Source organism: Ipomoea nil, unplaced genomic scaffold, assembly GCF_001879475.1.
Source record: "Ipomoea nil cultivar Tokyo-kokei standard unplaced genomic scaffold, Asagao_1.1 scaffold1993, whole genome shotgun sequence".
Taxonomy (NCBI): Eukaryota; Viridiplantae; Streptophyta; class Magnoliopsida; order Solanales; family Convolvulaceae; genus Ipomoea; species Ipomoea nil.
This window is the reverse complement of record NW_017618421.1, coordinates 2,154,178-2,226,266: the sequence shown is the minus strand read 5'-3', so window position 1 is coordinate 2,226,266 and position 72,089 is coordinate 2,154,178. Positions and strand designations below refer to the sequence as shown.

Sequence of the window (72,089 nt, the reverse complement as noted above, 5' to 3'; positions counted from 1 at the left end):
TCCAAGTTGCGAAGTTCATAAGTTGTTTCTCTATTTTATATGTTTAAATAAATAATTAATATTCTCCGTATTTATGAGCAAGAAAAAAGTAACTTTGAGGAGATGTTTGCTAACTTCATGAAGAATATTGACTACTTTTTTCTTGATATAAAATAGAGAATATTGATTATTTATTTAAACATATAAAATAGAGAAACAACTTGCCTATGAATTTCGCAGTTTGGAAGTGGGTGAATTTGAGACTTCAGAGCTTGGGGAAGAAAAAGACCTTTGATTGTAGATATAAGAAGAAAATAATGGTTGTTGTGCAATGGGTTTCAACATAAGAATGAGATTATAATTTTAAATTTCTATTTTACCCCTCTATTATTAAATTGTTTGTAAGTCTTCCGTTAACTGCAGACAGAATATTAACGTGTTAGGAATAAAGTGTAATGGTTTTGATATGCCAAATTTGTATTTGTAGATCCCCCAATTTTATTTTATAGGTCTAGTAGAGTCTTAGACCATGATCGGGAAATTATTTAATTATGAAAAGAGAAAAACAGAGGAAGATGGATGAAAATAGAAGAAGAAGATATAAAGCCTAAAATCAAGAATTTGTCTGAAGAAAATGACAAATTAAAGAAGAAGATGAATGATATGAAATCACGTCAATGCTACTCAAAGAAGATATCCCAGAAGAATTTTCGTGAAGAAAATTAATGTTGGAAGAATGCATGAAATTGACTTGGAAATCAAGCATCTATGGAAAGAAAGGAGTACATCAAATATGATTGAAGATTTAATCAAAAGTTGTATGGACGAAGTGGATGATGCTTGATATATTATGCAAAGTGGCTTAAGTTTGAAACTCACCATCAACAATTTTACAAGGTAAAATTTGAGAAACCAAATTAAATTAATCTAATGGAGTTGGGCGCTAGTTTAAGCTTTGGGCGCCGAGGTGGCAATTGAGATAGGAGCCGATTTCATAGCAATTGAAATTGGGAGCCAAGGTTGTAGTGTAGAATTGAAATTGGGAGCCAAGGTTGTAGTATGGGATGCAATTTCAAGTTGGGGACCCGACTCAAAAAGACATGGAGATCAAATTGAAGAACCAGACATGGAGATCAAATTGAAGAACCAGGAGCATGGGATGCAATTTCAAGTTGGGGACCGATTCAAAGAAGACATGGAGATCAAATTGAAGAACCAGACATGGAGATCAAATTGAAGAACCAGGAGCACCGATTCAAAGAAGACATGGAGATCAAATTGAAGAACCAGACATGGAGATCAAATTGAAGAACCAGGAGCAGTTTGGGTGCCAAATTGGGTGCCAATTACAAGCCAATTGAAATTGGGTGTCAATTACACACCCAATTACAAAAGAGAAATTCAAATTGGGTGGAAGTTCAAAGGCAGTTTGAAGTCTGAGCCAATTGAGAAATTGGGTGTCAATTACAAAAGAGAAATTCAAATTGGGTGGAAGTTCAAAGGCAGTTTGAAGTCTGAGAACACCCAAACGTGAGAATGAAGAAGATGAAGATGAACTTACAGTGAAAATATTCTCACAAGGAAAAATACTAGTTTAACTAGTATGGGATTAAATTGATGAATATTTTTAAATCCCAAAGATACAAAGACCACTTCAGAGCTAATCAGAGAAGCCGTTCTACACCCAGATATTCCCACTCAACGTAAAACCAGAGGAAATATCATATGAAGTTTGAGAACCCATTTACATGGAGATGAAGCTCTAACAACGGCTAGCTTATCCTTTCTGACATCTTTGCAGAAGATAAGATAAGATCTCTGACAAAAAGATACAAGATTTCAAAAATGAGAGCGTCTCTTTCCAACGGACAGATTCTCATTACCAGCTATAAAATGATGAAGATATGAAGACTTGAAGAACTGTGAAGTGTGAAGAGAAATAGAGCAAGAGCAGAAAATTCGAAACTCATCAAGGAGATCGAATAGAGCAATTAAGCTTGAAAGAGCATAGAGCAAAAATCTCATTTGGTACAGAGCATACCAAAAATCTTCAAGTGAGAAGTGAGAAAAGAAAAAGAACTCAGAGAGCTTCAAAAGAGAAATATTCTGAGAGTTCTTAAACAGAGCAAAGCAGAGCAAAAATATCAAGTGCTTTACTTGATATATTCACAGAGAGAAAACACTCAGAGCTATCAAGAGAAATCATTCCAGAGTGTTTATCTTCATCAAAGAGACCTGCGCATCATTGAAGATCATCTACAGAGTCTCAGAAGTTGGAAGCAAGACAACACTTGTTTTGGAGCAAAACAAGAGAAGGGAGGAAAGTGGCACGGAGCTGTGAAATCCTGGATTGTCACAAGGAGCTGTGAGATCCGAAGCAGCAGTGTCGGAGGCACTGGGCGTGATTGGTGTGGGCTTGGTGATCAAAGCACCAGATCACGGGATACGTTTCTACCGGAGTGTGGAAGACGGAGGAAAGTAACGCGGAGTCGTGAAATCCTGGGATAGTAGCGCGGCGACGTGAAACCCAAAGCAGCAGTGTGGTGTCACTGGGCGTGATTAGTGCGGGCTTTGTGATCAAAGCACTAGATCACGGAAATTCATTGTATCTTGGAACCAAGGAGTGGTAGATATAGTGAATTGCTCTTGGAGATAAGAGCATGTGGAGTAGGGGGATTACACCACCTCGCGAACCACTATAATTGTCTTGTGTTCTTTACTGCTTTCTTTACTTACCGCTCTTTACATATTCGCTCTACACGAGATATACTGCTCACACAATCTCACACACACTTTATGTTTATTTATTTTCGCTGTGCACCATACTCTAACAATCTAGTTAAGAGTTTTGGTTTATCTCTGGCTTAGCAATTGTTGTGCTGTGCGAAAAAGTTTGAAAGTCTATTCACCCCCCCCCCCCCCCCCCCCCCTTCTAGACTTTCACCTTACCTCTTTTGGGACCAACAATTGGTATCAGAGCCTGTAGCCTATTTGAGTCAGTTTATACGTACCTTTGGTATTAAAACACGTTGCCCAACTGGGTTAACTGTTTTTGACTGCTAGGCTGATCCATTCTACAAAGTGTGTGAATTGGATTAATCTTTCATATCTCTCGTGATGATGATGAAGAAAGATTTAGCTCAAAATCTATTATTCTCACTTGATAAATTTGATGATTGGAAAGTTCGTATAAGAATGTTGTCAACAGATAAATTATTTAGTGATCTAAAAGCATATGAGTTCGAAATGAAGGCCAAAGATGATGATGTACATGAAGCTCGAAATTCTGCTCTAATGGCCGAACAACCGTCAACTTCCAGGTCAGTAGAAAATAATGTTGATTTTATGACTGACGAACAATTTGTTCTTTTTGTCAAAATGTTTAGAAGGTTTATGCGAAAAGGAGACAACAAAAATTCTGCTCGTGGAAAATTCGTCTCACGCATATCACAAGAAGAAAAAGTTGAAGAAAATAAGGATTTATGCTACAATTACCGCAAACCCGGACATTTTAAAATAAATTGTCCGTATCCGATCGTTAGCAAGTATCAAGGCAAAAATGTTGAATCTACGCCGAACAAATCCGAAAGCAAAAGGTTCAAGCGCGACAAAAGAAAAGCTCTCGTTAGCAACGAACCAAACGAAAATGATGATTCGGAGGATTCATCATCAAGCGATGAAAGTTGATGATGATACGGCGCTAATATGCAAGTCAATTGAGTTGAGTACAAGTGAAGATTGTCTTATGGCTCTTGAAGCAGAGGAAGAAGAGGATACTTGGTACATCGATAGTGGTTGCTCACTCCACATGACTAGAAATAAATCATATCTAGTGAATTTCAAAGAAATCGATGGACCAAAAGTTATATTCGGAGGAAATCAAAATTATGGAATTACAAAAGGAGTTGGCACGACCAAGAAAAATGGTTTGAAGATTGAAGATGTTTCTTTCGTTGAAGGATTGAAATTCAATTTGTTGAGCACTAGTCAATTTTGTGATAAAGGCTATCTTGTAGAATTTTCTAAAGATAATTGCCTAATCAAAAATGAGCTCACAAATGAGATTATTTTATTTGGAAAATGGCGAAAGAACATGTATATTGTTGATTGGAGCACAAGCAAAGATTCAGTGTGCTTAATGGCCAGAAATTCAAATGAAGCTAATTGGGAATGGCACAGAAAGCTCAACCACTTAAACTTCAAGACCATCAATCAGCTTGCAAAAAAAAATCTAGTAGAAGGCTTGCCAGATATTATCTTCAAGAAGGACCAAGTGTGTGATGCATGCCAACGCGGAAAGCAAATCAAATCATCATTCAAATCAAAGACACACGAGTCAACGTCAAGACCGCAAAGCTTACTACATATGGACTTATTTGGACCGGTTGATCCAATAAGTATAAGTGGTAAGAAATATACTCTCGTTGTTGTTGATGATTTTTCCAGGTACACTTGGACCGTCTTTCTCAAGAAGAAAAATGAAGTTGAGCAAGTTCTACCGAAGCTGTTGAAGCAACTACAAAATGAGAAAGAATTGCAAATATCAAAAATACGAACGGATCGCGGAACCGAGTTCGTAAATGGAGTTATACAAGCTTTTTGCAATTCACATGGAATTTCTCATCAATTATCTGCCGCAAGAACACCGCAACAAAACGGTGTTGCCGAAAGAAGAAACCGGACGCTCAAAGAAGCCGCACGAGTGATGATTAGTGCTGCCGGTCTCCCGAAACGATATTGGGCGGAAGCTATCAACACTGCTTGTTACACGCAAAATCTAAGCATGATCCATAAGCAGTACAAGAAGATGTCATATGAGCTATATAAAGGGAGAAAACCAAATATTGGTTATTTTCATATTTTTGGGTGCAAATGTTTTATTCATATTAATGATAAATTGCATCTAAAAGCTTTTGATGAGCGTGCAGATGAAGGAATTTTTCTAGGATATTCGACTACCAGCAAGGCGTTCAGAGTTTTGAATAAAAGATCAATGGTGGTTGAAGAATCCATACACGTGGTATTTGATGAAAAATCACAGATCAAAAATGATGCACTGGACGAAGAAACTGCACAAAATGGTAACAAGTGTCATATTGATTTTTGTGATACTAATGATACGTGTGAAGATGATGTTTTGCAGGGAATGGATGAGTTGGAAATTAATTCTCTAGAAAATCACATCCCTCATCTAGAAGAAGTTGGAAATTCTTTTAATAATAATTTTGGGAGTGATGCCTCACGTGATAATGAGGATGCAGTACAAGTTGGTGATCCAATTAGTGATCAAGTTACTGGTGGAGTTGGTGATCAATTACAAAATGAATTAAATGTGGAAATTCAAACCAACTCTCCCAATACACAACAAATGGATCCACCCAGTACCATGCACCAATTTGAACCAGATTTAAGATGGCTCAAAAATCACCCTCCAGAATTAATTATTGGGAATATTCATGAAGGCGTGTAAACAAGATCATCTACCATGGAAGCATTGTTCACGTGTTATCTATCTCAGATTGAACCAAAAGAAATTGACGAAGCTCTCAATGATACGGATTGGATAAATGCTATGCAAGAGGAGCTCGATCAATTCAAATGAAATGATGTTTGGGAATTTGTTCCAAAACCGGCGAACCACAATGTTGTAGGAGCCAAATAGGTCTTCTGGAACAAAGCAAACGAAGAAGGCGTGATTGTTAGGAATAAAGCAAGGCTCGTTGCAAAAGGATACTCTCAAGAAGAAGGAATAGATTTTGATGAAACTTTTGCACCGGTAGCTCGACTTGAAGCAATCAGAATTTTCCTAGCCTACGTCGCACACAAAGATTTCACCGTTTATCAAATGGACGTGAAAAGCGCATTCTTGAATGGTCTACGCGAAGAAGAAGTTTATGTCGAACAACCCCCAGGTTTTGAGGTAAAAGACGAAGGTGATAAAGTCTACAAACTTAAAAAGGCATTGTATGGGTTGAAACAAGCACCTAGAGCTTGGTATGATACTTTGTCAATGTTCTTAATAAGCTGTGGATTCACCAAAGGCCTTGTTGACAAAACTCTATTTAGAATTCAAGATGGTGATCATATTTTATTAGTGCAAATATATATTGATGATATTATTTTTGGAAGCACTAACAATTCTTTGTGTGAGAAACTTTCGAAGCTTATGTAGAATAAATTCGAAATGAGCATGATGGGTGAATTAAATTACTTCTTGGGCTTACAAGTCAAACAACTGAAAGAAAGAGTATTCATCAATCAAGCAAAGTACACCCGCGACTTGATAAAGAAGTTTGGCCTTGATGGAAAATCATCGATCAAAATTCCAATGAGCACATCAATAAGGCTAGACAAAGATGAAGATGGAAAGGATGTCGATCAAACAAAATATAGAGGAATGATTGGTTCACTTCTATATCTTACTGCAAGCAGGCCGGACATTTCTTATGCTGTGGGCGTGTGTGCAAGATTCCAAGCAAATCCAAAAGAAAGCCACCTCACTGCAACAAAGAAGATCATACGATATTTGTAAGGCACAATCAATGTTGGATTATGGTATCCAAAAGGTACAGATTTTACTCTAACGGGTTTTTCAGATGCGGATTTTGCAGGTTGCAAAATAGACAGAAAAAGCACTTCAGGGACATGCCAGTTCTTGGGGGGAAGGCTTGTTTCTTGGTTCAGCAAAAAGCAAAATTCCATCGCAACTAGTACCGCCGAGGCCGAATATATTGCTTCAGGAAGTTGTTGTGCGCAAATTTTGTGGATGAAGCAACAATTGAAGGATTACGGAGTTAATTGTGATGACGTTAGTATTTATTGTGATAATACTAGTGCAATCGCTATCACTCACAATCCGGTGCTTCACTCAAGAACCAAACATATCGACATTCGACATCATTTTATAAGGGATCACGTTGAAAAGAAAAATCTGAAGATCGAATATATCCCTACGGAAAACCAAGTTGCTGATATTCTCACGAAGCCTTTATGCGAAACGAGATTTTCTACCTTAAGGCACGAGTTGATCGAAATGAGCTAAGTATCACTGGACTTAATCTCTCTATTTAAATTGATACTTGTGCTCAAAATAAATTGTTCTATATGAATAAATTGTTTTATGTGTTTATATGCATGTTTTTATTCAAAATTTTTATATGATAAAATTGCAATATGTGTTAGGATCTTATTTGTGTATTTGCATGTGTTATTTAACGTGAGATCATATGCCATGCAAATTAATTTGATAAAATATGCAATTCGTGATTTATTTGATGTTTTGTTTAAAATTGCATGTTTTAATGTGTTAATCAGTTTTTGAGTATGTGTTCATGTTTCTGTAAATTAACTAACTTGTTTGCATGAACAATTTGCTCTAAAAATGATTTACCGTTTTTTTTTTAATAATATATATGTGTTATGTGCAAAATGTGATTTAAAGTGTTAATTGTACATGTGTTTCGTATATATGCAGTATATGTGATATAATTTGCAATAAAATGTTTTAGAAATCTAGAAGTTAAAATTTTTTGTTAGTTTCTAAAATATTTTGGAATCTGATTTGTGTGCTAATTATAAAGATGTTTCTAAATGTTAATTGGAATATGAATGTTAATTTTGTTAGTTTCCAAAATGTGTTTAATTTTTGATTGGAAATTACCGTGTATGAGTTTAATATAATTGGTATGTGTGATTAATTATTTGTGGAGTAATTTTTGCTACTAACGAGATGTTTGAGTGTTATTATGTTTGTGGTACACGAATTTGAGAAGGAAATTAGGAGATAAAAGGAGGAAAATTTAGAGTTTAATTGGGTATCAAACCTCCACCCATAAACTCCTACCCTTTCTAAACCTCCACCCAACCTAAACCTCCCCCCATAATCCTCTCCTAGATCAAATCTTTCCAAACAAGATTTACACCCTCTCTCAATCGACACCCCCATCTCGCCTGTCAGAAAACTACTCTCCTAATCGATCCCCATAAACAAATCTCAAGGAGATCAGAACCCAAATCCTTCCTAAGTGTCTCTTCAAATCTCCACCCTCTACACCTTACGTGCATTGGGTATTTCTAAAGAGGTGTGAGCATTAAATGCTATTGTCTGCTCATGATGACATTTTCTCTTTCCTCGTAACACTCTCTATCAGATGACTCATCTACCCTAAACTCACCCAATCGACACACCTCAACCAAAGGGTACAATTGAGAAGTCTCATCTCTCTCTCTTAAATTCGAAAAACCCCTTCGAGTCATCCTCCTCATATAAACCCCTCTCTTATACCTCAAAAACTCTTTCAAGACCTTCAGAATATCAGAAAACTCTCTCTCTCAAATTATCTCTCCTCGATCAATCGATCTGGTCATCATGGCCCAATCTGGAAGAAAGCAAATTGATCCTATTTTTGCTCTCTCGCAACAAGTGACGAATGGGATGGTTCTCAATCCTGAGTTTTTCAGACTAGGTTCTACCAACAAGGACACGGCCGAGAAAATTCTTCAAGCTTTAAAAGACTGTGGACTATTTGATTTCTTCACCTACAACTACTTTGGAACCTTTGAAGAAGATGTAGCCGAATTTTATCTACATGCAGTTGTTGAAAAGGACTCAATTAAATCTAGAGTTGGAGGATCAGAAGTTTCGATCACTGAAGATGACATACACAAGTGCTTCAACTTTCCTGAGTCTCAGATAATGCCAGAATCTCACAGCTATGTTGTTCAAAATTTTTGGAACGAGATTCGTGGTCCTACGGCTCCAATTTTCTCTGATGTATTCGCTCATAAGAATGTATTGAAGTTTGAATATGAGATGTTGGTGGACATGATTTACAAGATTCTTGAACACAAACTGGGTAGTACTTAAGATTTGACTGCCTCAACAGTGTGCCTGATGGACGGAATCATGAAAGGGATAAAATTCAAATGGGCAAAATTTATCTACAGGAAGATGGTTATTTTTGTTCATGCTGCCAAACCAATGAAGAAACCTGCTGTAGTGGATCGATTCTATCAAAATGTTGGATATGGTCTCATCATTGGAGAACTGCTAAGGAAGAAGACAATTCCAATGAGAAAACACAAAAATATTGGAATTTACAGAGCTCTCTTCAGAAAATTCAGTCCTAATTTTGGAAAAAGGTCAAGCTAGAGAAGAGGACAAGAAGGTGGGAGTTCTACAAGTTCAAAAATACCTCGGAGTTCCAGACCGAGACACAGCAAAGCAATTTCAACCTCAAGTAATCAAATGGGATCAAGCAATCGATCAGGAAGCCATCAGTACGGCTATGGCAGTTGTTCCGATCAAATATGCCGAACCAAACTTGTTGGCCAAACGAGTTGATGATACTACAAGAATGGAATTTGCAGGAGTTGATGTGCAAATTTCGAATGATCTACAAAGAAGGCTCTCGAGTCAATCTGCAGCCGAAGGAAGTGCAGGACCTATAGTTTTTGACTAAGCTCTCATTCAAGATGATCCAGAGCTGTTGAAAGAATTGATAATGGTGCAAACTTGGAGAGAATGGAAACTTGAAAGATATCATTCTTTCATGTCAAAAATCACCCCAGAATTGATACGGAGTGACGATTTTTCCTTGGAATGGTGCGAAACAAACGTAATGCTAGATGCACTCAACATGGATTTAAATCAAGTGTATCACATGAAACTACACGAGAAGGCAGCCAGACAAAAAGGAAAAGCTCCAATAAAGGGAGGCAGTACGGCTCAAGACCGTTTAGCCGAACAAGAACGACAGAATGAAATTTCACTTCAGTTAGCTCTGCAAAGTTCAGTTTATGACACACATCATTATCCAGGTAACACATCTCTTGTGGATAATGAAATTTTTGATGAAAGAACTGAAGGGACGGCACTCATTGATGTACCAATCATAAGTACTGAAAATCATATGGACATACCTGTGAAAGTCCATGATGCTTCTTTATTAATATCTGATCTGACCCCCACAACAACTAATGTGAATCTGGAGTGCAATGAACAACTTGTGGGATCCAATGAAGCCGAAGTGTCAGTACGAGAAGTGTCAGAAGAAAGAAGAAGAGATATACCAGTTGAAGTTGCAGTAGAAGTTGCTACTGAGAGTAGACTGCAAATCACAGAGGATTTATACAGTGTATTGCCGGTACACCATACCGAGTCTACCATGCCTATCATGGACCCTGTTCTAGAAAATGAAGAATTATTTGCAGACAATTACACGAGAACAGAAGTCCTAGAAGAACAAGTTGGTGATCTCAATTAAGAAGCCGAATCACTTGAAGAAGAAGGGATGCAACTTATTGATACAGTTGTTCTCACAGATCCGAATAAAAGTCCATTCGGATCCCCTCAAAACTTTGTGCAGATGAATGATCAAGATGATGGCATATTTTCATCCTTATTTGCCAAAGTAGCCGAATCCAGTGATGTTGTTTGTCAAACAATTGGAGAAAAGTTGGTTGAACAAAATCAAAAGATGGATCAACAACACACGGATACACGAGTCAATCTGAAGGAATTAATGGAGCATCAAAACATTTTGAAGACCCAGATTGACAAAGCAGAAAGAATTTTGAAAGGAGAATTGACAAAAGGCTTACTTGAAGTGATTCAGCTCATGAAGAAGGGACGTGAAGCAGCTGAAAAGATTAACAACGAACGTCACTTGAGACAGATCAAAGCAATTCAAGACCAAGAAAGCCGAATCAACAAACTTGAAGCTGAACTTGCAGTTACAACAAACAAGCTTGACAACGTGCAAACCGTTTCCATTGAAACACACAACAGTGTTGAAACTGTGAAGGCAAATCAAGATCGAGATTTTAAGACCCTTGCATTTTTGGTTGATAACGCCAAAAGGGGGGAAGAAATTCTCAGTTACATGGCTTTGCAACAACAAGAATTTATTCTTGGAAGTCAACAACAGCCAGCAGTGTCTACTCAAGGTAGAGGCCGAAGCCGCGGACAATCCTCACAAGGACCATCTCAGATTGGTTTTGCTCAGTTCGCGAATCCTAGTCTTGGTACAAGTACATCGAATGTTGCTGAACAGCGTGGCTGGTTTGAATGCTCTAAGGGTACCGCCACTCAGACAACAATATGGACTAAGGAAAATCTACCAAGCATGATCAAGAAATGGCCTGCAGCCGATCAAGCCCAATGGATCTCAGAGAAGAATAAAGAAGAAGAAGGCAAAAGGAAAAGAACCAAGATGTGGTATAAACTAAGAGATTTCACCGGAAATATAGGCATGAACCTTGGAGAAGAAAGAAGCTTCGAAGAATGTGTCTTATGGTGGGAAAACGGAGTTCTTCCGGGCAACAATATCAAAGAAGCTTATGGACACTATATGGCCGGACAGCTTACAAAGAAATTTCAGAATGCAAAGTTCAAAGATGATTTCTTCAAGCTCAGAGAACATGTCAAGGAAATTTTGAAGAAAGACTCTGGTGTGAAGAAACCCAGAAGGTAATCTGAAAATTCTCTTAAGCTGATATTTTCTCTATTTTCGAACCTCTGTTGCGTTTTTCTCCATAAATTCGAAATATATCAATAATAATTTCTCATGGTCTATTTTGAGTCTTTAATTTTATTTGTTTAATGTAATTAGACTTTCGTGAATTAAAATACAAGAAATATGTCAAACGCACGACAAAATTAAAAATTGATGATGATCAAAATAAAAAAAAAAATAATTCAAGATGCGTTTAGGAGCTTGTCTAAAAATTTAATTCACAAGTTTCTTTTCATTGTGTCTAGAAAACCATCTGTTAAACTCATCTTGGCTTTGTCAAATAAAATTGAGCAAAAAGATTATTTTTCAAAGACTTAAAGCCAATGACTGAGTATAGGTTTTGGCATTATCAAAAGGGGGGAAATTGTTAGGAATAAAGTGTAATGGTTTTGATATGCCAAATTTGTATTTGTAGATCCCCCAATTTTATTTTATAGGTCTAGTAGAGTCTTAGACCATGATTGGGAAATTATTTAATTATGAAAAGAGAAAAACAAAGGAAGATGGATGAAAATAGAAGAAGAAGATATAAAGCCTAAAATCAAGAATTTGTCTGGAGAAAATGACAAATTAAAGAAGAAGATGAATGATATGAAATCACGTCAATGCTACTCAAAGACGATATCCCAGAAGAATTTTCGTGAAGAAAATTAACGTTGGAAGAATGCATGAAATTGACTTGGAGATCAAGCATCTATGGAAAGAAAGGAGTACATCAAATATGATTGAAGATTTAATCAAAAGTTGTATGGACGAAGTGGATGATGCTTGATATATTATGCGAAGTGGCTTAAGTTCGAAACTCACCATCAACAATTTTACATGGTAAAATTTGAGAAGCCAAATTAAATTAATCTGATGGAGTTGGGTAGTTTAAGCTTTGGGCGCCGATTACAAGTGGAAATTGGGTGGCAATTGGGAGCCAATTCAAAGGAATCCCAATTGAAATTGGGAGCTAGTTCGAAGCAATTGAAATTGGAAGCCAGTTTCAGAGAAATTGAAATCAATTGAAATTGGGAGCAAGTTTCACATGAGAATCAATTCAAGATGGGAGCCTTCACAGCCAATGTAGAATCAATTCAAGATGGGAGCCAATGTAGGAGCAAGTTTCAATTGAAATTGGGAGCAAGTTTCACATGAGAATCAATTCAAGATGGGAGCCAATGTAGAATCAATTCAAGATGGGAGCCAATGTAGGAGCAAGTTTCACATGAGAATCAATTCAAGATGGGAGCCAATGTAGAAGCCAATGTAGAATTGAAATTGGGAGCCAATTGAGGTTGTTGTATGAGATGGGTTGTTGTTGAAATTGGGAGCCAATTGAGGTTGTTGTATGGGATGCAAATTGAGGTTGTAGTATGAGATGGGTTGTTGTTGAAATTGGGAGCCAATTGAGGTTGTTGTATGGGATGCAAATTGAGGTTGTAGTATGGGATGCAATTTCAAGTTGGGGTTGTTGTATGGGATGCAAATTGAGGTTGTAGTATGGGATGCAATTTCAAGTTGGGGACCGATTCAAAGAAGACATGGAGATCAAATTGAATTGAGATGAAATTCAATACCAGAAGAAGTCTGGGAGCCAATTTCGAAGTCAAAGTCAACAAATCAAATTGGGAAGCAATTGAAAGCACCAGAGCAGTTTGGGAGCCAATTGCAAGTCAAAGTCAATTGGGAGCCAATTACAATGGAGAAATTCAAATTGGGTGCCAATTACAAGCCAATTGAAATTGGGTGTCAATTACAAAGGAGAAATTCAAATTGGATGGAAGTTCAAAGCCAGTTTGAAGTCTGAGAACACCCAAACGTGAGAATGAAGAAGATGAAGATGAACTTACAGTGAAAATATTCTCACAATGAAAAATACTAGTTTAACTAGTATGGGATTAAATTGATGAATATTTTTAAATCCCAAAGATACAAAGACCACTTCAGAGCTAACCAGAGAAGCCGTTCTACACCCAGATATTCCCACTCAACGTAAAACCAGAGGAAATATCATATGAAGTTTGAGAACCCATTTACATGGAGATGAAGCTCTAACAACGGCTAGCTTATATCCTTTCTGACATCTTTGCAGAAGATAAGATAAGATCTCTGACAAAAAGATACAAGATTTCAAAAATGAGAGCGTCTCTTTCCAACGGACAGATTCTCATTACCAGCTATAAAATGATGAAGATATGAAGACTTGAAGAACTGTGAAGTGTGAAGAGCAATAGAGCAAGAGCAGAAAATTCGAAACTCATCAAGGAGATCGAATAGAGCAATTAAGCTTGAAAGAGCATAGAGCAAAAATCTCATTTGGTACAGAGCATACCAAAAATCTTCAAGTGAGAAGTGAGAAAAGAAAAAGAACTCAGAGAGCTTCAAAAGAGAAATATTCTGAGAGTTCTTAAACAGAGCAAAGCAGAGCAAAAATATCAAGTGCTTTACTTGATATATTCACAGAGAGAAAACACTCAGAGCTATCAAGAGAAATCATTCCAGAGTGTTTATCTTCATCAAAGAGACCTGCGCATCATTGAAGATCATCTACAGAGTCTCAGAAGTTGGAAGCAAGACAACACTTGTTTTGGAGCAAAACAAGAGAAGGGAGGAAAGTGGCACGGAGCTGTGAAATCCTGGATTGTCACAAGGAGCTGTGAGATCCGAAGCAGCAGTGTCGGAGGCACTGGGCGTGATTGGTGTGGGCTTGGTGATCAAAGCACCAGATCACGGGATACGTTTCTACCGGAGTGTGGAAGACGGAGGAAAGTAACGCGGAGTCGTGAAATCCTGGGATAGTAGCGCGGCGACGTGAAACCCAAAGCAGCAGTGTGGTGTCACTGGGCGTGATTAGTGCGGGCTTTGTGATCAAAGCACTAGATCACGGAAATTCATTGTATCTTGGAACCAAGGAGTGGTAGATATAGTGAATTGCTCTTGGAGATAAGAGCATGTGGAGTAGGGGGATTACACCACCTCGCGAACCACTATAATTGTCTTGTGTTCTTTACTGCTTTCTTTACTTACCGCTCTTTACATATTCGCTCTACACGAGATATACTGCTCACACAATCTCACACACACTTTATGTTTATTTATTTTCGCTGTGCACCATACTCTAACAATCTAGTTAAGAGTTTTGGTTTATCTCTGGCTTAGCAATTGTTGTGCTGTGCGAAAAAGTTTGAAAGTCTATTCACCCCCCCCCCCCCCCCCCCCCCCCCCTTCTAGACTTTCACCTTACCTCTTTTGGGACCAACAATTGGTATCAGAGCCTGTAGCCTATTTGAGTCAGTTTATACGTACCTTTGGTATTAAAACACGTTGCCCAACTGGGTTAACTGTTTTTGACTGCTAGGCTGATCCATTCTACAAAGTGTGTGAATTGGATTAATCTTTCATATCTCTCGTGATGATGATGAAGAAAGATTTAGCTCAAAATCTATTATTCTCACTTGATAAATTTGATGATTGGAAAGTTCGTATGCAGGTACACTTATCGGCATTACACGATGAAATGTGCGAAGTTATTTCCACTGGTCCTATAGAAATATTAAAAATCAATACGGCGTTTGTTATATCCCCGGATGCTCCACAGTACGTACAAAAGCCAAAACCGGAATGGACATCGGACGATAGAACGCGGAATAATCTTGACAATATTGCCAAGGATATTCTATTCAAAGCCGTAGACGATACAATATTTCTGAAGATCCGAAAGTGTGCCACTGCCAAAGAAATATGGGAAAATCTTATCAAGATTGGCGAAGGAGATGAACAAGAAAAAGACAATAAGCTCACAATCGCCATGAAGAAGTTTGAAGATTTCAAAATGCTCTCAAATGAAAGTGTTGCAGACATGGAAGCTCGAATGATCAAAGTTCTGGGAGAGATTAGTGATCTTGGCAAAAATATTAACCAAAAAGAAATTAATCTCAAAATCCTACGAGGCTTACCATCTGCATGGGATATGAAGGTTACGGCTATGCGCGATCACCGAGATCTAAGAATGTTGTCAACAGACAAATTATTTAGTGATCTAAAAGCATATGAGTTCGAAATGAAGGCCAAAGATGATGATGTACATGAAGCTCGAAATTCTGCTCTAATGGCCGAACAACCGTCAACCTCCAGGTCAGTAGAAAATAATGTTGATTTTATGACTGACGAACAATTTGCTCTTTTTGTCAAAAAGTTTAGAAGGTTTATGCGAAAAGGAGACAACAAAAATTCTGCTCGTGGAAAATTCGTCTCACGCATATCACAAGAAGAAAAAGTCGAAGAAAATAAGGATTTATGCTACAATTGCCGCAAACCCGGACATTTTAAAATAAATTGTCCGTATCTGATCGTTAGCAAGTATCAAGGCAAAAATGTTGAATCTACGCCGAACAAATCCGAAAGCAAAAGGTTCAAGCGCGACAAAAGAAAAGCTCTCGTTAGCAACGAACCAAACGAAAATGATGATTCGGAGGATTCATCATCAAGCGATGAAAGTTGATGATGATACGGCGCTAATATGCAAGTCAATTGAGTTGAGCACAAGTGAAGATTGTCTTATGGCTCTTGAAGCAGAGGAAGAAGAGGATACTTGGTACATCGATAGTGGTTGCTCACTCCACATGACTAGAAATAAATCATATCTAGTGAATTTCAAAGAAATCGATGGACCAAAAGTTATATTCGGAGGAAATCAAAATTATGGAATTACAAAAGGAGTTGGCACGACCAAGAAAAATGGTTTGAAGATTGAAGATGTTTCTTTCGTTGAAGGATTGAAATTCAATTTGTTGAGCACTAGTCAATTTTTTGATAAAGGCTATCTTGTAGAATTTTCTAAAGATAATTGCCTAATCAAAAATGAGCTCACAAATGAGATTATTTTATCTGGAAAATGGCGAAAGAACATGTATATTGTTGATTGGAGCACAAGCAAAGATTCAGTGTCCTTAATGGCCAGAAATTCAAATGAAGCTAATTGGGAATGGCACAGAAAGCTCAACCACTTAAACTTCAAGACCATCAATCAGCTTGCAAAAAAAAATCTAGTAGAAGGCTTGCCAGATATTATCTTCAAGAAGGACCAAGTGTGTGATGCATGCCAACGCGGAAAGCAAATCAAATCATCATTCAAATCAAAGACACACGAGTCAACGTCAAGACCGCAAAGCTTACTACATATGGACTTATTTGGACCGGTTGATCCAATAAGTGTAAGTGGTAAGAAATATACTCTCGTTGTTGTTGATGATTTTTCCAGGTACACTTGGACCGTCTTTCTCAAGAAGAAAAATGAAGTTGAGCAAGTTCTACCGAAGCTGTTGAAGCAACTACAAAATGAGAAAGAATTGCAAATATCAAAAATACGAACGGATCGCGGAACCGAGTTCGTAAATGGAGTTATACAAGCTTTTTGCAATTCACATGGAATTTCTCATCAATTATCTGCCGCAAGAACACCGCAACAAAACGGTGTTGCCGAAAGAAGAAACCGGACGCTCAAAGAAGCCGCACGAGTGATGATTAGTGCTGCCGGTCTCCCGAAACGATATTGGGCGGAAGCTATCAACACTGCTTGTTACACGCAAAATCTAAGCATGATCCATAAGCAGTACAAGAAGATGTCATATGAGCTATATAAAGGGAGAAAACCAAATATTGGTTATTTTCATATTTTTGGGTGCAAATGTTTTATTCATATTAATGATAAATTGCATCTAAAAGCTTTTGATGAGCGTGCAGATGAAGGAATTTTTCTAGGATATTCGACTACCAGCAAGGCGTTCAGAGTTTTGAATAAAAGATCAATGGTGGTTGAAGAATCCATACACGTGGTATTTGATGAAAAATCACAGATCAAAAATGATGCACTGGACGAAGAAACTGCACAAAATGGTAACAAGTGTCATATTGATTTTTGTGATACTAATGATACGTGTGAAGATGATGTTTTGCAGGGAATGGATGAGTTGGAAATTAATTCTCTAGAAAATCTCATCCCTCATCTAGAAGAAGTTGGAAATTCTTTTAATAATAATTTTGGGAGTAGGAGGATTACACCACCTCGCGAACCACTATAATTGTCTTGTGTTCTTTACTGCTTTCTTTACTTACCGCTCTTTACATATTCGCTCTACACGAGATATACTGCTCACACAATCTCACACACACTTTATGTTTATTTATTTCCGCTGTGCACCATACTCTAACAATCTAGTTAAGAGTTTTGGTTTATCTCTGGCTTAGCAATTGTTGTGTTGTGCGAAAAAGTTTGAAAGTCTATTCACCCCCCCCCCCCCCCCCCTCTAGACTTTCACCTTACCTCTTTTGGGACCAACATAACGCTAGGGACCAAACTCGCCACTTTGCTCATAACTGAGAGACTAAACTCGGATACTGTCATAACTTAAGGACTGAGTCGGAACTTGATTATAACTCAGGGACTAAAGATGCATTTTTCCCTTGTTTTAATGGAAAAAATGCAATTGATCTATTTGGGTATAGTAATTAAATCACCTAACTCGAATAAATTTCAAATTTATTCATAAATTCAGAAAAAAAGAGCAATTATCAGTTTTAGCAGGTTAACAAACATATTTGCGCTGATTGGGATGTCATGTATATTTATATCTTTTTTTATTATTCTACTTGGACTACATGTAAACATTTCACCCTTTAAAGTCAAAATTTAAAGTCCTAAAAAACCAAAATATATAAGAAAAAGAAATATAATTATATAAAATACATGATATTATACAACATGAAGTAATATTGTTCTTTTCAATTGCAGAGAGCATACATACACAAATCATGAGAATATAAATACACATGCATCTCAAATCGGTGCAAACTTATTGTTAACCTGCTAAAAATATTAATTGCTTTTTTTTTTTTTTTTTTTTTTTAGGTTCATTGATGAATTTAGAGCTTATTCAAGTATGGTGGCTTAATTAATTGATATCCCCATAATAGTTCAATGGTCTATTTGTACCTTTTCCCTTGTTTTAGTTATATATTTATAGCATTTTTTCTTTGAATTATTCATTAAATTATTTTAGAAGTGATGAATTTTTTCTCTTTTTGTTAAATTGACATTTTTACCTTTCTCTTAAAAATAAGGGTAAAATATATATTTCATTTACTTTTTCTTCTCCAACAAATTATTGTATATGTAAAAATTAAAACAAGTGCCAAAAAAATAGACAGCATATACAAATATTATAAGTATAATTTTAAACTAATGCTTGTATTATAATTAAGACTTAAACATAAATAATCCATTAATGCTAAATTAGCATTAATGAATAATTTGTGTTTAAATCATTAATAACATTAGTTTAAAATTATAATTATAATTTTTACAAATGATGTCTATTTTTTTTTAATTCTCACATATAAACAATAATTTGTTGGAGAAGAAATATAAATAAAACACTTATTTTGCTTTTATTTTTTTTGAAACATTTTTGCTTTTATTTTTAAAGGTAAAAATATCTATTTCTACAAAAGGGTGGAAAATCACCACTTTTAAAATAATTGAAAGGAAGATGTGAATACATGAATAAAAGCCCTATAAGCATATAATTGATGGGATGTCATTTTTTCTATGATTTATATCTAATTATTAGTTTTGTTTAGCGATTAGTGGATAATAGATTGTGTTACCATGTAATATTAGTGATTTGTAAAAAATTATATAGTAAAATTAGTTGTTTATCATTAACCGTTTACATTAAAAAAAATATAGAGACATTAATACAACAACAACAACAACAAAAACAACAGCAACAACAACAACAACAACAACAACAGCAACAACAACAACAACAACAACAACAGCAACAACAACAACAACAACAACAACAACAACAATAATAATAATAATAATAATAATAATAACAACAACAACACATATAATAAGTATCAAATGGGTCATCAAACTACACACAAAAATACAATTAGTTATGCCATCTTAAAAAATGAAATTAAAAAAAAAAAAAAAAAAAAAAAAAAAAAAAAAAAAAAAAAAAAACCTACAATTGAGTCCCTCAACAATAACAAATTATGCAATTAAATCTAAAGTGATATGTAGTTTCAGTCGTTGGCTGACGTGGTTGTAACCTTTTTAAGAAAATTAACTTTTTAAATATAAATAATAATAATTCTTTACGATTACAATCGAACTCTATGTATAGTAGTTATTCCAAATAATATGTCAACCCTTGAATTGCGATGGGACTCGAACTTGGTATAACAACAACAACAATAATAATAATAACCACAACAACAACTCGCATGGGTAGCTCAGCTGGTCACAGGGGTGAAACTTTGGAAGAATGATCAGGGATTGAGTCTCACTAGCGGCAGTGTGGGAGCAACCTCTCAAAGTGAGGGGGTTTCCTTGTGCGCAGTAAGCACGGTCTAGCCTCTGTGATTCATGTTCAGTTGAGTTACCATAATTTACATCCTCCCAAATGTTCTGTCGGGGTGTGAGGGGCCCCGGGGTTTCCTTGTGCGCAGTAAGCACGGTCTAGCCTCTGTGATTCATGTTCAGTTGAGTTACCATAATTTACATCCTCCCAAATGTTCTGTCGGGGTGTGGGGGGCCCCCTTAGGGTTGGGGTTCATTGGAACAACAACATCAACCATTTAGAGACGAAAATGGGAAAATTAGTTTTTTTTAATTATTTTAATTTATTTAAAATTAAAAAAATACATTAAAATTAGTTTTTTTTCCTTAAAAAAGATTATTGTCATGTAAAATACTTTCACCAAAATCTATTATCGTTATCAAGTATTTAATTCCTATTCTAATTCCAATTCTGATTCCGATTCCAATTTCCATGTGTGAACCAAACACACCTTTAGTATTTCTGCTAAGCAAATAACATATGGGATATCATTACCATGGTACGTTATCTCTTAACGCGTCTTTACTTTGATCCTCTGTTTTTTAAAATACGAATAAAGGTCAAATAGGTCACTAAATTTAGGCATGATCACGGTTCGGTTCGAACCGAACCGTGCACTGTTGAACCGGAACGGGAATTGAACTGTCTGTACGGTTCCGGTTCCAGTTCCTAACCGGAACCATATTGGTTCCGATTACGGTTCGAGAAGAAAAGGAACCGGAACCGGCGGTTCCGGTTCCAAACCAGAAAAAAATAAAAATTATAGGCTTTTTTTTTTAATTTTTTTTTAAATAAATCTTATTAGAATCGGCGGTTCCAACCGGAACCGGAACCTTACTATAAGGTTCCAGTTCCAGTTTGTCTATTTGCGGAACCGGAACCGAACCGGAATCGGAATCGCGGTCACCCCTAACTAAATTACACATTAAATTATAATTAAGTCATCAAACTAAAAAAAAATACAATTGAGTCCTGGACAACGCAAATATATGCAATTCAATCGAAAATGATTTGTTTATCTGAAAATATGATGACGTTGCGGTTACCAAATTTAAAAATAATTTTTTAAAAATAATTTTAAATAAAATAATTATTTAAAAAAAAAAAGAAGAAAAAACAACAAAAAATTTGAAACTAGCCCGACAAGGACAATTTATATCGTGCACCAGGGCGCACATTGCATTGTGCGCTCTTGTGCAAAACGACGTCGTTTGTTGAGCATATATCCATTAATGTGCAATCCAGCTATCAACTTAGGTTTTTAGTTGAGATGAAGCACATGCTTCAATTTGGTATTAGAGCTAGATCAAGGGTCATGAGTTCGAATCTCAGGGACTATATGAGGGAAATTGTTTTGTACCTTTTTTTGGAAATTTCGTTTTCTGTGTCTGTTGTCAACTTCTTAAAAAAAATATCATGTTTCGAATGTACATAATTAAGAATATGTATAATTGTATAAAAAAATTACATAATTATATAACAGAATGTACATAATTGTATAACAGAATACACATACACTCTGTCCCGTTAACTCACCACACAACTTAATAAAACAACATCGCTTTGGATAGGACAGGGCGCAGTGTGTACCATGGTGCACGATATAACGATTACCCGACAAGACAAAATCGGTGTTTAAATTAAAGTTGGCGGTTGAAGCCCATGACTTGAACGGCAAATATAATTGCAGCGGCCAAAAGCATTAAAATTTCTATCTACCAAAAATTTATTGCTTCAATTCCCCGCTATAAAATGGCCATTGGTTCTGCAACCTCTACTCCCATTATTAGTCCTACCCATATTAGATTTTACAGAAATTAAAGCACAACAGCAGATGGCTCAGACCACCCCCAACCACACTATGACTGTCTCCGGCTGGGCAGCTCATGACTCTTCCGGCAAGATCACTCCCTACACCTTCAAGCGGAGGTAACTTCTTTTTTTTTTAGGTGACGAGGGAAAATTACAATCACTATTCGAGAATATGTATTGAGTAAATCTCACATTGTGATCCTAACCAGTAAAGGATCACAAGAAAGTAAATCAATCTATGTTGCCTATAGCAGACAGGTTCAAACCAAGAAGGCTAGAGTTTGAACTCGTGACCTTGTGGTTACAAGTTTGTATCATTAGTAAACTTCTTCTTCTTTATTCATATACACACGCATTAGCGTTTTAATTTCCACTAACAAATTGGATCTTGATACTCAGACAAAATGGTCCAACTGATGTGACCATAAAGGTCTTGTTCTGCGGAATATGCCATACTGATCTCCACCATGTCAAGAATGATTGGGGGATCACAATGTACCCTGTTGTTCCTGGGTAACTTTTCTTCACTCATTTATTAATTAATTTACCCATTACATTTATAAAATGAGTACCATGGTACGTATTTTTTATTTCACACATTTCTACCTAGATCTGATCTAGATCTAATTTAATAACAGCACCCACCCCCTGGCCTATTTTTTCTTTAATTTGGCTCTAAATGTATACATGGTAGGCATGAAATTACTGGGATCATAACTGTGGTGGGAAGTGAAGTGAGCAATTTCAAGACAGGGGATAAAGTTGGAGTAGGATGCTTGGCAGCTACCTGTTTGAAGTGTGAATTCTGCAAGGATTCCCAAGAGAACTATTGTGACCAAGTCCAATTCACATACAATGGCATCTTTTGGGATGGTAGCATTACCTACGGCGGTTACTCTAACATCTTAGTTGCTGACCACAGGTATTTACCTTAACCAAAACATTTAAAATTGTACTAAACTTTTTTTTTTTTTTTTTTTTTTTTGATATCAAATAGTATCTCAATGATATTTATATAACTTAGATAATAATGAAACCCCGATTGTTATACATGGACTAAGATCCATCTTGCATTGTGGACCTGATCCAAAAATAATGTGTATGCAGTTGATAGATTATGAACAAATAAATAGTTAACAGTTTATGTGCCTGTAAATAAATTGAAGACACGTAACATCTTAACTGTAGACACATAAAATGGTATACATATTATGTGTCTGTACTTACCAATTTATATGTCTGTATTTATCATTTTATGTATCTGTAGTTAACATGTTATGTGTCTTCAATTTATTTACATACACAAATTGTTAACATGTACAAAATATGTTAAATGCAAACACATAATCTGAAGGTTATTTAAGACCAGGGTGCACAATGCAAAGTAGACACTGGTCCATGATATACTTTGTGGCAAATTTTACTGTGGACCATGGTCCATGTAGCAACATGGACCATGAAGTAAGTATCATTGTAATTATATTTAAATTTCATTTGACAATATTACTCTATTTTTTAGTTTCATTTTCCACACAATAGTTTCAATATAACAATATCAAAGTATCATTTTAATTTTACTACAGTTTCATTTGACAATATATATTATTGCATGAGCTTTATTTTTTAGTTTCATTTTCCACAAGCACTAGTTTAATTATAGTTATATTAAAGTATTATTTAAATTACACTTCAGGTTAATTACATTGAATTTTAGTTTTACTTTTCACACACATTAATTTTATTATAGCAACACTAAAATATCATTTTAATTATACTACAGTTTCATTTGACAATATACGTTATTAAATGAGCTTTGTTTTTAAATTTCATTTTCACACATACTAATTTTATTATAGTAAAATTAAAATATAATTTTTTTTGAAGGGAAAATATAATTTTAATTCTACTATAGTTTCATTTGACTACCATGGCCCACACAATTATATAATAACTGATAATTTGCCTTTCGATTTTTATAGAAATGAATATTATTGAGTTAATACTCAAAATCGTCCTCAACTATAGTGGTTTTTCTCAATTTCGTCCTAAACGACTTTGGTGACCTAATATCGTCCCAGACTTTTGTGTTTCGCGCAATTTAGTCCCAGACTTTTGTGTTTTTGCTCAATTTAGTCCATCATTTGTTATTCTGCCCATTTGGTGTTAAATAAATAGACAATTAAGTAATTTTAATATTGGCATCTCTTTACTCATAGACATGTGAACTGCGAAATCCTTTTTTTTTTTTTACGAATTACTCCCAGAATTACTCCTAAAACTGTGAATATAAAATTTGATTTGCAGGTCCGGGAGTAATTCTGGGTGTAATTCGTACAAGAAAGAGGAATTTCGCACTTCACAAGTTGAAAGTAAAGAGAGATCAATATTGACATTAATGAATTGTCCCTTTATTTAACCCCAATTTGACGGAATAACAAATGGGGGACGAAATTGAGCGAAACACAAAAGTCTGGGACGATATTAGATCACCAAAGTCGTTTAAGACTAAATTAAGAAAAACCACTATAGTCGAGGACGATTTTGGGTATTAACTCGAATATTATTGGTTTGATATTTTTAGGAATGTTTTGGAGAATGACCAAATATAGGAAATACTAACTTAGAAATAAATGTTTTATCTTTTTTTTTTTTTTTTTTTGAATGCTACTGACTCTATTACATTGTAGTATCTGTTCAAACATACTTTCTCAACCTAATGAAGTACAAAGAGTCAACAACGCCTCCACTGAGGTTTGATCTCATGACCTCCCATATGGGAGAGGTCACTAGGTCATTACATGCTATATGAGCACAAGGTGCTTGGCAATGTTTGATCTAAATAGGTATAAAAACATAGGCCTTTAATTTTCCAAACTAATATTTCCTGTATTTAGACCACAACTTTTAAAACACAAACATTTTTAATGAACGTAGGTATGTGGTCCGCATACCAGAAAATCTGGCAATGGACAAAGCAGCACCATTGCTATGTGCGGGCATAACAGTGTATGCTCCCATGAAAGACAACAAGCTGTTGGAGTCAAAGGGGAAAAGAGTTGGTATAATAGGGCTTGGAGGGCTTGGGCATGTGGCTGTGAAGTTTGCTAAAGCACTTGGTCACCATGTGAGTGTGATCAGCACCTCTCCATCAAAGGAAAAGGAAGCTAAAGACCGCTTGGGTGTAGATGACTTTATTCTTAGCACCAACCCTAAACACATGCAAGTGAGTCTTTGTCTAAATATTTTTAGTTTGGTTCATGGATTGAGAATCAAAGTCATACATATTGTTTGGTTGACAAATTTGAAAAAATAGGTATAGGATTGGATAACCCTTATATTTACAAAATTCATTATCTAATTTAAATCAGGTATCATTCCATTAATTTAGTCTTATTATCTCTCCTCATTTCATCGCATCCTCACTCACTTCTCCTCACTTCATTGACTTTCTCACTGTATTGCCTACTCACTTAATCACCACTCTTAAGATCAATTGTTTTTATTTTTTTATTTTTATATTTTAAAAACCTATATTCTAATTATAGGGTCATACATAACAAAACATCAATATTGATGATCATTTCAATTCCACTCTTTTACTACCAAATATCTAAAATACTTTCACCAAAACTCATTCCAATTACCAAATACGGAATATTTGATTTCCTTTCCCATTCCAAATTTCTATGTTTGAAACAATCCCTCCCTTAGTTTTTTCCTTGTAAAATTACTCTTTATTTCCCTTACAGGGCGTTTGGTTGGAAGGATTTTAAATTCCCTTCCCACTTAATTCCCACCTAATTCCAAAGGCCATTAAATTCCGTAGTTTGGTTAGAGGGAATTGCAATTCCATGGAATTGCAATTCCCCCATTTTCATGGAATTAAAATCCCATGTCCCCCCTGGTATTTTAATTCCTGGGAAAAAAAGATAGTGATGAGTCAAAATTACCCCTTCCTTTTTTAACCTAAAATTAATGTCTAACAACAATAATGGACATTTTTTACTTTATACTACTTATTCCCTTTCAATTCCCATGTATACCAAACATTGGAATTGAAATTCCCAGTAATTCTATTCCTGTCAACCAAACACTGGAATTTAAATTACCACTTTATTCCCAGTAATTCAACTCCCATGGAATTACAATTCTTTTCCCACATAATTCCCTCCCTCCAACCAAACGCCCTGTTAGGTTGGGGTTCAGCGTTTTAGAAGAAGTACCAAAACCTTTCCCTATTTTTTCAACAAATTACAATTTAATTATATTCTTCTAGCTTCAAATAACAAAGAGAAAGTTATTATGGTAATATAATTAATATTCTAATTATTGCAGTCAAGCAAAAGGACTTTGGATTTCATTTTGGACACGGTGGCGGCCAACCACTCCCTGGGGTCTTATTTAGAGCTGCTTAAAGTGAATGGAACTCTGGCGGTGGTGGGTGCACCAGAAAAGCCAATGGAATTACCTTCTTTTCCATTGATTTTTGGTAAGATCAGATACATGTTCTTTTTTTTTTTTTGTTTGAGTGTTAGTGCCTCTGATAAAATGTAGTATCTGTTCATATCTATTTTCTCAACCTATTAAAACATAAAGAATTAATACCACTTTCACTAGGACTCAAACCTATGACCTCCCATTTGAAAGAGTTACACCATGCTACTAGACCACAAGGTCATCAATAGCAAATAAATGTTCTTAATTACTGCATTTTTTTAAGTGACTAAATAATAACTATATTTTGGGAATTACATTTCTTTATTATTCAAGTGAGTGGTCACAAGATCAAACCACGGTGGTGGGGCATTGAGTTTTTAACTAAAAAAAAAAAGAAAGTATAAAACAAACACTACTTTGTAAAGAATTATGAGGGTTTAAAAAAAAATTATAATAACTATATTGTCGATGTTACAGGTAAGAGATCTGTGAAGGGTAGCATGATCGGAAGTATGAAGGAGACACAAGAGATGATGGATTTTTGCGGGGAGCACAACATATTGTGCGACGTAGAAATGGTGAAAACTAATGAAATCAATGAAGCATTGGATAGGCTTGCAAAGAATGATGTCAAGTACCGTTTTGTGATTGACATTGCTGCCGAATCACCGAAAATCTAGACATTTTATCAATCTTTTATCATTTTCAATATTCCACAGTTATATTAAACTTTTTTTGAATCAATTTATGTTTTTTTTTTTTTTTTTTTTAAAGCAATTTCAATTCATGTCATTGTCAATCTTATTTAAGAAAAGCCCAGATAATGCTTTTTATGGTGTAATCTTGTATTCCTTAAATTTTCCTTCGAGTAACAATAAATGCACATTCTATTTTCTACTCCCCTATTGATTTTCCGTATGATACACAAAAGAAATTATGTTATCATGAATTTAAATTAAAAAATAAAAAAGATGTTATACAATATTATTATATAATTGATATATTTGGTCATCAGTTATATGTATTTTCATATGATACAAAATTAAAAGTAAAATTTGATCTGATGTGGTTATTAATCACATATTTAGATAAATTTATAAATAAAATTAACATAACTAAATTAATTTACTCCTTATTGTGTTTCATATATATTATAATTCCAGCACTATAAATAATATAATTGAGGGACTTATATTTAGAAATCAAAACATATAAATTTTAAAATTTTTATAAATAGATTTAAACGCAAATAAGACATACTTTCTTATATGATTGTATAATGCATTTATATGCACATAATATTTTTAATATGTATATTGGAATTTTTTTTTTTTAAAATATGCTTTCCCTAATTGTAATTTATATTGATAGATTTATAATTACAATAATTACATTTAGACATTTTTTTTAAAATAGTATTTTAATTAATTTTGTATGAGTGTAGGCTGACAGGGCACAACGCTATAGCTAGTCAAAAATCTAGACACTAAGGGATGAGGGATGAATTGAAGGCCAACCTGAATGGAGTGGTAGTGAACGGCTACCGCCAAAGGATGTGGGGGATCAACCATGTTGTTAGTCTCACTCGAAAATATTAAATTTACCGCTCCCCGAGCTATGGGTTGGACTTGGTGTGACTCAGTAGAAGAAGATCAGGTGGGCCGAAGGGGGTGAGACAAGGCATGGGCCGAGGGGTGCCGCCAGTGGGGGGCACTGAGGGGCGTGTCGGCTATCGCCGCCGCCCGTGCCCATCACGGCGGGTGCGCCCCCTAGCACCCAACCCATGCGGCTTGGCGCCCTTGTCTTTGGCCATGGTTGCGTGTGGTCGAATGGTTGGGAACCGGACCGGACCGGCGCCCCGTCACCATTTTGGGCGCAAAGCAGTCCCGACCTGGTGGGGGTTGGCATTGATTGTTTTGTGGGGGGAATGTGCATGGTGGTATACGTGGTTGGTCAAGGCAATGCAAGTTTGTGTGGATTGCAAACACAATGGTGGTATCAAGGGGTGGAGCTATGATAAATTCCAAAGATGCATGCTTTTAAGGGTCATTTTGGGGTTGTGGTATGCTTATTTAGAGTCCTATGTGAATGATTTATGATGTAAATACTTTAAAATGTGCTAATGTGTTGCAAAGCCCTATAAATATGTACACTTTAGTTTTTTGAAGGTTTTTGAGCTTAAAGAAGGGCATATGGGCTTGAAATAGAGCAACCGAGGAAGAGTGCAATGGAGAAAAATGTTGTAGACCCTGTTACGAGTGAGCCACGTTCGTGACCATGTCGTGACAAGGAACCAAAAAGTGTCATGAGTTGATTCACACTCGTGACCGGGGCCGAAGGTTGAAAACTAGGCTGCGTACGAGCGTATGCCCACTCGTACACCAGCCAGATTCTAGAATTAAATAAGCTGCTTTGGCGGGATTGCGAATCAACCTTTCATTCTATCTTTTCATTTTGTAATTTTCACAGCTTTGTAGCTTATATATTTCTCTCTCTAGGTTAGATACACTTCTAGATCAATCTTTCTCTCTAATCTCTCTATCCTAGCAAGAGGATCTTCAAGGATTGTACGAGGAATTGGAAACTTCTCTTGTAATCTTGGATTGTCTTCTTCAATGATGATTGATTGCATTTGTTATTAAGTAGGTAACTTCATTACATCTAATTCTTCTAATTTGCTCCATTGATTGCTCAATTGCTTTTGTATTTCAATTAAGATCAATGATGCTTGGCTAGACTTTTCTCGTGAATTGGATCCTATTTCTTGTACTGTGTATGGATTGATTTAGGTAGAATTGACTATGTGTTGATGTCTTGTTGGAAGTGGAATTCTCATATTGACTCTTGTGTGTGAAGTGCACCATATGCAATAGGTTTAGGTAAGGTTATGCTTGCAAGATATTGAGGCATAATTCTAGACTCCTGCCCCTTGCAATTTTCGCCCTAGGACCGAGATGACAAGGTCCGGAATGAGATGTAGACAAACATGTTTGATGAAATGTTTCATAGGGAATGATGACACTAGCATGCTTCATTGCCAATGATGGTCCATGTAGGCTGAGAGGAACATGGCGTTGGAAGTCATCTCACATAGACTCATTCACCACATAGTTTCACTTCTTACCTAGGTTTATTCATTTCACATTATCAAGGGTAGGAAATCCAATTCACCTAACATCATCTTTGTTTACTTCATTTCTTTACTTGCACCTTTACTTACTTTGCACTTTGCTTCTTACATTCCTCACCATGAACCACCCTAGCTTTCTAATGCAAATGTGTGATTGTGTTTGATAACACCACATTCAATTCCAAGTGTCCATCCCAAGAGAATGAGATCCCGGGAATCTTCATTCCCCCCTTTCTTTCAACCCACTGCTAAACTTCGCCTTGTCAAAATTGCTCTGTTGCCGGGGAATGACAACAATCTTGAATGTTTTGTTGTTTGCATGAATTGCACATTTGCGTAGGAATTTTTCTTTTTTTTACTTGCTTTTTATTTACATTTGTTTATTCCATTGTGTTCCACCGTGCTATCTTGTGATTCCATTGTATTGTGAATTCACCATTTCATCATGTTCACTTGTGATTTCACATTTACTTTTTAGCATTATATTGCATATTGTGTTTGCATTTTGAGCTCACTTGCAACTACTTCTAGTTGCAAAATCTTTTTCTTAATCTTGTGATTGTAGGAGGTTTGAAATGACGTACTCAAAACGTTGTGATGTTGGGGATCCTTTTCATTATTCCCACAAATGAATACCCCACCATTCTTACATAACTACAACCCACCACAACGACCATACTGTAACACCCCACTTTTCTAACTCTTAATTACAACTCTAAACAACCAATTACATAAACTAAGCAGCGGGATTAAAACTAATAAGATAGTCAATGGGAGTGTCACCGCCACAACCACCACTCCGTGGTGATTGCACAGGCTAAGGGGATAAAACTAGAAATAAAGTAAAAGTTTGGCATCCATCATGAAAACTGAAAACATAAGGGGGAAATAACGCCACCCCAATAGTCTATAACATCCTCAAAACAATAAAGTCGATAAGTCTAAAATCCATAACATAATCATCAATAAAACTAGAGTTTAGATATATCTAACTACGAGACTAATCTAACTCGACTTCTTCACACTGCTGGGCCCACCTGAAATGGGTTTTGCAAGAAACACATAGACAAATAGGAAAACACCTGTTAGCACAAAGTTAAGTATAACCACACTCAACCCTGTAAAGCATTCGAGCATATACTTTGAAAACAAAGATTTCTTTATAAGCAATAAACTCATCTCAAATCATCATTAGATCTAACTCATCCTTTCTAGATGCTTGCACCCTATTATATCAGCTGGCATGCTCATATATATATATATATATATATATATATATATATATATATATATATATATATATATATATATATATATAAGACTGTTCATTTAAATTCATCAACATATAAACTTCTCAAATAACTTAACAAGCAAATCATGCTTACAGATAGGATCATGCTAATAAACCATATAACATGTATTCTCATACTTTCATGTTCTCATCTCATAATTCGATAAACAAGACTTTTAATACAGCAAAATGATTATAAATCAACATTCTCATTATGTAATTAATCTCATGCGATACTTTACTCAAACGCGAACTTGTGCAATGCTATAATCATACTTATATGCAATCCCGTGCAACTATATACTCATACTCATATGCAATCTCGTGCAACTATATACTCATACTCATATGCAATCTCGTACAATAATATACTCATACTCATATGTAATCTCGTGCAATAATATACTCATACTCATATGCAATCTCGTGCAATAATATACTCAGACTCATATGCAATCTCGTGCAACTATATACTCATACTCATATGCAATCTCGTACAATGCTAATAACATACTAATATGAAATCTAATGCCATACTATGATCATACTCATATGCAATCTCGTGCAATACTAAATATATAAATACTCATACACTCTTTTATAAAAATAGAGTACTTTCTGTGGAGGTCTCTTTATTACTTTCTTGAGTCTCTCTTGACTCTCTTTCTTTCTCTCGAGTCTCTTTTGACTCTCTTTCTTTCTCTTGAGTCTCTTTTGACTCTCTTTCTTGAGTCTCTATTGACTCTCTTCTTTCTCTATACTCGTAGACGGCTTAGGGTTTCACCGAAGCGTGAATTACCCATCGGGAACGGCATAAATCCGACCCAATATCTCTTACCGTTTACGTAACCAATCTCCTAGTTCAAACTCTGTGGAAACAGGTATCGAACTATTAGTGTGCACACCCCCTAACCAGGACTCCAAGCCTGGCGGGAAGTTTCCAACCTCGTAACGTGGGAATACGCTGCGTTACATATACTGGGACCACAATGTCCATAAATATCTCCCGAGAGGACATAGTCCAAACGGTATCCTCCAAAACCTCACCGATATAGATAATACATAAATATATCTCTCATGCATCAATCTCATGCATGCAACAACTCTACTACTTCTCAATGCATCAAAGAATGATATACCACATGCTTATGGTTTTTGAAAGTATTCTTGGGCTCACGTTGGCCCCTTATGCATTTTTGAAATATGACACATGTGAAATGTCAAAATGCTCTATAACATGCTTCTAAATCATGTATAAAATATCATGAAGTATTCAAAGTATAATGTCATGCTCGATTTGCAAATATGCAACTTCTATACATTTCACTTCAACAAATATACTTCTATTCTCTTGGATTAAATAATACAATTTAATCATGCTATAATAGTGAATCACATTCTCAAATGATCATGCTTCTATACTTAATAAAAACATCAAACAGATCACAAAGATAACAATTCCTTATATACAGTGCATAGCAAAATATATACTCTGTGTAGTATTTCTTCACAATTTCCTTCATAACATACTCATTTTAGATCCAAATTCAACGAAATCAAAGCCAAAACGTGCGTCGAGACGGTCCCGAAGAGCCGAGCTGCAAGGGCCCGTAACACTCGGCCCGAAACGACACGTAGCTGAGCCACAAGGGCCCGGCCACTGCACAGATTCTTCTCAGAATCAAAGTCAGGGACCTGGGGCGGGACTCCTCATGGTCCGCCCCTTGTACCCAGTTACTTCACTGGGACTAGGCGGCCCTCCTCTAGGGCCGTGCCCTAGTCCTGTGCAAGCACGACTCTAGCCGGTGGCCCTCCTGATGGGCCGCGGCTAGGGCTGTTAATCTGATCTGGTGCACACTGTGTTGTGCACCAGAAGGTTTTTCATCTACAAAATCCAATCCAAACAAGTCCAAAACAATCTCAACAACTCACAAACAAATACTAAATCACTTCTGAGCATGAACACATCAAAAACTCATAGTTTCTACTCATTTCTACTTAATATAAAGGCTTCACAGAGCCAAAATCAAAGAGGGAGCCCATGGGGTTATACCTTTTATTGTCTCTTCTTCTTGTATGGATTCCCCCTCTTCCCAAGCTAGTTACACCCTCATTCACCTCCTAAATACCCCAAACAAACCATACATCAACATACTAACAAGTCTTAGAGAAGAAACAAGCTTAAGGAAATGGAAGGGTAGGTGTAACAACCCAAAATTTCATTTTTATAAATCCAGTATTAAGAAATTCCAAAATAGCTTTTGCACTCCAATAAAAAGTTTTTGCGATCAATCGGTGTATGAATAAAATAGTTTCGTCATTTTTTTTAAAATTAATTCGACATCGAAGAAATAAATTCCATTCGAAAATCCCTAAGTTTTCGGGTACTTCGCGTACCAAGATTTTAAATCAAGAATTTTATCTAAGTGAGACCGAGAGAATTCAAAAAAAAAAAAGATTTTTGAACAAGTGCTCATCCATATAGCTTTTGAGAAAATTCACTTTCAACCCCAAAATAATAAAAGATAACATTTCTAGCCTATGGTTCATGTTACATGGTGGACCACAAGACATCCAAAATCCCTTATTGATTCATCTTTTAGCTTGGGAAATTACCCCTTTGCCCTCAACCAATCATTGTGAATCATCCTAGGGTTTTGAACCCTATATAAACCACTTTATTTCATCTCATTTCCCTGATCTCATTTTTTGCCTCTTCCTCACATTTTTTGTTTGCCAAGAACAAGAAGAGAGACAACAACCTAGTAAGCTTGTTCATCCTTCATTCTAGTCTCTTTTCTCTTCTAGTTTTCTTTAGTCTTTGAGGTTCTAGGCTAAGGATAGAAGGTGTGTTTGGGAAGTGTAGGTGGTGAAGGAGGCTCAAGCTAGGTCAAGAGGAAGAAGAGATCCAAGCAAGAAGATTAGACCAACAAGAGGTATAACCCCATGGATTCCTCTTTAAATTTGGCTCTGTGAAGCCTAGTTTTGAGTAGAAACTATGAGCTTTTGATGTGTTTATGCTTAGAAGTGTTTTAGCATGTGTTTGTGAGTTGTTGAGATTGTTTTGGACTTGTTTGGATGAGATTTTTTAGGAGAAATGCCATCTGGTGCACAACACAGTGTGCACCAGATCAGAGTGGCGGCCCTAGCCGCGGCCCATCAGAAGAGCCGCCGGCTAGAGTCGTGGTGGCACGGGACTAGGGCACGGCCCTAGAGGAGGGCCGTTGCCTAGTCCTGGCACTTCAACGAGGCTCCAGGGGTGGACCATGAAGAGTCTCGCCCCAGGTACCTGAGTATTGTCTGTGAAGGATTTTTGTGCAGTGTCCGGGCCCTTGTGGTTCAGCTACGTGTCGTTTCGAACCGAGTGTTATGGGCCCTTGTTGCTCGGCTCTTCGGGATCGTCTTGACGCACGTTTTGGCTTTGATTTCGTTGAATTTGGATGAAAAACAAGTATGTTAAGAAGGATTTTGTGAAGAATTGCTACACAGTGAATAATTTGCTAGTTTACTGTGTATGAAGAATTATTTGATTATTGTGATCTGATGATATTTTACTGAGTAAAGAAGCATGATACTTTGAGAATTTGATTTATTATGAAAGCATGATTAAATTGTATTATTTGATCAATGAGAATAGAAGCATATTTGTTGAGTGAAATGTAAAGAAATTGCACCGAGCATGATGATATATTCTTGAATACTTCATGTTAACTTATACATGATTTAGAAGCAAGTTATAGAGAATTTTGGCATTTCACATGAGTCATATTTCAAAAATGCATAAGGGGTCAATGTGAGTCGAAGAATACTTTCAAAAATCATAAGTATGTGGTATATCATTCTTTGAGGCATTGAGAAGTAGTAGAATTGTTGTATGAGAGATATATTTATGTATTATCTATATCGGTGAGGTTTTGGAGGATACCGTTTGGACTATGTTCCTCTCGTGAGATTATTATGGACATTGCGGTCCCAGTATATGTAACGCGTCGTATTCCCACGTTAAGAGGAAGTTATTAGGCTACAAAGGTAACCCATGCTTTACAAAACCTATTTTCTTACTTATATGATGATTCTTGTGTTGATTTGTGAGATTTGATGCATTGTCTTGTGGTGATGCATGTTTAGAGCTTGTTCTTACGGTTCTTGAATGTCATTGCTTGGCTATTTCTTGGGTTCAAGTCATATTGTTGTTTTGTGTGAGATTTTGGGTGTTTTGGACTTGAATTTGGACTTCTTGTTGAAAATCCCCGAAGGGATTATTTTGGTGTACAGGGTGGTACCCGCGGGCGGAACAGCGGGCAGAGGCCTACCCGCCGCCCCACTTGCGGGGTACGTGGTTCTTGTGGGTTGTGTACCCGCGGGTGGAGGTCCACCCGTGGCCCCACCCGCGGGGAACATTGTTGGCGATGTGCGGGGATTTGTTCCCCGTGATTCTTTTGACTCGGTATTGATGTTTTGACCTCCCGATGTTGTTTTATTGGGCTATTTGTGAGTCTTCTTGATGTTTCGTATGTCTAGAACGGTATGTTAGGAATCCATGTAGGATTTGGTGTCTTGAATCGTGCTAAAGGTCCGACTTTGTGATTCGTTGGACTATTGTGAGTCTTGAATGTTCTATGGAACTACTTTTGGTTTACCCGTTTAACAAGCATGCTAGTTTGATGTTGAAATGCTAGTATGTGTGGTTTGTTCTTCCTTATTGGGATTGGCAACTTGTGTTGACCATCGTTTGGTGTCAGATTGTGATCCTTCGTTGTTGAGTATGGTTTCATGTCTTTGTTGTGATCCATTGATTGATTCCTATGAAGTGAACATATGTAATCGTTGTACCCTTTGATTGATACTTGATTAAGGTTATTGTGGAACCTTAGTCTTCTTGGTAATGATGATGACTTGTGTGACTATGATTGAATGTGGGTGGTTGTTACTTGAGCTTTGCTCACATGTAGGTGGTTGTGTGAATGAAATGAATAGTACCCTCGTGTACTGATATGTTGGTGGAATGTTGGAGGTTGTTGGAGGGGAGACGACGGTCCCTGGCGGTATAAGGTTGGACTCAGAAGTACAGGGTGGCACTAGGAGGTAATGGTTGGAACTGAAATAAGGTCGGGGGTAGCCATAAGGTTGGAACAGGGCATAAGGTTGGAACTATGCAACTTGTGACATGTAGTTGTCACTGTGTGAATGTGTATTCTTTGCTAATGAGCATGTCTTGATGTATTCTACTTTGTGATCAATAGAATGCATCTCGAGTTGTATTGTCTTTCATGTTTGATGTCTTGTCGTGTTGTGAGGATGGTAATTCCTCTTTCTTTTGAGAGTGTTGGACGAGTCTTTGAAGTTGACTTCTCTCTATGACTTTTGAAATGATATATAATGTATCCCGTTTCAAAATGGTTTTGACTTATACTTATCTGTATATGCTATTTAACGCATATTGATGGGTTACCAGCAATGTTCGCTGACCGGGTGTTATCCCCATGTTTTTCCCTTGTTCTATAGGTTTTGAGTAGATGACCGAGAGCGCTAGACTTGGAACGATAGATAGTTTAGTCACCCTGTCTAGACGTTGTGTTTGATGGCCTGTGAGCCTTTTGAGCGGCCTGTGTGCCTTGACTCTTTATGACTTGTTTAAATTGTTTAGTTTTCCTGCCTGTGCATCTTTAGTACTTTAAGATATGGCATAATACCCCTGTTTAGACTTGCTTCCGCTTAATGTTTAATGGATGATTAGATTGCTTATCTCTTGCCTTTAAGTTTTAAAAAATATGGTAAAATCGGGGGTGTTACACATGTATTGTAAATTCCACAAGAAACAGAGAGACACATGAATTTCATATATACACAACGTATGTGAATAGAGGGAATACCTGGAAGTGGAGTGTGGATGGTTGTTATTCTGGAGCTCTCCACCGTGAAGATCAGAGATGGTCGGTGCTGGGTGCTACTACCATTGAAAGCATATGATTTTTTGCTTTGGGTTGTGTTGTTGAAGAGATGAAAGTTGATTTTCGGTAAAGCAACATATAAAATAAGCGTGTAAACAAAATCCCAGAGTCCTCTTAAGAGTTGAGTTTTTAAAGATATCTTATCTAGTGGAAGGCTTTTCTTTTAAACTAAAAATAAATTAAAAATAAAAAACAATAATTTGGGGATTACTTTTTGAAAAATATATGGTGCTTCATTAGAAATAGGCCGAAATAATATCAGGCGGGAGAAGATCCCAATACATAGCAGCAGATTGCTGGTAAGCCGTAGTAGCTAAAGCATGAGCTAAATAATTGTCTAATCTAGGAATAAAATTAAACGAACAAGACTGAAATAAAGATGCAATAAGCCTGCAGCTGTCAATGGCATAGCCAAGGTAAGTGCGCAACACAACGGATGGTGTAGTAAGATAGCGGTGTAGTGTCAAACAATCTGTATATATCTCGACATTCTGTTCTCTCCGATCCTTCAACCATGATAGAGCCTCCTTACATGCCAACGCCTCAGCCATAAGTGGCGAGGAGCAATTTGGGAGTGGTCCGCCATAAGCCGAAACGTAACCTCCATTCGTTTCGAGCAAAACTGCCCCAACCGCGGCTTGGCCCGTTTCTTGCATATATCCCGCATCGACTCGACAGATCCTCATTGGCGGTACATGTGATGGTTCTACAGCGTGCAGTTCGGTACCGTGCAGCTCGGCCTCCTCTTGCATCAGTGGTGGTTCGGTTGGCAGAGGAGTGATTCGGGCCGCAGGTGCAGGATGCGTCCGTCTCCACGCAAGTTTGGCAGCGGCGGCAATTTTGAACACGGTCACCGAGCGTGGCAGTGTTACTTCCCAAACCGCCCGATTCCTTGCTCTCCAAATATTGTAAAGAATCGATGCTGCATATAACATCCCATCAGAGTCTAGAACATTTAGGAGTTCACCAAACCAAACATGAAAAATATTGTGGCTATATTGGGAATTGTAAGGATGGATTGTTCTCAAATGTTTTTTACAAACTCACACAACACTAAGGCATGCATTGTGTCTTCTTGAGATATTCCACACATGGCACAACGTGGATCCACATCCACCCTCTTTATAAGTAAATTAGTAGTGGTAGGCAATATATCACTAATGGCTCTCCAAAGAAACATTCTCCATTTTGGGGGGCTAACCATTTTGCAAATGTCCCATTATCCCCCTGATAATCCCCAACTATTAGCCTGTACCCACTTTTAACAGAGTACACGCCTCTTGGATCTCCATGCCAATACCAGGTATCATCATACTCCGGGGACACAAGTATTTTCATAATATTCGCCACATCAGTAGGTTGAAATAAGTCTGTTAGGATCAAAGGATCCCATGTACTAGTTTGTTGATCAATCAACCCTGCCACTCTGGCTTCCTGCAGCTGTGTTGGCATTTCTGTTTGTATCATAGGGTCTTGATCATCCTGTAACCAGGGGTGAGTCCATATGAGTGTAGACTCCCCGTTACCAATTCTGCGCCTTACCCCACTACAAACTATACTCTTTGCTGTCATAATACTCCGCCAACAGAAACTGGGGTTGTTCCCTACCTGTGCATCAAAAAAAGATCCCTTGGGAAAATAACGGGCCTTATACACACGAGCCACTAGGGATTCAGGTTTAGTCAGCATCCGCCATGCCTGTTTCCCCATCATTGCTAGATTAAAAGCACGCAAATCTTTAAAACCTAATCCTCCATATTTCTTGGGGACACACAATTTATCCCATGCCTTCCAATGTATTCGCCTGTCAGTTCCAGAGAATTTGGGGATTACTAAATCATTTGATTTTAATTATTTCCCCATTGATTCTTTAAACACAAATCAAATTTGTAAATTAGATTTTTGAATTTCAAAATATGTTTGCTCATTTCATCTCGTAATAGCATGATCAAGCACATTTCAAGAGGGAAATTTATGATTATCGAAATTCACAGCCTGCACTCTGAAGGGTTGTTATATCGTGGACCGCAGTGCACGTGCATTTTTTTGTATGTTAATTTCCAACTGATACTATAGTATATCTAAACCAATATTGCCTCACGTATTATTTTTATATTATTAAATGAAACTGCAGTTATATCAAAATAATAGTGTAGTTGTTGTGAAATGAAACTGCAGTGTATATAAAATGAAACGCATGGCAATTATTGAAAAAATTGTTGAAACGTATCGTGGGGAAGCATGTATTACTTTTGAAGATAATGAAATACAACAAATGAATAAAATTGAAAATATTATGCTAGTTGGTAAATTTTCACATGGCAAACCTCTTTTGTCTAAAATACGGTCTTATTTTGCCAAAACTTTTGTGTTGCATGGGACTGTTGAAATTGGTTTGATGGATCCGAGACATGTGTTTTTGGCTTTCTCAAATCCTGATGATTGTGTGGATATCTTGGTCAAGGGTCAAATTTCATTTAATGGTAAATATCCTATGCGTTTGTTTCGGTGGACTGCCGATTTTAATACTAGATTTGAGACATCTTTGGCCCCTGTGTGGGTTTTACTGCCTAATTTGAAAGCAAATTGTTTTTCTATTCGGTGTCTGAAGCAAATTGTTAAGCCAATTGGCTGATTTTTGCATGTGGATGTTGCTACTGCTAAATTTCTATGCCTAATGTGGCTAATGTTAAGGTAGAGGTTGACCTCCTTCAGCCACTTAGGGCTAGAATGTTTATCAGAATGGGTAGTAACAAAACAGGTAAAGAGGATGACAGATTTTGGCAGACTATTGAATATGAGAAAGTTCCCCTTTATTGTCTAACCTGCAGGAAACAAGGGCATTTGGCCCCGTCATGTAGTTCTGGAGTTCGGCCTTTTGGCCCCGCAGGTGATCATGGACAACCCTGTGGTCCGCCGCCACCAGACAGTGGTGGTGGCGGAGGCCCCTCGAATCCGCCTCCTGCCGCTCGTGCTCCGCCGCCTTCTGGTGCAGGCAACCAGGGGTTCGGATGTGGGGTTGGTCGACCCCTGGCTATTTAGAACCATATAGCCCAGGAGAATTCAGGTTGGAATCGACGGCAAAGGAGAACTACATCTAAAAGACGGAGACAGGACAAGGGCAAGGACCCGGTTACTGATGAGGGTCGGGGTAATGTGACTTTCTCAGTCCCCCAAGTTAGAGATAGGCCTGGGACTTCGGGAGTTGCACCTGAGTTGGGCTTGTCACGCTCCCAACCTCCGCCCCCAGTTCATGTCTCTACTAGCAACACTTTTATTCTTTTGCAGGATGCACATCTTACAGAGCAGGCCAAGGAGGCCCACACTCGAAATGGTATGGAACCTGACTTAGCCCACGTGGCGACTGCCCAGGATTTTGATAGTGCTCTGGATGACCACTTGGCCTCGGTTCTTGGTCATGGAGAGGTTCCTTAGGAGCCTCATACTCGATCACATGAGGAACCACATGATCAGTCACAGGAGAAGCTGCACACACAGTCTCAGGTAAACATGGGATCTTTCCAATCGGGTCAGGACCTCGCCCAAGATTTATCACAGGCAGATTCTCGGTCCCTAGTGCAAGAAAATAATGAGGGAAGCCCCGCTAAGCCTCCATCTACCCCAGGGAATGCTAGCTCTACTGGTCAGGTTTGTTCTAATCCTCTTATTGCTCTAGATTATGAGGGCTTGTTAACGCCAGTTGGGCGCGGGGGGAGTGGATTGTGTAATTTAAACACAAACCTAGTCTCCATCCCCACGGTGTCTCCAGGTGCTCACCCATCTGCTATTGTCCAGCCAGTTAGGCGCCCTCGGAGAACTCGGTCAGCGTCAGAGTGTTCCAACGTTGCTGGGTTCTATCGTGAGGCGTCTAACGATGATAGCGACTCTTCTATCGCTGGTAGAGTTTCTACCTTTGAGTCTGTGGGGTGTCATAGGGAGCCGGTGGGACATGGCTCGCCCCCTAGGACCACTCGTGTGCCCTTTGGTGGTAAGTACACTACATCTCAGGCATAGCAGGAACGGAGTAGTGCGGCCTTTGGCACGCCTATCTCTTCTCAATCCCCCTCCTTTTGATGATGCGATTCCTAGTTTGGAACGTGTGGGATATTGCCTCACGGGGCTCTTTTCAGAGATTGCACTTGTTGCTCAGAAAACATAAGCCTTTTATTTTATTCCTCCTTGAGCCGTTTTGTGGTTCTGATAGATTGGATACCTTTAGGCTGCGGCTTGGATTTGACTTTGCTTTTGCAGGGGTTAATGATAAATTGTGGCTTTTTTGGAACTCTGACCTGGTTTTGAATTTTGAATCTGAATCAGATCAATATGTATCTGTCTCATGTGGTCATGCTACTATTCCTTCTATTTTCTGGTTTTCCTTTGTGTATGCTAAAACTAGGGACTGCCTAAGGGTTCCTTTATGGGATGAGTTACTCGCAGTCTCAAATAGGATCCCTTCGGGCGTTCCCTGGTTCTGTGGTGGGTGATTTTAACTGTTTGCTAAATGTGGACGAGAAAAAGGGGGTCTCCCTTATCCCCATAGGAAGACTACTGATTTTTGAGAGTGTGTCAGTACGTGCGATCTGATTGACTCTTCTGCCTACGGCTACCCTTACACTTGGTGGAATGGGAGGCGTAAGAACGCTGCTATTTGGATGCGCTTGGATCGGTTTCTATACACCTCGGTGTGGGACTCGATATTCAGGACATTCATTTTGAATTTGTCTAGGACCACGTCTGATCACTGTCCGTTACTTGTTACTTTTGAAGTTATAACTGCTCAGCCCGTTCCAAAACATTTTATTTTTCTTAATGTGAGAACCAAACACGAGGATTTTCAGCGGGTGGTTAGAGAATGTTGGGAGGTTCCTATTGAGGGCGCCCCAACGTATGTCTTGGCTACTAAGCTTTCTAGGATAAAAAAGGCCCTTGCTCCTTGGAGTAGGGAAACCTTTGGTAATATTTTCTCTAAAAGTTGCAGGAATTGGAAGATAAGGTACAGGTACTAGAAGAGGTGTTGCAACAGAATCCTGATGATGATAGGGCAATCATTGATTATAAGGAGAGCGTAGCCCTCTTGCAAAGACAGGTTTCCATTGAGGAAGAGTACTGGCAGCAAAAGGCTCACATGGTGGACGTTCAGGAGGGTGATAGGAACTCCAAGTTCTTTCACTCGATGGTAAAAGAACGAAGGAGGAAACTCTATATTCATAAGGTAAAAGATGACACAAGACAATGGATTGAGGATAGACAGGGGATAACACAAAATGCTATTTCCTTTTTTGAAGGTTTATTCACTGCGGAGGCAGGTACTTTTGATTTGTCTAAACTTGATTGTGTGCCGCGTCTGGTTACTGATAATGATAATGCTATGCTTATTGCTATCCCTGAGGAAGATGAGATTAAAAACGTTGTGTTTACCATGAATTCTGTTAGTGCGCGGGCCCTGACGGGTTTTCTAGGGCATTCTATAAATCTTGTTGGGAGATTGTTAAGGGGGATGTGGTTAATATGGTCAGGAGTTACTTCCTTGGTAGGGAGTTCACCAGGTTTATTACTCACACCTCCATTGTGTTATTGCCCAAAAAAGCCAGCCCGGAGACATTTGCTGATTATAGGCCCATTAGCTTGTGCAACTTTAGTAGTAAAATTGTCACTAAGTTAATGGTAGTAAGGTTGGCTTCTGTTCTCCCGAGATTGTTGTCTCCTCACCAAAGTGGTTTCGTCTCGGGGCGGTCAATCACTGATAATATTTTGCTTGCCTCTGAAATGTGCCATGGTATAACACTAGGGAATCAGGATGTAGTGCTGAAACTAGACATAGCTAAGGCCTATGATCGAGTTTCCTGGTTTTTCTTTGTTTTGTGACGCGTAGGATGGGTTTTTCTGAAGTCTGGATTGACTTGGTCTATCGTGCGGTCTCAAATGTGTGGTACTCTGTCATTGTCAATGGGGTCAAAGCGGGTTTCTTTACCTCGTCCCGTGGGTTGAGGCAAGGAGACCCACTGTCTCCTAGTCTTTTTATCATTGTTACAGAGATCCTTTCTATGTACCTTGCTCGAGTCCAACTGGACGAGGGGGTCCCTAGGTTCTCTCAACCTACTGGTACCCCTCATATTCATCACTTAGCTTACACTGACGATGTTATTATTTTTAGTACTGGGAGGCAAGGGGCAATCTGCAAAGTCATACGCGCTTTAAAAGATTATGAGGAGATTTCTGGCCAAATGGTCAGTTTCCCTAAGAGTGCTTTTTATATACATCCTGACACTTCGGGTCGGGTTATTCGTAGGATTGGGGATATCACTAGATGCATTCATAGGTCATTCCCTTTCACTCATCTTGGGTGTCCTATGTATGTGGGGAGGAAGAAGTGTGTCTATTTTTCATCTGGTGGTGGACAAGGTTAAGGCCAAATGCCTTGGGTGGCAACGTCGGTTGCTATCCAAGGGGGGGGGGGGGGGGGGGGGAAGCGGTTCTTGTTATTTCTGTTTTGCAGGCTATACCTTTACATCTCTTTGCAGCTTGTGCTCCTGCTAAACAGGTTATCCGTGATCTTGAGCGGTGTTTCGCGAGCTTCTTTTGGCGGCAGTCGGGAGGTGCACGTTACAATTGGGCGTCATGGAAAACGCTCTCCCTCCCTAAAAAAGAAGGTGGTGTGGGGTTCCTTGACCTGGACTTAATGGTACGTGCATCGAGTGCAAAGCTTTGGTCAAATTTTCACAAGGTGTATTCACTGTGGGGAAGTTTCATAACTGCTAAGTACTGCCGCCGAGTTCACCCGGTGGCAAAATCAATGTGAAGTTCCAACTCACACACTTGGAAGCGGATGCTCAGCGTCAGGAATGAGGTGGAGGCAGTCTTGGGATGGCGCCTGACTCACGGCGATGTTAACCTTTGGTGGGATAACTGGTCTGGACTTGGCCCACTAGAGCGACTTTACCCCTTCCCGGGGGTTGAGAACTCTGGTGATTTGCTGTCTGACTTCATCTAGGACGAGGAATTGGACTTGTTGGCCTATGATGACCTTCTGCCGGCTGGGTTGGAGGCTGACATGTTCCGGTTGGATCAAAGAGTGGCTGACATTCCTATTTGGCGGGTAGCTACAGACGATTTGTTTTCTTTCTCTTCTGCAAAATCATTATTAAGACCTAAACCGGTGAATTCTGATCCTCTTTTGAGGACATGTTGGCATAAGCACCTGCCCTTTAAGGTGTTCTTTCTCGTTTGGCGTGTATTACGGGGCCGTTTTCCCACTAATGATGCCATAGCTAGATTTGGGCACCTTATTGTTTCCAGATGCTGGTGCTGCAGTAACCCTGCTAGGGAGACAATTGATCACATCTTTTATGCGGGGGACACTGCCAGGGCTGTATGGGATCACTCGGCTTGCGATTCAGTCATCGGGGTCTACGGACGATGTTGACTAGGTGGAAGCACGTGGTTTCACATAATCGTCTTGTTGCTTTTGTTGTTTGCAGGTTGCCTTATCTCATCCTTTGGGAGTTATGGAAACACAGGAATGCATGCTTGCATGGCAAAGGACCACCGAGTGTGCCTCGAGTGGTGTATGACGTTGCCAAAGGGGTGGCAGATTGTCTCTTTAGGCGATGGCCGCGGGAACACATTCTACTACCAAACTGGTCTGTCATTCTGTCCTATATAGATTCCACTGTCCCGCGATGTGTGGTTCGTGCTATTAGATGGGATCCCCCTCCGGATGGTTCTATAAAGCTCAATCTCTCATATCGGAGTCGATGGGTGGGACTGCTGTCTTGGTACATAACCGGGGGGTGATTTTTGCTACGGCCTGGCCATTTTAGCAGTCGACGGGTTTTGGGATTTTGTTCATGTTATGCACCGCTGTCTTGAATGGTGTTTAGCCGGGGTTTTTAGGTCCCTGATCCTAGAGTCTGTATTGCCTGAGCTTAAGGGCTATGTTGACCCCTCCACTCCTAGTCCATGGGTTTTTGACTCTGAAGTGTCACGACTCCGGTTTCTTTGCTCCTGTGCATCAGTTTCTGTTCTTCAATGTTTGCCGCAGGGTAATCTCCATGTGGCTGCATTGGCAGATTGGGTTGGGGATAAGGATAGGGAGTTTATTTTTCTTAATTTGTTTGACTTACCACCGAGGGTGCGTGTTTTGCTTGTTCATGATGATGTCCCCTCAGTATTTTTTTAGGATTATGACCCACCTTGAACTGAGGCTCTGGTTTTCTTGATGTATTATGTTTTGTTGAAATATGAATCAGAATTGAAAAAAAAAAAAAGGGGGGGGGGGGGAGAGAGAGAGAGAGAGAGAGAGAGAGAGAGAGAGAGAATGAGAAAAATGAAAAGGAAAGAAAAAGGAAAAAAAAATGAATGAATTACAAAAGATGGGAGGAAAGAAAAGGAAAATTAAAGAAAACAAAAGAAAAGAAGAGAGAGAAGGAAAAGTACTCTGCTTGGAGGCAATGATGTCTTGGCGTTTGTCAGGACTAGCCTCAACAACGCAGGTGTCAGCGGTACAAGAGGCACCCTAGTCCGGACTGAACGGTGGCCGGTTAGGATTTATCAAATCCGTTGACCTAGTCAGGCTTGCTGCTGGCCAATAGTAGCTGAGTCCATTCTGGGCTTCGGGTGGGACGGGTCATATATGATGGGGGTTGCCTTGTTGTTCGTGTCTGCCTGTTATTTCCTTATACACTACCTATTGAAACATGATTATGAGCTGTTTTGGTTTAGGAAATGTGGCGTTGCTTGTTCTGTCACGTTTTCATTTCGCAGGACTTTCCTTGGCTTATGAGGTATTGCTGGTCTTAAGCTTGTTTGGTTTTGCCCTTGTGGGTTTCTTTAAACAGACCACGCCTCAACGTTGGTGCAAGCGGTAAGAAATTGCATCCTAGCCCGGGCTGAACGGTGGCCGGGTAGGGGTTTATCAAATCCGTTGGCAATTTGTCCAGGCTTGCTGCTGGCCCATAGTAGCTAATCCCGTTAGGGTTCTGGTTACTTACGATATTGGTGCTGCTTGGGTGGACTGATGATATTGGCTGGCCCCCCTGTGTTTTTTGGGCCTGCATGCCTCCTTTGTGATTTGTTTGCCTTGTGTTGATAGTTGGGCAGCTGTTGTTGTGTATTTCTGCCCTTGTGAGATAGCCCTGCAGCAGCCGTTATGCTGCCGGATATCTTACAAAATGGGCTAGCATTCCTGGAGGTTTTGGCCAGCCAATAGATTTAGTTTGACGAGACGTGGGCGTGAAGAGTTGCGGCCGTGTTGGCGCTGTTGCATCGATGGATTGTGGTGCAGAGCCGTGGCATTGCAACTTTGTAGTGGTGCGGCATGGTGGCGCACTAGTACATGGTGGCACGCAAGTGCATCTATTCTCCTAGAAACAGCCGTTATGCTGCTGGTTCTTGCGAAAATTGGTGCGACGCCGATAGGGGATTCTGCGCCTCCATTTCAGCACTCCTTTTTATTTATTTATTTTTATTCATTTATTATTCCTTTGATCTGGCCTATTAGATGTGCTTGGGTCTATTATTTTATTCTTTAGGCCTGGCCTGTTAGGGCTTGGGTCCATTCTTTATTTTAGTTTCTTTATATTAGTATAAGCCCAATCTCAAGGGCTGTGTATGTGTTATGGTCACTTTTGGACCATCAGTTGTAAGACATTTTAATTCCTTTGCTTAATAAAGTTTTGAAAATAAAATTTCACATATTTGAGTATATATTATACAATAAAGTTGTAATTATATCAAAATGATCATGTAGTTGTGTTTTAATAAAATTATAGTGTGTATAAAATAAAATTAATTAACATTTTCACATATTTGAGTCTATAAATATCGAATGAAACTGTAGTTATACCGAAATGAAACTGTAGTTGTGTTGAACTGAAACTGCAGTGTATACAAAATGAAACTGAATAACAGAGTTACTTTTTGGGAAGGGGGCGGAACGGTGGAAACAAATGCCGTTTCTTAACGACATCGTTTTAATACACAGTGCATAATCGATTATGCACCGCGGTGCACGATATAATTTGCCAATAGTTATGCTGTACAACTGTGTGCACCATGCAAAACGACATCGTTTTGACTAAAAACGCGCGTCCCATTTAAAAAAAAAAAAAAAACCAGGTTCGATTCCCCTCAACAGCATTATGTTGTTCATTCATTGTGGATTTTTAGTTCATTCATTGTGGATATTCAGTTCATTCATTGTGGATATTTAGTTCATTCATTCTGAATTTTGTGTTATTCATTCACTGTGGATATATAGTTATAAATTTGTGGATATATAGTTATGAATTTGTGGATATATACTTCAAATTATGCACAAAAAAATGCTATTGCCGGGAATCGAACTTGATTTTTTTTTTTAAGTGGGACGCGCATTTTTAGTCAAAACGACGTCGTCACAGCATAATTTGCGATAATTTGCCCACTCTAAATGATTGGGCCGATCAAGTTACAAAATGTTGTTGGGCTATTAATTACATATTTTTTATGGCCCAATATTACATGTTTAGCCCATGATTCACAATTAATTTTATATAAAGAAATAATAGTTTAACCAAAAATATTTAATATTTTAGACAATTTGGAAGTTTGAATGCATTTGACTTCATAATTCAAATTCCTTTGAATTTGAATTTCAAATGTGGGGTGGATAGTGTTTCTCATGCTATAAAGTATAAATAGATGTCTCATTAAGTAATTGAAGTGTTCAAACTTCAATTATTTCAAGTATTTCAAGTCTAAGTACTCCGATTCAAGCATTTTTATTAGCGATCTTGAGTTTCAAGTATTTCAAGCTCGACTGTTTAAAACTCAAGCATTTCAAGTGTTGAGTTCGTTACATCTAGCCAAATTTCTTCGTTGCAAAGTCTTTCAAGTATTTCAATGTTCTTTAAGTTCAAGTATTTCAAGTACTCATGTTCAAACATTTCAAGTAATCTCGAGTATTTCAAACTCGAGTAATCAAGTGCAAGTATTTCAAATACCAAGTTCGTTGTAATCGAGCCAAATTTGTTTGTGGGGACGTGTTTGATCTTCAAGTAAATTTCAAGCAAACGATCAAATTTTCCCGAAGTGTTTAAATCAAGAAAAGAATCAGAGAATTTCTTCAGAGATTATTATTGTACCCATATTACACAATTATACATTGTTTACCTTGTACCAAAATTCCAGTTACACTTGAATAATTTATCTGTGTTAACAACCATATAAGAGATAAATACTTGCATTTTACTCATGGTAAATACACATGTATTTATAGCTAAATACAAATAGAGGAAAGTTAAGCAAATAAATACAAATAAATATAAACTCCTTGAAGCCAAGCACCTTGTGCTCAGATGGCATGTAGTAACCTCTCGCATATGGGAGGTCTTCAAGTATAACAATAGAAACAAATCACATTGATCATTGATGGCAGAAGCACCATACATGTTGATGATTGAAAATTGGAAGTAGAACATATAATGTGAAGGAAGCTACATACTTTAATTTGTAACAAAACTAGCTAACCATCACTTTATTTCACTTATGCAGATCAGACAACGTAACATTAATTAATTATATATTATGAATTAAGCCCACTTTGCCATGAGAGACATCCCGCCAGCACCCAAAAGTACAGCAGCAAGAGATTTGAACTGCAACTTGATGCTTCCCTGCATCTTTGGGCCCATGAAATCTGCAGCAAGAAGATCCACTAAAGCCATGTAGATGAGAAGCCCAGCGGATGAAGCATTGAGCAGCCCCACGGTGATGAGAGCGCGTGGGCTGTTTTCTCTGTATGTGCTTGACAGTGCTATGCCAAGTGCAATTCCAAAAGGAGTTGTCACTGAGAAGAAAAATGCCATCACCACCTTCTTCACCAATTTGTACTCAGCCTGCAACAAATTTAATTTCAATTCTTCATCTTTTTCTGGATGGAAATATTTATTATGGCCGTGTTTGGTAAAATAATTAATCTAAAAGTCAATTTTGGCTTATTTGACCACTATTAGCTTTTTGAGAAAAAAAAATTATACCAAATAGCTATCAGCTAACAACTAATTTACAAAACACATTTCTACAATCAGCTAATGTTATCAACTAGTTATACGCTCTAGTTAATGCAATCAGCTAGCAGCTAACAGCTAACCCAATCAGCTAGCAACTAACAGCTATCAGTTAACAGCAGGGCCTATATATATTTGTTTTTATTAAATTATAATGATATACCTGCAGGATGCAGCCTCCAAGACCCATTCCTTCAAACATTTGATGGAAGCAAAGGGCAGCCACAAGTCCTTTAATGGTGCAAGTGTTGTTTGATGCTCCAAGCCCAAGCCCTATCACTACTGAATGAACAATGATTCCAAGCTCTAGCACCTGCGGGCATGCATTCATAATTAATTCTTTTATTTTTCCTAAATTTTATTCACTTAATTCACGCACCGTATGTAAGTCTTAACAAATTTATTAATTAAAAAAAATTTAATTACTTACTCATTTGAAGTTAGTACATACGATGTGTAAAAAAATAGCATCTATTCTAAAGTCAATAATCAATTTATTAACATAGTGAATATTGACATAAGACCGGTACGGTAGTTAGTTTTTGTACGTTTTTATTTAAAAATGGTATATATTATAAATTAATTGGTTAAATATGTTGGGATTGTGTCAACGAGAGCAGCCTATTAGTCTACTTGTGATCATTTGCCGGCTAAGATCATAAGGTGGGGTTTAGCCATTACACACTCTCAAGTAGTAACTATGGATTTCTCTCACCCAAAAAATGTGTTCTTATTGAAATATGTTGCAATTTTTTTATTAAATGAGACAAGAATACAATCTTACATGAATGCATTATTCCATGTAACCCGCATGGCCGGGTAGCTCAATTGGTCATAGAGGTGAAAGTTGGAAAGAATGACTAGGGATTGAGTCTCACCAGCGGCACAGTGTAGGAACAACCTCTCAAAGTGCGCAATAAACAAAGGTCCTCTCAGATGCTTTGTCAGGGTGGGGTTCACCCTTTTGAAAAGAATGAATGCATTCCCATTATAATATAAGTGGATGACTTTCAATGCAGATTAAATATATATGGAGTAATTATATAATTTATTTGTAGTTGACATAGCAGTTGTCATATTTTCATCTTCCTAATAAATAAATAAATAAATAAAATATATGATTATGTCTAAGGTCACAAAATATAATGCAAACAGATCAGAAGCCTCATTAACCGAACTCGACACAAAAATGGGATGGATGGAGTATTTTTTTTTTTGCAATTGAACAAAATATACAATGAAAAGTAGTCTCTCCCGTAAAAAGGTTAAATCTCCACCCTAAGAACTCTTCACACTCTAACATAACTGAGCATTTTGAAAGATTTAAATCACAAATAATTTAATGGCTTACCACAATAGCATATGAGTTCAAATGAAAAGTAGTCTCCTTTCCATATCTAGCTAGCACATGCTTACTAGGACTTATTATGTGGTAATTAATGTGCTTTGTTGTTTTATCCTAAAAAAAAAAAATTAAAAAAGTTATTTAAACTAACCATGGCAATCACGCGCTTGCGTAGAAGCATAGATCCATCATCTCCATCGTCTTTACCGAAGGCGACAGATCCATGGTGGTGGCCGTGAAACTGAAAATTATTATTCTCGCCGCCGCTTACTGCCACTACTCCCATCTCACGATCCCCTTCTGGCACAACATGGCCGCCGGCTCCGGCGCTATGCTTCTTGGCGTAGAAACTAGTCGCCATTGAGTCAATAGCCAGCGTCACAATAGCCGACAGCATTGCGACGAATCCAGTGAACGGAAACTTGTGCCACGGGTTATCCTTCAAGCAGGCGGAGGACAACATATCGAAGGAGTCGGGGAGCACGTGCATGAAGCCGGTGGCGAGGATGATCCCCGACGCGAACGCCTTCACGATCACGAAAAGGCTCCGGTCAGGGCTGAGAGCCGGCACCGACTTGGTCACCAGCGGCAGGCAAACTCCGATCATGCTCGTGATCAGAATCGACACAATGGCTATGATTTTCAGCTTCAGCGCTTTCGTCTTGTTGTTGCATGAGTTGTTCGCCTCCGCCGCGCATTCGTCGGATTCCGATAGGGCTTGAGGGGTGAGAAGGATGAAGATGGTGACGAAGAACAAGAGCTTTAGCGACGATCTTCTACTGTTCTCCATTTACTTAGCTTAATTTTATTCGGCTAAGCTAAATGTGACTACTTTGTAGTAGCAGTAGTGGGGTTTTATTATTTTTCTGAGATTGTGTGATTGTTTATGTCCATCTAGATTGGATTCATTGATCTATTTATATGTATGATTCAATTTTAATTTATTTTTATATATGTATATGTTTTGGTACTCTACGTACAAAGGTACAAAGGAACGCTGATCAAGTACAAGTCAAATTGGACTTGGGAGATGGGAAGAAGTGGCATGAATTGGCATACTTCAATTTTTATATTCGTTTGTATTGCAACTATTTTTTTTTCTTTCAAATTAAAAAAGTATATCCATGATGAGTGGGTAAATTTGTGACAATTGGTAGATTGGGCATTAGGGTTTTTATTTTTTAAGAAAAAAAACATTATTTAGTGTTATGGCTAATTCCACTTTAATTGGTTGATAATTTAATTCATATATATTCTATTACATTTAATACCTTCAAAATAATTAGATTTGACACCTAATTTTGAAATTTTCACGTTTTAGCCTTAATCATAAAGTGCCAAATTTGGTGTAAATTTCAATCATTGATTTATTCATTAAAAAATTAAATGGCTATGATTTTTATCAATTTACTAACAATAAACTTGATTTTTCATGAATAGAACATCAATAACAAAAAAAAAAAATAATAATAGGGCGCTAGTGAAGCTAAAGTTTTAGTATCAAAATATTTGTAATATTTGTAAGAGTTGAATGGCTAAAGAATATGTCCAAATAAAAAAAAAAAGAAAAAAAGGAAAAAAAGAAAAGGACTATATTAATTATCAATTGATGGTAAGGAGATGAAATAGGCGACAGAAGGATAAAATTTGATTCACAAATAATAATATATAAGATAGTTCAACATCTTATCTGCAGCCTGCAGTACAGACTTTGATCAGAAAAAATAAATATAAAAAGGCCGGAGGCCAATTCAAGTAGACAAATTTCATTAATTTAATTATGATACGTATTGTTATTTCGTCGCATTTGTTCTGTTTTGTCACTATTAGATAAAGTCAACAACGGAATAAATGGGGTAAGAGGTAGCTATAGAGATGAGATGAGACAATTCTCCTACCTTTACCTGTTTTTGTTTTTTATATCAATTTATTTTATTAATTATTAGCCAACTGCAGATATATTCATGCTGCTCTTGCATGCCTTTCCAAATTATTATCATGCCACTGAATTGATTTTTTTTATATCTATTTCTATTTCTCACCAAATTCTCTTGTCATTTATTTTTGTTCTCATCAACACATCATGTTGGAATTTGGAAATATATATATATATATATATATATATATATATATATATATATATATATATATATATATATATAGAGAGAGAGAGAGAGAGAGAGAGAGGGGGGGAAGGATCAGGTGCGAGGAGGACTTCCCGTGTGGTTGTGCAGGTGGACGCACATTAAGCATTAAGCTGACGCACTTTAAGTACACAACACACGCACATTAAGCACACAACCAAAACACCTTAAGAACACAAACACACGCACCTTAAACACAAAACTCACGTACCTTAAGTACAAACGCACGCACCTTAAGCACAAAACACACGCACCTTAAGTTTAAACAACTACTCACATTAAGCACAAAACCCACGCACCTTAAGCACAAAACCCACGCACCTTAAGTTTCAACAATTAAGCACAACCCCACGCACCTTAAGCACAAAAATCACGCACCCTAAGCACAAGACTCACGCACCTTAAAACCGTACAACCGCACGGAAAACATTCACACACACTGGAACTTAATTATATATATATATATATATATATATATATATATATATATATATATATATATATATATATATATATATATATATATATATATATAAATTCCCTAATTTTATTTTATATATATTATAATTCCAACAATATAAATAATAATTAAAGAAATTATATTGGAAAACCGAAAGATGTAAATTTTAAATTTTGTATGAGTAGATTTAATTTACACATTAATCAAACATATGCCATTATATGATTGTATAAAATCATTATTGTATGGACTGTGACCTACATAGTTTTGTGGATCACGATTCAAAAACACATAAAGTATACTATTTTAACTCATTAAATATATTTTTCTAACACATAAAGTACATTATTCTAACTTATAAAATACATTATCTTACCATAGAAATTTCATTATTCTAACATATAAAGTATATTATACATTATTCTAACTCATAAAATACATTAATCTAACACATAAATTACATTATTCTAACTCATAAAATATATTATCTTACCCCAGAAATTTTATTATTCTAACACATAAAGTACATTTTTAATTTTTCTAACTCATAAAATACATTATCTTATCCCAAAAATTTCATTATTCTAACTCACAAAATATATTATCTTACCGCAAAACGTTCATTACTCTAACACGTGCGCGGAGCAAGAAATTTTTTTTTTTCAAACATCAAAACAACGTCGTTTTGGACCGTGATCCACACAGCTGTGTAGACCACAGTGCACACAATAATTTGCCGATTGTATACTACATTGTATTTGCACATAATATTTATTAACTTGTATTTTGAAAATTTTTTAATTTAATTTCACAAATTATAATTTATATGGCTAGATTTATAATTAAGATAATTATGATAAAAATTAAATAATTAATATTTTAATTTTGTATGATTAATATAGTGCATAAGTATGTGTACGTATTTAACTAGATTTCTAAATATTGATGAAGACACATTTAATTAATTTTATAATTTCATTTCCGTAATTATATTTCATATTGCCTTAATTATAATTAAGGAAATTGCATTTAGAAATTAAAAGAATTTTAAGTTTTAAATTTGTAAATGTTAATGTAGTCTCTAACTCTATGTACATTGTTAGGAACAAATGTAATTTAAATTTTGATGATACCAAAAGGAGTTTTTTCCCAAAATGGTTCCTCAACTATTGCTCATTCTTAATTTTGCATTTTGACTTTCAATTACACTCAATGTGTTCCCTTACTTTTAAAAATTCACCTAAAGTGGTCATCGGCTAGATTTTGCGTTAACTCAAAGTTAAATGTAAGGCTATTTTGGTCAGTTCACATCGTTGCGGAAGGCAAGTACCAGCGTTGACCGCCGATTAATTTGATGTCCGAAGCGACCGTCGATTAATTTGGTGTGGAGAAGATTCTGCACTACCGGCTCTCTTTCTTGAGCTGTTCTTTGGCGACAACCCGCGGCGAGAAGATTGCAAGCGTTTTCGCAGTAGCGGAGCATCGCGGCCACGGCGCTCACCTCCACGGTCGAGAGAAGCCACCGCCGTGGTATTAACTGTGGCGGAATGCACAAGCGCGTCGAACACCGGCTCTGGCAACTCAGACCTCGCCGACAACCCCCCGTCGCCGGAACGACGTCTTTGCCGGAGAAGAAACTCAAGGCAAACGCAGGGTGGAAACATGAGGAGACGCCGCTAGCATAATTCCTAGACCCTGTTTTTGCAGAGAAGGGTGGTAAACTATATGAGCTTTGCTCCGTTCTTCATTCTCCTTCCTCTGAACAAGAGAGAGAAACCGAAGCCCAAGAGAGGGATAGAATAGAAACGCACAAGGAAATAAGGAATTGCTTTCTAACTCGTTTGGATATTCTCGAGAGCCGCACTAAAAACAGTGGATTTTTTAGCAGAAGGCTAGAAACACCAGTTCCGGCGACTATGGCGTTGCTTTCCCTCTCTTTTACTTCAACTCCCAAGGCGGTGATGTTGAGTTCTTCCTCTTCATCGACGACTTCATCCAGCGCTGCTCGCTGGCCCAGCTCCCTGCCGACCACCACATACCTCCGCTTTTGTGGTGCTTCTGCCGACACAACGTTGCTCAAAACCAACTCGGAGGAAATATCCCGAGGGAGCTTGGAATGCTTACTTTGTTGGCTGAAATTCTTCTTTGAAATTGTTATTTGGATGTGAAATGACTGAAATATCCTCACAATTAACGTTGAATTGACGCAACCCTAACGGAGACCATTTTGGGTGAGTTTTTAAAAGTCAAGGGACCACATTGGGTGTTATTGAAAGTCAAAATGCAAAATTGAGAATGAGCAATAGTCGAAGGACCATTTTGGGAAAAAACTCATACCAAAAGTCAAGGAATTTTAGTCTCCAATTTCTTTATTTCATAGATTTAGGAACACCTCTACTGAATTCGAATAGTCTGAATTATAAACCGAATAGTTACGTTTCAGATAGCTAGAGACAAAGTTTCGAAGAGTTGAAGACCACAAAAGTTCGAGAAGGAGGGTCGAAGAGTAGAAGATTTCAATACCGAAATGTTGCAAAGGCCGAATGGTAGAAGGGCTTACCTTTCGAGTAGAAGGGGATTTAAGTAGTAACTCGAATAGTAAGGACAACTATTCGAAACAGAAAGGTTGCAAGTGTTAAGGTTCAAATCGTTAACTCGAATAGTGACAGTTACTACTCGAGACATTCTTTGAGCAAATAGTTAGTTACCTTAAAACACTAGTGCTTTATGAGAAAATGTGACAAAGGCAAAGAGAGTCCTAGGTACATTTTCCAAGGGAGATTTTCCTTAAAAAACATAGACATTTTCTACAGAACAAAAAGTAAAGTTCGGCCAAAATGGTGGTCTAACGACTGCAAAATATGACACATAAAGCTACTTTTTAAATTACACGTTGGCCACTACCCGCTGGTTAATAGCCGTTTGAAATAGGTTTCCCTTCAACTGATTCATTTCAAAACGCCTATAAATACCACTACAAGAAAAAATCAAGGTCCGCGACTAAAAATTCCATCGTGAATCGCGTTTGGTGACAGAATTTTCCATAGCAAAGCATACGCGTTTGCCCAGTAACTCGAGTCAGTAATGTAGTCAATGACTCCTTTTCATCATCTAATAATCGATATTCATTAATTAATGCATATTAATTATGTTGTGACAAAAATTAACAGAACCACCATTTGTATTAAAAAAACTAACCATATATATATATATATATATATATATATATATATATATATATATATATATATATATATATATATATATATATACACACACACACTAATAAGAGTCAAAAGAAGTTAGGCCTATAATCGGTAGAAAAAGTGTCCGTCAAATTATTAAATCAAATGGATGGTTCAGATGGTTTAGATTTTAATTTTCGCTTAGAGATTTCCTTGCGGCTCGCACGTATCCCGGGCGTGGAAGCTCGGGTAACGCAGACACCACCCCCCACGGGTAGTCATGGCGTCTGGACCTCCTGCAAACAACCAACAAAATCACACAATAAGTATGAGATTTATATTATGGCCATTTAAGAAACAGAAAGCAAATGAAGAGTAACAAATATCAACCTCCCGGGGTGGCGATGGAGAGCACGAGTTCGGTCTCGGGCAAGGGCGCGGGGGAGCGCGAGGGTGAGAGCCTGGCCGTGGCCGTGCTGTGAGAATCAGCCTCTAGGCGAGGCGCGGGAAGAAGCTCAAAGGCAAATCCTCCCGAGTCCTCCTCGGCCGAGGTCTCCGAGTCCACCGAGATGGGCTTGGTTGCATCTTCAGGGGACCCGGAAGCGGAGGCGGAAGCAAAGTGCCCAGCGTGAAACCCAAACCCACCAGGCTCTCCTCACTCAACATGGGTGCTATGTACAAGATAGGACCCGGGTGACGAAAGGCATAGACGTGCTCCATCAAGGTATGATTTTTTTGAGGGGTCGCGTGTTTTCGAAATCGGGTACTCCACGGGGACAAAAGGAAGCTCGGGGCCTTCAAAAATAAACACGATGGCGGGTTTCCATTGGTGGTTGGAGGAGTGTATGTCTTGGAGGGTTTTCATGTGGGGTCGAGCCGAGAAGGCCAACCACCCCTTACTTGCTTAGCCCGAGGAACTCGTGACATGGAAGAGGTAATTGAAAAGATCGAGATAAGGCTCCACTCGGATCTCCCTACACCTAAGAAGGAAAGCTAGGAGCATGTAGTGAGGGTTCGGGACTAGTTGGCCCGGGCTAATTTCGTAATGGTTAAGGAGGGTCAAAACGAAAGGATGGAGGGGAAAACGGAAGCCAAACGACATGGAAAGAACGTGAAGCCCGAAGTAGTGGTTGCTAGGGGGTTGAGTGACGTTGTCCGCTAGAGATGGCACTACCGCCTCGACGCTCCACCCCAATATTTTCTTAGCCTTCTCCCATTGATGGGGGGAGAGGCGTGCAAGGGTGGAGCGGGGAATGCTTAGCTCAAGGTCGGTGTACTCCACCGAGTCGGGGTCGGCAATTTGGAAGGGGTGAACATCCCTGGGATATTCGTAGAGGTCAACAACTTCGTTACCGGGAGAGCGGAGATCACCCGCGGAGTTAGAGTCACTCATACCGACCTCACTATCACTTATATGGAATCCAAGATGCTAAGGTCGAAACTAATGGACGTGCAAGGGAAACAAAGTGACAAACAGGAGAGGGAGAGATGGTCGTTCGGTCGAAACAAAACAAAAAGAAAAAAAAAACCAAAGGGGGGTCGGGCGTGCGTGAAAGGAAAGGAAGAGGGAGAGACTAACCGACCACGGACTCGAAACTTGACTTGAAAACCCGGGAGAGCACTCGCGACTTGGGAGGGAGCTTGAGAGAATTTTTATAGTGAATAAAAGGGTGGTGGCCGAAAATGGGGGAGGAGAAGGGTTTAAATAGATGGAGATGGAAGAGTGAGGGGGAAAAGAGAGGAGGGGAAAAAGGGTTGACCAATTTTTGAATTTCAAAAAGGAGATATGGGGAAGAGTTAAAAGTTGATGGTGATGTGAGAGAGATTTTTTGATGGGTGTGATCATCAAGACTTCTATAGGGATTCTACCATATATGAAGAATATTTCGCGGAGGAGGAGTTCTATTCGCGATAGGATTTTGCTTGGGCGAGGTCGGCCGATTTTGGGCTCGGGCATTCACGCGTGGAGGTCTGTTCGAAGTGTTTACTCTCTTTCATCGTCGACTTATCGCAACGAAGAGAGTGGGGGACTCATGATAGATATAATGATATATTATGACCGGAGCAAACCAAATCGACCCAGAAAAGTGGAGCAAGACCCGGGGCCCCTGAGGATGAGCCCCGTGCTTGGCCCAATAGGCCTCAGCCCGTGAGGCCTCGGCTGGGATAGGTACTGACCCCGAAGGAGTCCGGTATAAACGAGCTCGGCCAGAAAAAGAGCCGAGCGAGGAGCCGGTCAACCGAAAGACCCGGCGGGACTCGGGCCCCGGGCTCGGTCAACGCGGATCTAACTGACCCCGCTATTCTAGGGGGCGGTTAAGGTGCATAACCTGTATAAATACCGTTCATGTTGAACTAACAAGAAATCTTCATCTTTATTGTCCAAATCAACCATTGTAATAGCGTGTTTACCATCATTTAATACAATATACGGTCTCCGCGACCTTACGATATCCTTTTGCCTATTTATCTATATACGTTCTTTACCGGGTTTAGTAATTCGGGTCCACCCCGGGTAATTAAATCCATCAGCCTCATCCAAGTAGATAGACAACACAATATCACAACCAGTAATATTCTCTTCTTTTATCTTCTTCCATCCCCAAACATCTCTGCAAATTACTGTCTGACCACAACAGAACCCCGGCAAAAATTATTTGTTTTTGCCCGACTTGCAGTGGTTTGTAGATAGTGAATTATGAGCAATCACATAGACAACTTGGGCCTCCCTTTGTTTACAGAAGTTGCTTGATACTGTTGACAATAAAAAGTAACAACCCATAAATCCAGTGGTGGTTGTCGAGTTGATTGGTCTGAAGGTTAATTTGATCTGGTAAGCTGCTTGATTTTAAGTTTAAATTCTTTGGACATGTTATGTTACATAATAATAGATGAATGAGAACTTGGTCAGTATCACCACATAGAATGAAACAGACAATCACACCAATTGGAAAAAAATCAGTACCATCTGAAACTAACCACCACAAATCACCATAAATTGATTTGCCATCAAAGCCACCAAATAATAAAAACTGTGATCCAATGGATGTGATTGAATGGTATGCTCGAGTATAGGGTTTTTAGGATCTTTGGATTCTTTACGGATTTAATGTATTGGTAATTCGTGGAATTAGCTTGTTTAATGTTGGTTATTTTTATAAAGTGTGTTGATTAAGTTCTTTACATTGATCATATATCGAATATGTTTCTTTTTGGTTGATAGTAATTTAGTATTTCCTTTTTTTTTGGATACTTGAAGGAATATATGTTTATTGTTTCTGGTGGTGATTGATAATTGTGTATTGCTATCTGGAAATCTTCTTTGCTCTGGTCAAAATTGAGTTATGGTACCTATACCCATGCTTTTGGATATAGAATCTCTCTGTGCTACATTAATCTCGTCTATAGATACGAGGAAGCAAAATCAAAGGGTGTTGATAACTATGATAGGGACCTGGAGGATGTTATCGACAGTCTGATTGTTGAGTGTGATAGGAAAATAACCAAATCCCTCAAATGGTTGGATGAAAAGGTAGGATGCCAAAGTTGTCATGCCAAAGTTATCGACAAGTTGATTGTTACCTAAGCACATTTTAGCATTCATAGTGTCATCTCTCTTTTCTATACAGTCTGCTTATTTCTTTCTTTATGTGTTATCAAAATTGATGTTGCAGACAGAAGAGGTTCTTGAACTGTCAAAGAAAATTAAGCAAAATTTGAAAGAAGCTGATCAATATGGTATTATTTCGTCCGCCTCCTGAACTGCCTGAGCCACGCCCCTGTCCGGCGTACAATGCAGTGTGAGCCACGCCACTGTCCAGGGAGGGATAGTCATCAACTAATATAAATTCATGTGCCTGCAAATAGTCAGACAAATGAGATATAGAAACCGGATTTCCGGTGGCTGTCAGCGCGGTGGCAAGAGGTTTCAGTTCCGGACGCAGCCCATGTATGATGTACAGATTCTGTTCCATCAGTGTTAACGGCCGGCCGGCCTGAAGCAACGCCTCTACGAGAACGCCGGCGCGCCCGAGATAGTCCGCCGTGGTCGCGTTCCCCTGCCGGAGCATCTGGAATTGCGACAGTAAGTTGAGGCATCTCGCCTGGCTTGAAGAACCCAGCGCGCCGGTGATGGAGGACCATATCTCAGCTGCCGTATTCCGTCCAAGCGCAAGGTTCAGTGTCTCATCCGCCATTGATGAGACCAAGAGAGAGATGATGGTCTGGTCTTGTTTCACCCAGGCCTTGTAGGCCGGATTTGGAGTGACCGGAACAGCATGGCTGGATGAGGCGTCATCGGAGGCCGGTGTGCCGGCAATCTGCTCCGGCGGATAAGGGCGGGTGCCGTCGACGAAGCCCATGAGCTCCTGGCCTCGGAGGAAAGACACGATTTGCATGCGCCAAAAGAGATAATTCTTTAGCGTAAGCTTCATCGTGACATAGTGGTGAGCCCCGGCGAGGGAACCGCCGGCTGCCGGAGCTCCGCCGTCTGTGGCTGTGCGATCTGAGCCGGTTGACATGGCCGATTGGAGTGCGGGAAGGGAGGGGGAATTTTGTGGTAGAGGTGAGAGCGATCGAAAAATCCTAGTTTGATACCAGATTGGAAAAGGAATTTCGTTAACAATCGTAACAACAGGATTACAGAGTATATCTTAACTAATCCTATCAAATAGCTAAACTAAGTCAAGCTATCTAAGCCACATAATATAAACATATAAAAGAAATAATAATAATAATAACTTATACTAACAGTCTGCTTATTTCTTTCTTTATGTATTATCAAAATTGATGTTGCAGACAGAAGAGGTTCTTGAACTGTCAAAGAAAATTAAGCAAAATTTGAAAGAAGCTGATCAATATGGTATTATTTTAAAGAATTTTCTCAAAATTTTGTTCATTATATCTCAACTACTAAATATTAGCAGTGTCCCTATTATATGAAAAGGTGTTTCCTGAGCTACATGCCTCTATTATTTATGCAGATCTTGAAGGCAAGACAGATGAAAATCTGTTTTCTTAAAGAGGTTGAAGAACTCAGAACCAAGAGAGTTGACAAATAGGTGCTTAGTACATAAAGAACATAGACCAAATAAGTTAAAAGAACATGTTTTAATTTGTAATTTTGCTTGCTGTAACTATTCACATTTCCTGACAAACAATGCTTCTTTTGGATGCCTTTAACAAAACTCTCCACATTTAGCATCTTTGCCTGCTTCTGCCGCAGATCCTCGCATACAGGAAATGATAAATGAGAAACTAAAGAAAGCAGAAGATCTTGGTAGGTCAATTCTTTAATTGTCTACTAATTGGAAGTTTTGGACTATCTTAACATTTTATTTTTTTTATTTTATTTTTATTTTTTTTTCTTGGAAACTTCTTCAATTCGTTATATGATGAAGATTAACGAAGTGAACAGAGATGAGACATGAGAGCTTTTGGATGGTAGGATTGAAACTGAATTGATTGATCTGTTTAGCGAGAGATTACATAAGCTATATACAAACTAAGAAGAGGCGCCAAAGGCCGTTACAACCAACTTAGTAACAAAGACCAATCTACCCCTAGGGGGATTCCCCATACTGCCCTTCTACTTCATGCTCTAATACCCCCCGTAAGTTGGAGAATGTAGATTCTGGATGCCCAGCTTAGACACATACTGCCGGAACATCTGATAGGCAAGGGGCTTGGTGAATCCATCGGCCACTTGGTTTGTAGATGAAACAGGTAAGAGTTTTCAGTTTTATGAGCCCTTGGCTTATCTTTTCTCGAACGACATGACAATCGATATCAATGTGTTTGGTACGCTCATGGAAGACGTGATTCTCAGCAATGAATATTGCCGAATTGCTATCACAAAATAATGTGGCTGGTTTGTTCATTTCAACATACATGTCATGGAGAAGATAGACGAGCCATTGTATTTCGCAGACTGTGGCGGCTAAGGCTCTGTATTCGGCCTCGAATGAAGATCTTGATACTGTTACTTGCTTTTTGGACCTCCACGACACAAGTGCATCTCCCAAAAACATACAACACCCAGTGATGGATTTCCAAGTTTCACAACAAGCTGCCCAATCCGAGTCTGAGAAGACTTTGAGTTAAAGCTGAGTGGCTGCCAGATATATAGGGCTTTGTCCAGGTGATTGTTTAATATAACGTAGTATGCGATGGGTAGCAATCAGGTGCTTGTCCATGGGGGAATCAACGAACTAACTGAGTTGCTGAATAGAGTATGCCAATGTCCGGTCTTGTGGCCGTGAGATATAACATCCTCCCCACCAACCTTCTGTAAGTGCTAGGATCTGCCAAAGGTGTGCCATCATCATGAGGTAACTTCAGACCTTGAACCATGGGAGTGTTCACTGGCTTGCATTCGAGAAATCCAGCCTCTTCTAGAATGTCTAAGGCGTATTTGTGTTGACACAAATTCATGCCACCATCCGCTTTGCGTGCTTCAATCCCCAGAAAATAGCCTAGAGGCCCTAGATATTTGATTTTGAATTTGTCATCCAAGAACTTTTTGACAGAGTTGATAACATGAATGCTAGCACTGGCAGCAATAATATCATCAACGTAGACTAATAAGGCAATGAAGTTGTCATCCATACCTCTAGTAAACAAAGATGGTTCTGACTTGGATTGGTGAAAGCCAATTTGTATTAGAGCAGCAGTCAATTTGGCATTCCACTGACGACTTGCTTGCTTCAACCCGTATAGAGAACGTAGGAGTTTGCAAACTTGATTTGGCTTTTCATTGTGAAATCTAGGAGGTAAGACCATATACACTTCTTCATTTAAATAACCATGTAAGAACGCATTATTGATGTCCATTTGATGAATCTCCCAAGCCTTAGAAACTGCCACTGCCAAGAAAACTCGAATGGTGGTTAATCTTGCCACTGGGAGAACGTGTCACGATCGTCTACACCAAGCTGTTGTGTGTGGCCTTTTGCTACGATTCTTGCCTTGTGTCTTTCTATTGTGCCATCAGCTTTCATTTTAACTTTGAAAATCCATTTACAACCTATGGGTATTTTTCCCGGGGGCAAATCAGTTAGCTCCCATGTCTGATTGTTCTGGAGGGCTGTGATTTCAACATCCATGGCTTTCTTCCAACACTCGTGTTGTATGGCTTGATTGTATGTTCTTGGTTCCTTGATTGCTGAAACTGCCATAGAAAAAATCTTGTGCGAAGGACTAAGATTGACATAGGATATTACCTTCGATATAGAGTGGGGAGAGGTTCTGTTACTCATAGTAGCATCACAGTAATAATCTTGCAGCTTAGGTGGTGCATTGCGTAGCCTACTTGACCTTCTGGGCTGTATGGGAAGATTAGTTGTGTTTGTTTCCCCATTGCATTCTTCATTATGAGCTGCATGCGATGAGGACTCACTGTTGGCATTGCTGATTTCATCATAATTATGCACTGGTTCAGGCATTGATGCATCATGATTGTGGGATGGAGTTGTGGGTACTGGTTCATCATGAGTTGTGTCTTCTCCCATGTTGTGAGGCGAACTCATGTCATTATTGTTATAAGCACCTTCCATGAATTCATTGTGAGTGTGGTTGGGGATTTGAATATTGAACTCCTCATAGCAAGTGATGGGGATGTTTGGCAGAGACGGATTAGCCATCTGGTTGACATGATCTGCTTTATGGTGGACTTGATCAGCTAAGGGAAAATGATCTTCATAGAAGATTACATCCCTAGAAATAAAAGTGGAATTGTCTTGCATGTCATATAAAAAGGTATCCTTTGACATTAGCCGGAATCCCAACAAATATACAATGTCTGCTATGAGATGCCATCTTATGCCTGGAATGAGGGAGGGTGGCAGCGTAGCTTAGACAACCAAAGACCCTCACATTGTCAAGATTAGGTTCCTTTCCATTCAACCTCTGATAGGGCCTCAGCTATGCAGTAACGGAAGAGGGGAGGCGGTTTATGATGAACACATCATATAGAACACATAATCCCAAGAACTTAAGAGGCAGATTAGCCTGGAATCTAAGAGCACGAGCCACGCTTAGAATGTGCTGGTGTTTGTGTTCAACCACCGTGTTTTGTTGAGGTGTATTTACACATGACGTTTGATGAACCATACCATTCTCAGCAAAAAAAATCTGTCATATTGAATTCCAAGCCATTATCACTTCGAAGGATTTTTATGGCTATTCCATATTGAGTTTGGATCTGTTTGTGGAAATTCTTGATCATGCCTCTCATTTCAGATTTCACTTCATGAGGTGAATCCAGGTGTACCTTGAGTAGTCGTTTACAATCGTCAAGAAATACCTTTCTCCTCCCAAGGAACCATTAATGGACCCCAAATGTCAACATGGATTAGATCAAAACATCCATTTGACACAGTGCTGCTCAAGGAAAAATGAGCTCATTTTTGCTTTGCATAATGACATACATCACATGGCAAGTTCTTAGGATAAAAAGTGGATATATTCTTTATGTAATGGATTTTATTAATGGGAAAATGACCCAAGTGTTTGTGCCAAAGTTCAGCACTGCCATATTTCAAAACAGAATTGTTACAAGAGTTAATCTCTGGTGGTTGATGCAGCAGGTACATACCTTCTGCCTCTCTAGCAAAACCAGTGATCTTCCCAGCTTTCTAAAGCAGGCTCTGGCCAGAATTAAATGTCAAAGTGTGAGAAGAGTCTTGGAGCAATTTACTAACAGATACAATGTTGAATCTAAACTCTGGAATATGTAAGGCATTCTTCAACCATAGACCCTCTGCCAGTTTGATGTCTCCCCTATGTTGAACTATGACTCTCTCTCCATTAGGCAAATTCAAAGTTGCACCCTCAACAACATGACAATCATTAAAGAAATCACGAGAGAAAACTATATGGTCAGTGGCTCCCGAGTCTAATATCTAGGTAGATGAATAGAGATTAACAGAATTTATATGAGGTAGTATGTTAAACTTGCCTTCATTTTGTGTCTCAAATTTGTTGAAGTTGGGGATCAGAGACACGACTGCAGTCATGGAGGTCTGTTGTTGACCTACTTATGTTTGCAAGAGGGATATGGGCTTCTGTAATTGATCGGAGGTCACTGTGTTCTCCAAGCTCGCAGCGGCTGCCATCACTAGCTGTTTTCCTTTGGATTTGTAGCTCGGTATCCACCTCGGTGGATATCCGTGCTTCTTATAGCACTTCTCCACGGTGTGTCCAACCATCCCGCAATATGTGCATTTGGCATTCTTATTTCCACCACCAGAGTTCATGTTATTCTTGCCGTTGTAATAGTTCACCGCTGCAACTACTTCTTCGGCAGAGTTTTGATCATTTTGAACAGCGTTTGCATGATTGATCTGCAAGCTCAAGTTTGTGACACTGAGTTGTCTCTCGAATTTCTCCGCCATAACGAACACTTTGTTCATTTCAGGTACCGTTCGAGAACAAGAACAATAGATTTGAGTGACTTATAATCGTCACTCAATCCCTGCAGAAAACATATGATCTGATCTATTTCACGATCCTTCCTGACTTCATCGATGAGATCGCAGGAACATCGTGGATTGCATTTGCAAATTGGAAGGGGGCGCAACTCGTTCATCTCCTCCCAGAGTGTTCTGCACTTTGTGTAGTACTCGTTCACGGAGAGACTTCCTTGCTTTAGGCTGTAGATTTCGTTTTGCAGGATTGATATGTGATGCGGATCACGTTGTGAGAACTGCTTTTTGAGATCATTCCAGATGTCCTTCGCGATGTCCATGTACATCACTCTCTGCGCAATTAACGGATGAACAGCTTTGAGAATCCAGGATTTGATCATCAAATTGCATCTTCTCCACGCAGCGTAATTGTTTTGAGCTCTGTCCGGCATTTGCATGCTACCGTCGATGAGCGACCACTTATTTTTCACCCCCAACGCAACTTGCATGGAGATGCTCCATGAACTGTAGTTTAGGCTGCAGTGAGGGGAGGACTAACGAGAACATTGTTCGGATTCTCGTTGGTGTTGAGATATAAGGGATTCTCAATGTCTTCAACTTGGTTCCGCTGCGAAACGACGTAAGGAGTAGTATTGACTAGAGGCTGATTCATCGGCGGAGGCGGATTTGCTGGTTAACTTGTTTCTCCGGTGCCGGTAACTGCTCCGCCGTAAGTTGTTCTCCATGGCTCTGATACCATGATGAAGATTAACGAAGTGAACAGAGATGAGACATGAGAGCTTTTAGATGGTAGGATTGAAACTGAATTGATTGATCTGTTTAGCGAGAGATTACAAAGGTTATATACAAACTAAGAAGAGGCGCCAAAGGCCGTTACAACCAACTTAGTAACAAAGACCAATCTACCCCTAAGGGGATTCCCAGACTGCCCTTCTACTTCATGCTCTAATATTATATGTACTCTAAGAAAGAAGATGCTAAAGCTCATTTACTTTGTTTATTTAATTATTTTTGGTTTTCATCACAGTTTTCTCTTTTGGGTCATTCAATTACATGAACACATAAAATCCTTTTTCCCTCACTCTTTCTCTTGTGGTGGAAAGAATGCACTGAATTTCTCTGGTTAAGTTGTAACCTACTAATCTTATGATATTTGGAGTTTTTCATGACCATTTCGTGCTTGGTTTGCATTAGTTTTATCTTTCCTATGATCGTCGTTTAGCTGACCATTTCGGAGTAAAGCTTCACTTAGGTTATATGCAAATTCGAGAGAAGTAGGCATACCTTCAGGTATACACACAAATCTTAATTTTCGATCTCCTCATTTTGTTATCAGTGAAACACATTTATCAAGTGTAAATAAATACTTTGTACTTGTAATTAGTTCAACGGTGTGATTGAAAAAATGTCAAACACCCTGTTTCCATGCCTTATCCTGGAATATGAAAACTTCATAATTAGCTTTTATGCCAAAATTTGTAGTGTTTTACATAGGTTCTTTTGTATGTAGCATTTACCTTAAGTTTGTAATCTGAATATTTCGGTTCAGGTGATGCTATAATGTATCACTTTCTTCTATAGAGATTCTCAGTTTATATGACCTCTGTGAGCAGGGACGGGGCCAAATGGGGCATGGGGGCCTCACCCCACCCCACCCCATATATAATCTTTGTATGTATATATGTATATATAGTACAAGTTTTAGTATTAGTATCAAAAACTATTAAATGTTAATAAGAAATGAGTTAGATTAGTTGACAGAGTACATGTTTGGTAATAGTAAAAGTTAAGGGTTTGAATCCTTTGGCATCAATATAGTTTTACAGTTTTTTTGACTCCTTTCCATATGGCTTCAACACAGTCACGTTTTTAATAGTTTTTTTAATATTTAACACACACACACACACACACACATATACATAACATTTTTTATATTAATAATGAGATGTGTAATTTATAATGTGTTTTCTACTCAAATTATTTTATCAAATTAATTATGTTTCATATTTTGTTATGAATATTTTTATAAAGTTTTGATGTGTTTTATTTTTCACCCATATCCTTTTTAAATTATCTCTTTTGTTTTAATGTTTTGCTGGAAAAATTTTCTGAATCTGTCCGTACTTCTTCGCCCCCCTCAATCGAATTTCTGGCTCCGTCCCTGTCTGTGAGTTTTTCAATCCCCAGATAAAAATGTGTAGTTTTCAACATTCAATAACTCATGCATGAACATCTCCTATATAATCTTGCATTAATATATTTTAAAGTATTTATTCAAAAATAAACATTAGGCATTCAACATTCAATAACTCAACACCTCCTATATAATATTACATTGATATACTTTGAAGTAATTTAAAAATAAATATTGGGATGTTTGAGTATTATCTCATTCACACAATGCGCTTGAAAAACTAGTATATATATAAAAGGAAACCTACGCATGCTTGGTTTTAAGATAAATACACATAAATTTTTACTTGTACTCCGTATTATTTTTGACAAATATGCACAATCCAAACACATTAGTTTTCTCCATAAATATTCAAGGGTTCGATCTTTGGCTTTGGGTATAGAACAACTTTAAATCTCCTAGCCAGTTGTCCCACTAAAAGAGGTGCTTATAATTCAAGGAGAGAAATAGTTATTATGTTTGACGGTAGAAACTTTTGATATACCCAAAAAAAATCTAAATATACATTATTTTAGGATATATGCGCATGGTTTATTCATTTGAACTCGTGCTAATTTATGGAAATATGACATCCTGTTGTTATGATTATTATTTAAAAATAGATAGCTATCCATTAATATTTTCGATGGACGAACGAAATTAATTCTAGTTTTTACAATGACTCTTACTCATCCCAAAGTGTGTAATATATAAATGTTTTGATCTTGTTACGGTACAAAGTCAACATTATCTCTATACTTTTTACTTTGATTTTTACAAGAAATTAAGATTGTGTCGATTGATCCTATAACTTTTTTTGAATATATATAAAGGAAATTTTTTTTATATATATATATTTTCACTTGGTTGGTGGAGGCAATAATGTGGAATACTATCTGTTAGTTTATAATGCAAGATAATCATTAAATTGATATGACTCAATGGAGTAACAACATGAGTTGTTATTTTCTATACAATTCCAGTTAAAATCAAGATAAACAGAACAATAGAACTCTATATATTGATATTGTTCATAGAGAAGATCCTAATCTAGAGGGCTACGCTCAAAACGTTTCACTAAAGATTAACATTTTTTTTTAAATAAACATAATGTGATTTAGAAAATTAAATCTACTACGTATTTAAATAATAACCTTGTAAAATAACATTATGAAAAACTTTTAGAATAGAATTTGAGCTAATTTTCTAAATTACACAAATTTTATACCTTCTTGGATTTCTTAGCACGATTTGTAATTGATCTTGACTAGAGCAATTTCTCCTAATAGGACTCATTTCTATATCCTTGTCTTGAAGTTTCTCTACATAATCTGATGATGAATTTGTATTCTGACTAAATCACTTTGGAAACTTGAAATTTTCTTCTTTTACACAACCTAGATTTATAGTCTTCCGTTATTAGAGAATACCTTCTAATTTGCACGGTCATGTCCAAAACATTTTTGCTAAAGATCAACCTTTATTTTTACAATACAAAATTTAATGATTTAAAAAACTAATTTTACCACATATTTAAATGCTAATCTTGTAAAACAACTTTATGAAAAAGATTTACGATACAATTTAAACTAATTTTCTCTTCTGTTGCACAAATTTTGTACCAACATGGATTTCTTAGCATGATTTGTACTAGAGCAGTTTCTCCTAATAGTATTAATGGAGTGAACGTCATATGGGGTCCTCTGAGTAAGGTGATTTTGTCACGTTTAGTCCTAAACTTTCAAATTGACCATCCGTGATTCTTTGACTTTCAAATTGTTATCATCCATTTGAAAGTCAAAAGACCACGGGTGATCAATTTGAAAGTTTAAGACTAAACTTGACAAAATCAATATACTCCGAAGACCCTAGATGGTATTAATTCAGTATTCATGTCTATCATTGTCTGAAATTATAGTTTCTCCATGCAATCTGCAGAATTTGTATTTTGATTAAATCACGTTTGAAACTTCAATTTTCTTCTTTTACACAGCCTCAGTTTATAATCTTCATAAATCCTTATTTTGTGGCTTTAATTTCCATGATCACAAATACTCCAAATAATCAAAAACCTCATATATATTATACCGCACGCAACGATATGCCACCTAATTGAAGTGATATATAATGTGTTGTTTCCCATTGACTTGGCTACTTAATTACTAAAGAGCATCAGCTAGCAATTGACTTTGATGCTTAATTGCTATACAGATAATGTTGTTTTTTTTTGTTTTGTTTTTTTTTTTTTAATTATTAGTAATAATAATAATTAATTATATTTACCTGCTACTTAGCTCAACATGCAAGGCATTAGGAGTGTATGTAGTGGAATATTGTACTAGAATAATGTACGGATACCAAATTAATTAAATAATTATTTTAGTGATGTAACGTTTTCCTTACGTATTATCATTATTATTATTATTAAGTTTATTATATAATAACAATAATATTTAAGTGGTGCAAATCAATAGGCTGACTAAGTATTAGAACTTAGTCAGCATTAGGTAATTAGTTACCTACATTGATGGGATGTAGGTTATTTAGACTCCCAAGTCTTCTCACTGCTCGGTTGACGTATCATACACCATCTAAAGTCACTGAGAGAAGTGAGAGAAACATAACTAAAACCTACGGAGATTTTACAGCAGCCCGAGGAACTTCTGCTCATCAGACCACGAGTCCCTGGTGATCAAGATCTAAAGCTATGGCTGGAGGTTGGTAATCTAAACTCTGTTTCAATAGCCACGTATCTATTAATTGTTACGTGGATTGTGTGCTTACATTTGGTATCCGAGCCAATTTTATCTCTGCCTAGCCTTTGATTCAATTGCATAATACAGTCATTTACATATGCTATACTTTCTTTGTATAATTTCGAATACATATGTAATGTGCAATTCTGTTGGGCTGCTGGAAATATTGTGTAATTTTTTTTTTTTCCGCATTTAGTTAAAAAAAAAAAAAAAAAAAAATTTCAGATTTGTTTTTCCCGTACTGCTCTGCGTTTTTTTTTTCTCCTTCGCCAATTTTTCCCGTTCGCCGGCAAGGGGAGTGCTCGCCGGATTCCGTTCGCCGGCGATGCACGCCCCTCCGGTGGCGCTGGCTGACTCCCGCCAAGGACGGCGGTGGTGGCGGCACTGGGTTGCTCCCGATAGTGTCGACACCAACTGCCTCCTTCAATGGCGCGGAGGTGGCCGGCGGCGGAGACACGGACATGGCGTGGCGGCGGTGGCGAGTGGTCTGGCGGTGGTGGTGGAGTCGGGTCCTCCCGGCTTCTCCGCCACTGCTTCTCCCTCGGCGTCGATTTGGTTCTCTGCATCCTTTGTTCGTGTCGCGCAGCGCAGATGAAGAAGATGATGAGATTTTGCTTTTGGGCCGGGTCTGGCCCAATTCGGCCAGACCTAGGCTCCAAAAAAAAAAAAAAAAAAAAAATTTTTTTTTTTTGGCTTTGGGCTTGCCAGAAATTTGGGCCTAAAATTTTTTTTTGGGGCTTGCTGAATTTTTTTGGGGCCTGTTCTCTCTTCATCATATTTAGCTTCTTCTTATGGGTTTTATTCAAAATTTTTTTTTCTAAAGTTGATATTAAATTATAATTACTTTGAACAAATTATTCTGTCTCAATTTGTTTGAATTTTAATTTAATATTGAATTTCAGTTTAAATTGTATTCAGTATTACAATTTAATTGTGGAGCATGAGTTATAATGTGCATAATCTGAGCATGTATTACTGTTTATTGCATTAATTTGATTGTTATAATTATGCATATGTTAGATAAGCATGTTCTTTAAGTATGAATCTAGTGCCTTTAAGTCTGAATTATATGCCTATTACGCATGTTATAGTGCCTTTAGGTGAATTTAGTGCCTTTTAAGGATAGATTAAGCATGTTAGTTTACTCATTCAGTTATTGCTCCGCTCGTGTCTTTCTAAAGCTATAAAGCACATAAAGTAAATCAAAGTTCTAGTTTACCCAAATTTAAGGCCTTATCCACAGGTTTATAACCATATTATAGATCTTTCAAACAATTTTACTTCAAATATGAGAATACATGACTTAGGGAAGTTTCTTGGGGAGGTATACTAGTTCTATGGCCCTGGCTTAAAGGCCTTGTTGCTACTAGTCCCCTTGCAACGCTACTCTGTCTAAGGAGTTGGTATTTAACCGAGCTTCGTCTCGACCAACTTTCCTGGGAGTATACCTAAAGATTGTCTATCATGTTTTGGTTTAATCTGTTTGCTAGGCTTTAAATTACCATTTGCCAAGTGATTACAATTTTGCGATTAAAGAGTAGCCACAACATCTTTAATTGCTTAAATTGTATTTAGATTCACTCACATAAAGAGTTGGCAATATCCTTGTAGTTAATTCTATATGATATGGCAAAATTTAGCCCACAGGCAATTTTGTTGTATTTGTAGGATTGATTAGGACGAAATGCCAGGCTATGATCATAATTTGCCCACAGGGATTATGTATCGGCATATAGGTTTGGTAGTTTTGTCATCAAGGGTGGAAACACCCAAACCGTACCCATTCTGGTTTTCACCATTCAGTTTGGTAAATTCATTATGCGTAAAAATTCAGCCCACAGGCAATTTTTATGGCATTTTAATTTATCTTTTTGCATAAGTTTGCATTGGCAAAATATGCACTTTAGTTCTTTTGTGCCTCGAAAATCAAAACTAACAAACTCATAATTTCCTTTCAGAAACTATCCCAATTGTCTCACACGTTCAGGTCCCAATGCTTACTCCTAATAATTATAACCGCGACGAGCACTCAAGAAGCCAAA

The 72,089-nt window shown here is 38.0% G+C and overlaps 3 protein-coding genes across 3 annotated transcripts; 1 reads left to right on the top strand and 2 right to left on the bottom strand.

Annotated features, from left to right (window-relative positions):
• Positions 1-21,659: 21,659 nt before the first annotated feature.
• Positions 21,660-27,040, top strand: LOC109147298 (probable cinnamyl alcohol dehydrogenase 6). The gene is made up of 6 exons (XM_019294953.1): positions 21,660-21,820; positions 22,103-22,216; positions 22,398-22,625; positions 24,638-24,926; positions 26,039-26,192; positions 26,618-27,040. The coding sequence occupies exons 1-6, from the start codon at positions 21,726-21,728 to the stop codon at positions 26,818-26,820; spliced, it is 1,083 nt and encodes a 360-aa protein (XP_019150498.1). The 5' UTR covers positions 21,660-21,725; the 3' UTR covers positions 26,821-27,040.
• Positions 27,041-47,888: 20,848 nt separating this feature from the next.
• LOC109147347 (fe(2+) transport protein 1-like) lies at positions 47,889-50,694 on the bottom strand. The gene is made up of 3 exons (XM_019295010.1): positions 50,056-50,694; positions 48,723-48,872; positions 47,889-48,388 (listed from the first exon to the last, which is right to left on the bottom strand). Exons 1-3 carry the CDS (start codon positions 50,692-50,694, stop codon positions 48,083-48,085), a joined length of 1,095 nt encoding a protein of 364 aa, XP_019150555.1. The 3' UTR covers positions 47,889-48,082.
• Positions 50,695-62,580: 11,886 nt separating this feature from the next.
• Positions 62,581-65,085, bottom strand: LOC109147362. Its single transcript, XM_019295021.1, has 4 exons — positions 64,777-65,085; positions 64,393-64,593; positions 64,208-64,326; positions 62,581-63,406 (listed from the first exon to the last, which is right to left on the bottom strand). Exons 1-4 carry the CDS (start codon positions 65,083-65,085, stop codon positions 62,581-62,583), a joined length of 1,455 nt encoding a protein of 484 aa, XP_019150566.1.
• Between the last annotated feature and the right edge of the window lie 7,004 nt (positions 65,086-72,089).

Bases quoted from the DNA above. Each gene is read 5' to 3' on its own strand.
- LOC109147298 (XM_019294953.1), top strand. From the start codon at position 21,726: ATGGCTCAGACCACCCCCAACCACACTATGACTGTCTCCGGCTGGGCA. The intron at 22,217-22,397 runs GTAACTTTTCTT...TATACATGGTAG, and splicing joins ATGTACCCTGTTGTTCCTGG to GCATGAAATTACTGGGATCA. The intron at 26,193-26,617 runs GTAAGATCAGAT...TCGATGTTACAG, and splicing joins TTCTTTTCCATTGATTTTTG to GTAAGAGATCTGTGAAGGGT.
- LOC109147347 (XM_019295010.1), bottom strand. From the start codon at position 50,694: ATGGAGAACAGTAGAAGATCGTCGCTAAAGCTCTTGTTCTTCGTCACC. The intron at 48,873-50,055 runs GTTAGTTTAAAT...GCATGCCCGCAG, and splicing joins GCAAGCGCGTGATTGCCATG to GTGCTAGAGCTTGGAATCAT. The intron at 48,389-48,722 runs GTATATCATTAT...AATTTGTTGCAG, and splicing joins TTGGAGGCTGCATCCTGCAG to GCTGAGTACAAATTGGTGAA.
- LOC109147362 (XM_019295021.1), bottom strand. From the start codon at position 65,085: ATGGCGGAGAAATTCGAGAGACAACTCAGTGTCACAAACTTGAGCTTG. The intron at 64,594-64,776 runs GTGACCTCCGAT...TCATCTACCTAG, and splicing joins CTGCGAGCTTGGAGAACACA to ATATTAGACTCGGGAGCCAC. The intron at 63,407-64,207 runs GCACAAACACTT...TTTTATTTCTAG, and splicing joins TATGGCAGTGCTGAACTTTG to GGATGTAATCTTCTATGAAG.